The 71,471-nt window shown below is 46.6% G+C and overlaps 2 protein-coding genes across 2 annotated transcripts; one reads left to right on the top strand and one right to left on the bottom strand.

Moving 5' to 3' along the window:
• LOC102173174 (ankyrin repeat domain-containing protein 26) lies at nucleotides 3,596-46,933 on the top strand. The gene is made up of 5 exons (XM_018059935.1): nucleotides 3,596-4,063; nucleotides 12,417-13,367; nucleotides 16,699-16,849; nucleotides 20,587-20,680; nucleotides 46,494-46,933. The coding sequence occupies exons 1-3, from the start codon at nucleotides 3,596-3,598 to the stop codon at nucleotides 16,804-16,806; spliced, it is 1,527 nt and encodes a 508-aa protein (XP_017915424.1). The 3' UTR covers nucleotides 16,807-16,849; nucleotides 20,587-20,680; nucleotides 46,494-46,933.
• LOC102189420 (plasma membrane calcium-transporting ATPase 4) lies at nucleotides 47,034-51,138 on the bottom strand. The gene is given in 3 exon segments (XM_018060143.1): nucleotides 47,034-48,536; nucleotides 49,020-49,220; nucleotides 49,223-51,138. Coding segments are annotated over 3 exon segments (486 nt in total). The 5' UTR covers nucleotides 49,262-51,138; the 3' UTR covers nucleotides 47,034-48,290.

Below are 71,471 nucleotides of genomic sequence, written 5' to 3' on the forward strand. Positions count from 1 at the left end.
CTTAAGGTTATGCTGATCCCCACCCAACATGTCCTGAATGTTCTTTCTCTTGCATCGTGCGTGCATGCTAGGTCACTTCAGTGGTGCCCAAATATGTGATCCTATGGACTGTAGCCCGCCAGGCTCCTCTGTCCATGGGCTTCTCCAGGGGAGAATACTAGAGTGGGTTGCCATGCCCTTCAGGGGATCTTTCCGACCCAAGGATTGAACCCCTCATCTCTTACGTCTCCTGCATTTACAGGTGGGTTCTTTACCACTAGCACCACCTCGGAAGCCCCTTGCATCATTAGTCTCTCCAGACATTAAGCATGCTCTAGAGACAGAGAGCAGAGAAGGCGATGGCACCCCACTCCAGTACTCTTGCCTCGAAAATTCCATGGACAGAGGAGCCTGGTGGGCTGCCGTCCATGGGGTCGCACAGAGTCGAACACGACTGAAGCGACTTAGCAGCAGCAGCAGCAGCAGCAGCAGAGACAGAGAGACTGGAAGTATTTCTCATAGGACAAGATTACAAACTAACCAATAGAATTTGGGGTTAGTTTTTCTTCTAAATCCAGACTGTGGGTAAGATAATATCTTTCTAAAAGAAATCGCTGGAGTCTACCACTGAGCCCAGTTCCTGGTTAAGTTTAAACAGTACTCAGTTTGTAAAATATTTACAGTCAATATTCCACTAGTAGTAATGGTGAGAACAGAACACCTCATTTCTCCCTAAAGTGTTGGGTAATGTTTCAACTTCATCTTCCACCTAAGCAAGATAAGCTGGAAATGTTTCTGATTTTTTGAATATGGCCTTTAGTTCATAGTAATGTAGTGATGTTAAATTCCTGGTTCTGTTAACCATGATTGTATTAGATGTTAATTTTAGGGGAACCTAGGTGAGAAGTATATGGAAACTGTACTATTTTTGCAAGTTTTCTATAAATATAATGCTAATTCAAAATAAAAAGAATTAAAATAGGAGAGTCACATGGATGTGGAGAGCCAGCTTTTGGACAGAAATCTCTCCATTCCCCATGATAGGTTGCCAGCATCTGAAATAAAGCCAACTTTCCTTTCCACTAACCTTGCCTCTTAATTGGTTTTTGAGCAGCAAGCAGCAAGACTCCCACTTTGAGTTACAGTAAGACATACCCACTGGCATTTATTTACTTGCATATGTAAGACGTCTAATTCTTTCATTTGTTTAAGCTGTGTTTTGTCTTAGTTGCGGCATCTTCCTTGCAGCGCTCAGGCTGTTCAAGGGCTTCTCTGCAGTTGCAGTGTGTAGGCTCAGTAGTTGCAGGCTCCACGGCCTGTGGGATCTTAATTCCCTAACCAGGGATGGAGCCAGTGCCCCCCTGCATTGTAAGATAGATTCTTAACCACTGGACCCCCAGGGAAGGCCTCCGACTAGCATTTAATTTTTAAATATCCAAGGTGGACGAATCCTGGTCTCCCTGCCTCCTTCAGGTAAGTAGCCACTGATTAGCGCATTTAAACGTGATACATGCTTGTTGGGCTTCCTAGGTGGTGCAGTGGTAAAGAATCTGCCCACCAATTTGGAGACAAAAGAGATTCAGGTTCAATCCCTGGGTCAGGAAAATCCCCTGTAGGAGGAAATGACAATCCACTCCAGTATTCTTGCCTGGAAAATTCCATGGACACAGGAGTCTGGTGGGATACAGTCCATGGGGTTCCAAAGAGTCAGATATGACTTAGCACACGTGCTTGTCCAGTGATTATTTTTAAAATTTCTAATTTACAGATGAGGAAACGAGGAAACCAAAGGTTAAACGACTGGGTGGTTCACAGACAGCCAGTATATGGCACTATGATTCCCATGTTGTTATTGTTGTTATTCAGTCACTAAGTCGTGTCGAACTCTTTGTGACCCCATGGACTGCAGCATGCCAGACTCTGTCCTCCCAGAGTTTGCTCAAATTATATCCATTATATATACAGCTTTGACATACTCCTTTCCCAATTTTGAACCAGTACACTGTTCCATGTCCAGTTCCTACTGTTGCTGCATACAGGTTTTGCAGGAAGCAGGTAAGATGGTCTGGTATTCCCATCTCTTTAAGAATTTTCCACAGTTTGTTGTGGTCTACACAGTCAAAGGCTTTAGCATAGTCAATGAAGCAGAAGTAGATGTTTTTCCGGAATTCTCTAGGTTTTTCCATGATCCAGCAGATGTTGGCAATTTGATTTCTGGTTCCTTTGCCTTTTCTAAATCCAGCTTGAACAGTTGAAAGTTTTCGGTTCACACACTTTTGAAGCTCAACTTGAAGGATTTTGAACATTACTTTAGCATGTGAAATGAGTGCAATTGTGCAGTAGTTTGAACTTTCTTTGGTACTGCCCTTCTTTGGGATTGGGGCAAAGGAAAATACAGTCTGTCACTGCTTCCACTTTTTTCCTTCTATTTACCATTCAGTGATGGGGCTGGATGCCATGATCTTAGTTTTGAAGCCAGCTTTTTCACTCTGCTTTCACACTCATCAAGGGGCTCTTTAGTTCCTCTTTGCTTTCTGCCATTAGAGTGGTATCATCTGCATATCTGAGGTTGTTGATATTTCTCCTGGCATTTTGCATGATGTACTCTGCATATAAGTTAAATAAGCAGGGTGACCTTAAACACCTTGGACCTACTCCTTTCCTGCTTTTGAACCAGTCCATTGTTCCATGTCCAGTTCTGTTGCTTCTTGACCCACATACAAGTTTCCCAGGAGACAAGAAAGGTGGTCTAGTATTCCCATCTCTTGAACAGTTTTCCACAGTTTGTTGTGATCCACACAGTCAAAGGCTTTAACATAGTAATGCAGAAGTAGATTTTGGGGGGAATTATCTTGCTTTTTCCACGATCCAGCAAATGTTGGCAATTTGATCTCTGGTTCCTTTCTCTTTTCTAAACCGAGCTTGTAGATTTGAAAGTTCTCAGTTCATATACTGCTGAAACTTGAAGGATTTTGAGCCTAACCTTGCTAGCATATGAAATGAACGCAATTGTACATTAGTTTGAAGATTCTTTAGCATTGCCCTTTTTGGAATTGGACTGAAAACTGGCCTTTTCCAGTCCTGTGGCCAGTGCTGACGTTTCCAAATTTGCTGACATATGGAGTGCAGCACTTTAACAGGATCATCTTTTAAGATTTTAAACACCTCAGCTGGGATTCTGTCACCTCCACTAGCATCATTTGACATCAAATTTATTCTCCAACTGGTGAGTGAGAGAGAACCCAAGCAAGCAGAGAGCAAGGAACAGGAGAGGAAAGACAGTCTTCACTCTGGCAGCACGCACCCTTGGGAATTTAGGGGAATTTCCAGCAACTGGAATCGACCAGGGTTTTGGCAGCATGACCGCCTTGGCGTGGCCTGACTTTCTGCTGGTCCCTCCCCAGTCTGGGAAAGGACACAGGCACAGACAGGGTAAAGGCTCTGGCATCCCTCAGAGCAGCAGAGCACGGTGCTCAACTTGGGTTTGTGGTGTGTTGCCTGGCTTGCTTCCAAAAAAGGATGCTAGACCGACACCTGAGAACAGGGATGCATTGCTCACAGAGATCAGCAAGGTCAGCCCCTGGGTTCATCCCTTGAGGCTCTGAAGTTTCCCTAGATGCTCCCGGGGCAGCGCGTAGCCCTCTCGTCGGTTAGGATCCGCACCCAGCCGACTCCAGACGGGGCCCCACCCACTGCGGGCCCGCCCACCGACCCTACCGACCCCACCCACTGGGCTCGGGCCACGCCCCCCAGCCCCCTTGAGGGGGCCCCGCCCCTGGCTTTGCCCCGCCGCGGAGGGTCCCGCGGTCTCTGGCCCCGCCTCTCCGCCCCGCCGCGCCCCTCCGGCTCCGCTTCTAAGTTGGGGCCCGCCCCCGGCTCAGGCTCCGCCTCCCCTGGTCCCGCCCAGTGCTCGGCCCTCGGTGCCCCGCGCCTGGAGCAACCTCAGCGCCTGCCGGCGGGGAGGAGAGCGGCTCGGGGGCCTCCAGACACAAAGAGCGACGGCGAGACGCGGGTAGGAGCGGAGCGCACGCCCGCGCCCTTGGCCTGTCCCCGCGCGGGCGGGACCCGAGACGCCACAGACCAGGTGAGCCGAGCGCGGGAGGTAATCACGCACCCGGGGGCGTACTATGGCGGGCGCTGGGACCGCGGGCCGGGGCCCCGCGCCTCGCTCTGCCCCCGGGCCTGGGGGCCCCTGGGTCAGTCCGGAGGGAGCTCGCTTCCCTCGAGACCCTGGGGCGGGGCGGCTTCGGTAGAGCCAGGCCCTCTCGCGGATCGCGTCTGGGTTGGCGCTCCGGGACCTTGGGTCAGATGGCCGGCGGGCGGTCTGCTGGGGTCCCGAGGCGGCCGGGCCGGTCCTCTAGGCGGCGGCTGGCGTCCAGTTCCTGCTCGGGATGAGCTCTAAGATCACCTCACTGTGCAGAAGCTCTGCTTTCTACCTGCTTCCTTTTGCTGTATTACGCGTTTGCACTTGGAAAAATTGTTAGAAATAAGGACTCACGCTCTGGGGCGGAAAAGTCTGTTATGAGTTTTGTATGTTGTGAGTAGTTTTTGCAGAAGCGCGGCTTTCCTCCCGCCGGTGCGCTCAGTCGCGGATCCCATAAATCGTACTGATAAGTGGAAACTCTCTGTTGAGCTGTGTATTTGCACAAGATGGAGGTGAGGAAGATCGCTCCATTCCTTTCTGCTCCTGGAGACTTAGGCCGAGCTGTGGAACGGCCGCGGGGGTGGTGGTGCAACGGAGTGGGGGTTGGGGGCAAGAACTGGGAGCCGGTGGTCTTGTGATAGTCCAGGCTGGAGGGTCGAGTGATGCTGGCGGTCCCACCGCAAGCACTGTCAATAGGACGGAGCGACGGTAAGCTGCTCTTGAGGGGCTGCTGCTGAGATTACAGTTCAGGTTCAATTAAAAAAAATAGATAATCGTTTTTGCATAATGGTAAAATAACAAGCCATCTCCAAAGCACCCGAATCTCAGATAACATTTACCTCAATCAAACTAGGAGAACAGTTTATCGAAAAGTTAAGGTTTTAATATTTTTTAATTGAGGAATTTATCTTCTTTACCTTTTCTTTTTGGCCACTCCGCTGGTGGGATTTAAGGTCCCCTGACCCAGGATCAACCTATGCCACCTTCCTGGAGTCCTAACCACAGGACCACCAGAGAATTCTGTTCAGTTGAGGAGTTTATATAAACTTTGATGGATAGCTGTTTTTCTCTAGCTCATGTTTACCCCAGACATTACGGTTTGCAGGGCTTCTCGCAGGTGGATGGGCTGTGTCATTGTGCATAACATGATGGGGATTCATCCTTTAGTGTTACAGTAGTACCCTTACATATGAACCTTCAAGTTGTGAACTTTGAAAGATGCAAATATGCATCCCATCCCCATCAGGCAGGAGTGAAATTGCAGGTTGTCCTCCATCTGTTGCTGATGATCCTTCAGCTCTACCATCTCCCTCCTCCTCTAGTCAGTAACTCTTCTTGCCTGTTCAGTCAGTAACTCTTCTTGCCCCTGTGTGCTAGCTGTTGTACTGTAGTTTTAAAAAAATGTTTTCTTTATTTTTTTGTGTTTGTTTCGTTTGTGTGAAAAGTGTTATAAACCAACTATAGTACAGTACTATATAGCCGATTTTGTTAGTTGGGTACCAGTGCTAACTTTGTTGGACTTACGAACAAATTGGCTTTAGGGACATGTTCTTGGAATGGAGCTCGTTCACATGTAGGGGACTTACTGTAGTTTGATTCTGTGTCTTGAGTTCTTAGGAACATCTGCTGGTGGGAAATAAAGTAACAAGAGTTGCAGAGTTCTAACTGTGAGTATTCAGGGTGTTCTGTAGGGAACAAGGTATAAAGAAGGTTGAGAAGTGCTTGCAAACGAGACTCTCAACCAGGGCTGAACATTCTTGCAAACGAGATGTTCTGCCCAGTGTAGGGAACTAGGTATAAGGAAGGTTGAGAAGTGCTTGCAAAGGAGACTCTCAACCAGAGCTGAACATTCTTGCAAACGAGATGTTCAGCTAAGAATCCTGTTTGTTCCCGTGGGGAAAAGAACATTTCTTGCACACAAGGATGTTTCTCTGATTCCTCAAAAGGAACAGACCCTGGGACAAAACAGATTCTAAGTTGATAAGGAAGTTCCCCAAAACAAAGTCTTAGCTGCAGTAAATAAGTCAAGGTAAACGTTATCTCGCCCTGCGCCTGCGCACTGTATAGTCTCTGAATCATAGTGCTTGGCAGCTTGCCCTGTAGGTTGCTGTGCAAGGGATATAAAATAAAGCAGCTGTAAGAAGCAAGTGTTAAAATATAAAGATTCAAACCACTCTGCAGTGTTGGTGTTTCATTCCGTCGCCAGCATGTTCAGATTCTGCTCTTTTATGGTGAGTGGCTTTAGGTGCTAGTTACTGGATGGTTTGTTTCTTTTTTTTTTTTTTTGAAGATGATGCATGTGGTGTTTCGGGCATGTGATAGATCCCTCTGTCCATGTTCTTTCTATGTTGGACACTTAGCTTTGGATCTTGCCACAAACAGGCAATTGCTGAACATCTCTCTTCTTCTCTGACTCAAGATAGGTCTAGAAGAAGGAGGCAAAAACAGTGTCTGGCGTGCCTTGAAGTAGAAGTTTCAGAGGTGGAGTCCAGTGCGTGGCATTCCTTCTGACTGAAGGAATAGTGCCCTCCAACTTGGAAGAGTGTTTCCAGTGCCCAGGCCTCTTTCCCGTCTGATTCCGTGGTCAGTCCCTAAAAAGTTGAGTGGCAGTAGCTGTGACTGGACTTTAGGTTTGAACTTAGCTTAGTCCTTGGCTTCAAGTGAAGTGAAGTGAAATGAAGTCACTCAGTCATGTCCGACTGTTTGTGACCCCATGGACTGTAGCCTACCAGGCTCTTCTGTCCATGGGATTACTGGAGTGCGTTGCCATTTCCTTCTCTAAGTGTGAATTAGGAATTCAGGGTCAAGGCCAGCAATTTGGTTCATCACAAGCAGGAGGCCAGACTCTACTTGGAGCTATTTGGCGGGTGGTGGTAGCAGAAGGTTTTCCTTTATCTATCCCCGAGGTGACCTTGAGCCCCCTGGTGAGACCTCTCCACCAAGGGATTCTGCCTGTCAGCATCGTTTGGTTTGTGAACCATGGGGCCAAGGAGTTCTTTTGGGCATTCTGTATTTTTAGTTTCTTGGTGGAAGTTGGAGTTTGCATCTGCTCTGATAGGTGCACTTTTCTTTCTCAACTCTGGATGGCCCTTCCTTAGACTTGGGGGCTGAGGTGCAGGCTTTGGGCGGGCTTGTGTGGCTCACTGCACAGGTGGTGTGTCCCTGGTACCTGGGCCCCATGCTGCGCTGAGCTCCTGTCAGAAATGGAGCCGATTCTCTTGGTGATTTCTGTTTAAACTGTGGCTAAGCACTTACTGTGGGCCAGGCTCTCTTCTCAGTGCTTCAGGTAAATTCCTTTGGCTGGTGCTCACAACAGACTGCCGAGCTGGCTGTACTGTGGTTCCCACCTTGAAGACCTGTACTTCATTGCCTCAGTGACAACGTTGTTTCTTTACGTTAGAAAGAAAATGAGGGTTTTTCAGTGTTGGTGACTGAAAACCAAAAAGAACCCCATGAAGCTGTGACTAACGTCATCTGTCTAGTCATCCTAAGTGCGGGACAAGAGAGGAACTGTCAACCAAATTCCATCTGTGAACAGCAGTGTAGATGGCTTAATAAACTGGCCTTGCATTCTGTGGGCCTCCTAGATGTGCCTGTCCTTGGAAGTAACAATAACAACTAACGATAGTAACAAAAGAGCTGGAGTGTAGGAGTGTGGTTCATATCGGGAGGTGGGGTTGCTCTCAGGGTCACAGATGGTGTGAATTTAAGACCTGGATGGTCACTGAGGAACGGGGAGCTCAAAGGAGTTTCTTGTTTTATGTGAAGAGGGGAGCTTGTAGAGTGTGTATGCTGTTGGGAATGAGCCAGCAGAGGAAGTGTTTATTGAGTCTAATCTTATCTGCATTTCCAAATTAGAAAGCTTATTGATTGTATGACATTATCTTTAAACAATTACAGTAAATTAATTGTACATTATTATTATTGTCCATATGTACTTCTGTTCCTATGCAGTTTTTGGTAAGGGCTTGTTCATTGGCTCTGAAGCATAATATTCTTATGTAAATGAACATGTAGATGATTACTTAAGTTAATTCTGTCATACGTAGATTTTTTGAAAGTATATAATCACGAATTTACAAATACTTAGGTTATACTGAATAGGATTGAATCATTCCTTGATGATTCTAGTTGATAGTATCATCATGGGTAGCTATGATTTTCTGAAACATCACAGCATGTTGACTTCATAGTTGTTTATAGCTTCCAGGGAAAAGGGGAGGATTTTGTTTATTTTCAATAGAAACAATTAACAATCTTTCACAGTTTATTAGTTTGCATGATATAGACCTAAATGACAAAAACCATGCTTCCTGTACTAAAAGTGTCGTTAACACATATTATGTGCTCAATAAGTGTATGTCAGATGCATGAAGAAACAGCAGAATGGTTGAATGAATGTGTATTGATGAATTTCTTTACAGAAAACAGATCTTTATTGAAAGTAGACTTCCAATATTGCCTACGTCTAAAGTCTTTTTGTTTTGTTAGAAATATGTTTTAAGGTTCAGAATTATCATTTGTAGTTATAGCTAGACATGAGATAACAATATAGATTCATTTGGTATCATATGACTTAAAAAAAGACTTTTCAGTATCATTTTCTCAGCATATTTTGGAACAGCAGCGTTCAGGCCAGATTTCCTGAGTTTGAATTCTGGGCTGTTGGTGAACTGCTGTGTGGTCTTGGGCAAGCTCCTCAGCCTTTCTTTGCTCCATTTCTTCCTAACTAAAGGATCTGACATATTACCTATCTCCCAGAATGACTGTGAGGATTAAAATGCCTTTAAGACATGTCAAATGCTTGTAATAATGCATAGCCATTGCATAATAAGCCCTCAAAAAGCTAATGTCATGGTGATAAAAAAAAATGGGTTTCTTTCTTATAAGGACTTAGGTAATACTTCCGAAATAGGTTTTATTGCCATAAAAGTTCTTATTAAAAATGACAACTGCAAAAATCCCTGGTATACTGCTTCTATCACATAATGCAAGTAATGTTAGGTTTTTCCTTTTCCTTTGATCTAAATTTAATGTTTTATTAATATTACAGATATATTTTCTTTGCCCTTTAATGCTACTCTTTTTTGTTGTTTCATCCCTTTATAGAAATTACTTATGAATGCAAAGATGTTATATAAAAAACAAATGTTTAGGTATTGTTTATATTTTTGAGTTATTAAATTTTAGCCTGAAAAGAATCATTTGTTTTTTTAGGACTGCAAGGAAAACAGCATATGAAAAGAAGAAGGTATAGTAAAAAAAAAAAAAAAAAAAAACCATTAAGTTTAAAATATATTATCCTCTAAAACATACTTTGTAAAAGGAATAGTGGCAAAATAGAAAATCTTCCTTTGCTGAAGGGACGTTTACTTTGAAAACATAATTTAGAAACTCTGTTAATAAAGTTATCCTGTTGATAAAAACCTGTTCTTTTAAGAAGGCTCTGCTTTTGCTTTGATAAAGATATTGATCACCTTTGTACACTTGGTATATTTTATACATATTTTAAGGACATTGTGAACCAGTATTATTTATGTGTAGGTCAAAGAACAAATTAATTACATGAATGACCTTGATGACCTAACTCAGCCATCTGAAACTGCTTCCAAGGATGGTGATATGCTTTACTCTAAAAATTCCCCGTTGCCATCTGGCAGGTGGCTGAGGGTCATGGACCCCCTCCCTCGTGCCTGTCAGCCCTCGTCCATCTGCTCCATGAACAGCTCAGAGCTGGCCCCAGCTTTCCCAGCTGGGTTCTGCCTCACAGTAGAGTCCTCAAGGACAGGTGTGTTTAACTGGCATCCTCAAGAGGTGCAGGAACGCTCCCTGTGGATTTTTTCCGGCAGTTGGTAGAAACCAAACACTCTTGAAGTTGATTGTCCTTCATTCCGCAGAGCTCCCGAGTGGCATCTCAGAGCAGAGGAATTCACTCCCCCACCCAGTGTCCCTCTCAAACACGGACCGGGTCCCATGCCCAAGGTCCTAGCAGCAGATCTCCCACAACAAAAAGCTCTCAGGAAGAGCTTGGGAAAGTAGTATTTGTAATTCAAATCCATTTGTCTATAGCAGTCAGGTAGGGACCCACCATGGCCTCTTCCAAGGAGAGGCCTTTAATATTTTCCATAGGAATTGATCTCAAAATTTTTGCGACTGTCTCTCAGAGCCGGGACCCTGATTGTGGTTTAGGCCAGGACTGTGTGTGCTCCACTGATGACGGCATTTCCCGACCAAAAGTCCCTCTGCTCTGGAGTGAGCGTGTCGGTCACACCTGGCACGTCATCATCTTCAGCGTCTAAATCAGAGTCTGTTCTTGGCTCCACTGTCATTTTTTTAACCAGGACCCTATCAATGGCCTTTTCATATCATTTACAGTTTTTCAATTAGTAGAAACTGCGACATCAGTTGTAAAAATACTTTTGTACCCTTTAAAAAGTTGTTTCTTTAGAATAAACTTATAAAAGTCCCCCTCCCACCAAGGAAAAACAAGTAAAAAAAAAACTCTTGCTACTAACAGTAGGTATTCTGGCATTTGGTAGAGATTTCCCTTCCTTGACTGATAATTAGGTTAGTTTATCACTTCCACTGAAGGTAAGGAGGAAACTATAGGCAGTTCGGAGACCACACTTCAGAAGTCATTCTTGTACTTACAGAAAATGAACCCTCTGCCCTGTGTAGTGTCCTGTGTCAGTACAAGGAACTTTTGAAAACAGTGATACCTATGCCATAGTATACATTTAGTGATAATTATGTTTCTCATTGTATTTCCCCCATCTTACTATTTTAAACAGTATGAAGAGAGAATGAAAGTTATTGCAGCAGAAAATAATCTCATGATTCTCTAAGAAGACCTCTCTGAATTTTGCCTTATTTACCATTAGTGTATATACCATGAATGAAATAGGAGGATTATTTTGTATTGATATGTTTGTACTAGAGAAGTAACTGTGGTTTGATGTAAGAGGACTGATAGAGTCGGAAGACCTGGTGGAAAGCCTGCAGCTTACTTATATAGTTTTAACTTCTTCCTTTCCAGAATCATTATAGCTAATGAGTTAATTGATGTTTGTAGAAGTGCTTAGTACAGTTGTCAATAGGTATAAGCCTTGCAATTGCCTATTAAAATGTGAGAGAGGTAGCATATTCTCAAGAAAACAATTTTTGTATGAAATTTCATTTATTTAAATATATACAGAGCTAAGGCTCCTACTTGAAGTAGCTGTATAGGAGGTATTAGATGCAGTGTTTTTAAAGGTAGCAAGTGGAGTTGTTATGGAATTATAATTGATTTACGATATTGTGTTAGTTTCAGGTATACTGCAGTGATTCAGACATATATGTGTATGTGTGTGTATATTATATAAACGGGGCTTCCCTGCTGGCTCAGACAGTAAAGAATCCACGTGCAATGCAAGAGACCTGGGTTTGATCCTTGGGTCGGAAAGATCCCCTGGAGGAGGAAATGGCAACCTGCTCCAGTGTTCTTGCCTGGAGAATCCCATGGACAGAGGAGCCTGGTGGGCTACAGTCCATGGGGTCACAAAGAGTTGGACATGACTGACTAACACACATACACACACACACATATTCCTCTTCAGATTCTGCTTGTAGAATATTAAATGTAGTTCCTTTACAGTAGATCCTTACTGGTTATTTCATATACACTTGTCTGTATAAAAATGGTACATGGTAGACCCAACCTCCCAATTTATCCCTTCCCCTACCCCCTTTCCCGTATGGTGAGTAAGTTTGTCGCCTATGTCTGTGGGTCTCTTTCTGTTTCGTAATAAGCTCCTTTTAGATTCCACATATACGCAGTATGACTTGTCTTTTGTCTGACTGACTTTGCTTAGTGTGATCATGTCTAGGTCCATCCCTGTTGCTGCAGATAGCATTATTTCATTCTTTTTTATGGCTTTGTAGTTTTCCATTATATAAATATACCACATCAGATACAATTTTTAAGTGTGGTCAGATCTATAAATCTTTTAAGCTTTCTGTGTTTGTTGTAATTCAGAGAAAAGCCTTTCTAGTTCTGAGCTTCTTGAAAAGTCCCTTGGGCTTTCTTTCTCCTTTCATGGATTCATTGTCTTCCATTAAATTTTTGAACCTTTGGGAATTTCTGCTTGTATAAGGTCTGAGGTTTGTATGGAACCTTATTTTTCCCATTTGGAGATCCACTTGGTGCAGTCTTTTCATTGTATAAACATACAGGTTAGTCTTTCATTTCAGAGGAAATGATGAAATGTCATTTTATTGAGTACTAACTAAAAGTCTCCTTTGTCTCGCTTAGGTTTCTGACAGTGGTAGAGAAGCAAACAATCAGCTGCGCAAAAACCACATGCAGGATGCAATTGCCAGCCTAAGACTGGAAATAGACACAGTGAAAAATCAGAACCAGGAACAAGAAAAGAAATGTTTTGACGATATTGAAATTGCAAAAGGAGAGAATGAGTATCCTCAAAAGGCAAACAAATTGAACAAGGAAACGTTGACAAAGGCCATATTCCAGCATACTGGTCAGCTTAACGTTCCGATAGCTGAAAATACAATGCTAAACCCTGAGCTGGAAAATGCCAAACAAAGCAAACAACGACTGGAAACAGAAGTGGAATCCTACTGTTCTAGACTGGCTGCTGCCGCACACGATCATGATCAAGGTCAGACATCACAAAGAGACCTGGAACTTGCCTCCCAGAAAGCAGAAGAGAAGAGGTTACGCTTGCAGGACCAAATGAAGTTCGATATGGCTAAGCTGAAAAGTAACAATGAGATGCTTTCCCAGCAACTTTCTAAAGAGAAAAATAAAGTCAGTCAGCTAAACATCAAGCTGCATCAGACGAGAGATGATCTCGGAGAAAAGACTTTGATGTTAGAACGTGTCCAGAGAGACTTCCGCCAAGCAGAGTGTCAAAGGCAAGAAATTGAGCGCATGTATCAGAACGAACAAGGCAAAGTGAATGAATACCTTGGAAAGCAGGAATCCTTAGAGGAGAGATTATCTCAACTCCAGAGTGAAAACATGTTGCTCCAACAGCAACTGGACCCTGCGCAAAACAGAGCCGGCAGTCAAGAGAAGATGGTCATTAGCATCCAAGACCAGTGTCAGCAGACCACGAGAAACCTTCATTCTGAATGTGAGAAACTAAGTCTGATGCTGGAGGAAAGAAACAAGGAGTTGGTCAACAGATGGAATCATGTTGAGAGAATGCTTCAGTATGAAAATGAGAAAGCAGAAAGAGAAGTAAGTACCCAGAAAGAGAAATAATTCTCCGCCTTCCTGAAAGAAAATTCAAAGTGATTCTTAATTCTGGCTAAATGTTGAATCTGCTGCTGCTGCTGCTAAGTCGCTTCAGTCGTGTCCGACTCTGTGCGACCCCATAGATGGCAGCCCAAGAGGTTCCTCTGTCCACGGGATTTTCCCGGCAAGAGTACTGGAGTGGGTCGGCAGTGCCTTCTCCAGGAACTGTCTCTAGATTCTATCAAATTTCCACTGTCCTTCATCCCTTTGTATCTTCTGTTTCTTCTGTACCCACTTAAAATTGTCAGTCACTTACGCCCTTATCTGTAATTCTGGTTAAATTCAGCTCTTCACCTGCACACAGGTGGCAAGAGAAAAAACAAAGCCATGCTGACTAGTATCATCTCAAGTGAACCTTTATGCCCATTAGCCATCACACTATACGTATTTCCATAGCTAAGTCCCTTTGCAAACTAAAAGATATCCATCCACCAAGGAAAAGGTTACAACAACTTTTTCCTGTCTGTAACATCATCAGTTATTCAGTCTTTCCACCAGCTTATTCCCAGCATTCAAACACTTCATTATCTGACCCCACCCTCTCCCACTGCTTCATTTCTCCACCAAGACTGCCAGGAGAAATATCACTAACCTCAGGCATAAACGAGTTGCCTACACTCAGATGTAAAAGAGTTCACATTTCTCTAGGTATTTTGTGCGGAATCCGTTGCAGACATTAGTGTCCATCATTCCATGAAAACAGCCTGTCAGGTCATCACTGTATTTTACATGACTAAAGCAAATGGTTGCCGGTATCTGCTTCAAGGTCGTAGCATTTTCTGCTCCCTTTGTGGGTGATGCTACTCCCACTAGTGGCTCACTCCTTCAAGTCTTTAATGTTTATTCTCCGTGAGTCTTCTCTAGCTATGAAACTGCCTTGTTTTATTCTTCTTCTTAGCTCTTTCTACTATATTACGTAGTATATATTTCATATACATGTACGTATATGGTATATATAGGGTTTCCCTCATAGCTCAGTTGGTAAAGAAACTGCCTGCATTGCAGGAGACCTCGGTTTGATTCCTGGATTGGGAAGATTTGCTGGAGAAGGGATAGGCTACCCTCTCCAGTATTCCTGGGTTTCCCTTGTGGCTTGGCTGGTAAAGAATCCCTGCAATGAGGAAGACCTGGGTTAGATCCTTTGGGTTGGGAAGATCCCCTGGAAAAGGGAAAGGCTACCCCCCCCACTCCCCACCCCCCCGCGCCCGCCCCAGCATTCTGGCCTAGAGAATTCCCCTTGTACAGTCCATGGGGTTGCAGAGTCTGACATGACAATTTACTGTGCGTGTATATGCATTTATGTCCTCTCTCTACACACAGACAATATTCTTCCCTCTCCAACTACAAAGTACTCCATCACGAGTGCAGGAATTTCTGTTTGTTCATTTCAGTGGCTGGACCAGTGTCTACATAATAGGAAAGCAAATATTTCTGTTGAATGAAATGAGAAAGTGAATTTAAATATAGTAAATAAATTTCCGACAGGTTGTGAATCTATGGTCTCTAAACCAGCCTAAAAGCACATCTTGTATCCAGCAAATAAAAATTAGACCCGAGAAATGCTTCACTTTGAGTGGAGACGTCATGTCGCTTATGAAATGTTAAGAGATTCAGTTCTAAATTTTTAATATAGATGGGTATTAGTAATTCGGAGAAGGCAATGGCACCCCACTCCAGTACTCTTGCCTGGAAAATCCTATGGATGGAGGAGCCTGGAAGGCTGCAGTCCATGGGGTCGGTGAGGGTTGGACACAACTGAGCGACTTCCCTTTCACTTTTCACTTTCATGCACTGGAAAAGAAAATGGCAACCCACTCCAGTGTTCTTGCCTGGAGAATCCCAGGGACGGGGGAGCCTGGTGGGCGCCGTCTATGGGGTCGCACAGAGTCAGACACGACTGAAGTGACTTAGCAGCAGTATTAGTAATTTACTCTTTTACTATTCAGATAATTTTAATCTCTATGGAACCACATGTCAGTATCATGATGACGCAGATAAAAGAAACTCTCAAACTTAAACTGAATATTTTGAAATTAAGCTTCAGTTACATGGATTGCCTTGACAGTCAATTCCAGGTTTCCCAGATGCTATTACTTATATATCATACTTCGGCTTCAGTAGCTTGTCATACTGTTTTGTCATATTTGTTGGTATAATGTTAGTTTTATTCATGTAAATTCGAATTAAATTGGATAGCATTTCAGGCTTGAGTCATTTATTCTTATGGTCTCTCAACTTTGAGTTGTAATTAAATTAAGAATTCATTGAGAAGTCATTTAAATATACTTGTCATTAAATCATAATTTGGGACTCAAGTGGTGAGCTTTAACCAAGCTCTTCTTGATTTAATCTTCCCACTGCTATTTATGCTATTTACTTAGAACATTTTTACAAACAGTTTGCTCCTAATTCTCATTTTACGGGTCAATTACTGTCATTTGAATACCAGTTTACCCAATAAAAATGGAGGGTGGCAGGATTCGTGAGCAGCAGGAATGGAGTGAGTCAGGGAGAGGGTTGTAGGGGCTGCGGTCTGGAGGCAGGTGGAGGCCAGGTTATCGAGGCTCCTTGAAGGCAGGGGAGCAACCTCAGTTTTAAAATTTCATTGTTCTTTTATATTGGAATATAGTTGATTTACAATTTTGCGTTAGTTTCAGATGTACAGCAAGTTGATACAGGTATAGGTATACATATATCCATTCTTTTTCAGATCCTTTCCCATGTAGATGCCTGCAGAATAGTATGGTTAGCCAAGGGTAAAGGACGGGAGGAGGGATAAACTAGGAGTTGGGGATTAACAGACACATGACTAGATATAAAATATATAAGCAGCAAGGGAATGGCCTCATTTTTCTGCTGAGGAAGGAATCTATTGGAAAGATCTGAGCACTGGATTGAATATGTGAAGATCTCTGATGTTAATTGAAGCCTCTAATAAAGAAAGAGGAAAAATGTTTTCACAGTGTGGACTTTTCCACCGCTTGTCCCACCTACACACCTGTTTCTTTCTGGACGTGAGGTGGTGAAGCTCTGCAGATTTATCAGGAGGGGCAGGGTGTGAACAGTGGGGCTGCCTCCTCCGTCTTAGGAACTTAATATCAGGAAAGCCGGTGGGGAGCCTTTCTGGGTCTGTAACCACATTCAGGGAGGAGGAAAAGGTGAGTTGGTATCCATGGTGATAGTTTTCAAAGTACATGTGTTGGAGTTATCTATTACTAACATAATAGTAAGAGTAAAGTGATTTGATAAACTCAGTGACAAGGCATCTTATTAGGCAGTTGTGAAACACCGTCAACAAGAACTGTCTGACACCTTCAAAAAGCAGTTTGCATTGGAGGCATCCCTGGACGTCGTGTCGTCACTGTGCCAAGTTAGAAGTTGAGACACGGGATTTAAAGAGCAATTTACATCAACTCAGAAGTCAGGTATGTGTGAAATTGAATGTGTCGACAGTTAATACGTAGGATAAAGTGTTTTAGGATGCTCATTTTCATGGACAGCTTTCTTTTTATTTTCATTACTAGTAATTTACTATAATTTTATTAATCTTTAAGTGCGCTCATTTCTTAAACTCTGACTTGCATTCTGCCGTTTGCATTATAGTATATGATGTACCCCTTAGGAAAGTGGAGAATTGGGCGTCATTCTTCACACAGGTTGAGAGACTTCTTTTCCTATTGAACAATATTTTATTTTGTGATCCCTGTATTACCATGATGAAGCAAGCCAGATAAAATCAGCAGATAATGTTTAATGGAATGTTCCAGAAAATTATCATTTCTCATCTTCACTTTTGTGAATGGCTGTAGAGTTCTGTATATATTTATTTCTTGCATTTCAGAATAACTTGTGCAGAAATTGTATTATACAAATCAGCTGAAGTTAGGCACTGCCTTCTTTTCTTTTCATTTAGGATACATTGTAAAAGCATGGAGGTACTCAGATGGAGTATAACACATCCATCGAAGATAGAGAATTAAGAACATTATCTAGATCGTGCCTTTGGATTTTTAGAAAGCTATTGAGATATAATTCATGTATCATATACTTCACCCATTCCAAGTGTGTAGATCAGTATCTCTTAGTCTAGAGAGGTGTCACCTGTGACCACAGTCAATTTTAGAGCATTTGCATCACCCCCCCAAAGAAACCCTGCATCCCTTAGCTACCTCCTAAGGCCCCCCCATCTCCCTCAGCTCCAGGCAACCCCCAGTCTAATATCCATCTCTGGAGACATGCCTGTTCTGGGTAATTTATATAAATGGAATCATGCAGTATGCTCCTTTGGGATTAGCTTTTCTCATTTGACGTCGTGTTTTTGCGGTTCATCCCTGTTATAGCACGTATCAGTTCTTCCATTTCTGTTAACTGTCAAACAATAAACACTACGTGGCTATATTTATCCATTCATAAGTTGATGGAGGTTTGGGTTGTTTCCGCTTTGCTACTATCAGTAATGCTGCTGTGGACATTGGTTTATACATTTCTGGATGGACCTGTTTTTATTTCCCTGAGGTGGGATTTTATCCTCAGAGTTAGCTGGCTGATTTCTCCTTTTCTTGGCCTTTGCTCAGACTGCCCTTTCTGTCTTCACAGTTTCTTTTCCTCTTGGGTAGTCCTCCGTTTATTCAGACCTGGTGCCCAGTCTCTCCTCCTCCAGAGCTTTCCTGACTATCCAGCTCTCATGGAGCCTTTCCTCTTCAGCCCTGTTATGTAGTCTGTGAAGAACAATTAAGCCCTTAATTTTGCACTGGTGTCATTTTTTTCATGAGGGAGAATCTTATCTAGGTATACCTTGTTCTAACAGGGAATATTTATGGATATGCACAGCACTTGTCTTGTATAAATGGAAAACAGTTTAGTTTAACGGTTGTTAGGACACAACTAAGTACTTCATCCCACGCCAGTTATTTCTTCTTGAAGATGTTTGTATAGTAAAACTTTTATTAAAATGTATTTTAAGCAACTAAATGTAAAATTGAAAGCGCTTAGTCTAATAGAGGAGAATTGTTCAATTAAATGCTCGTTTCTCTCCCTGACTCTGAGAGAAAAGTGTAAATTTGCCTTCATTATGTAGGCAGAAGTGGGATTTACCGATTTCTAGCTTTTGACCAACTGTAAAGTTCTGGAAATAGCTTCTCTGATATCTGTACTTCGTAACCTTAATTTTCTTACTGGAGTACTGGCTAGACATTAACAGTTGTGGGAATGGATTGATTCAGAACTTTCATTTAGCAGTAGAGTTATATGTCCATGGCATGACTTCACCCTTCCTCTGACGGCTGTGTAATGTTCTGTACCACTCTGTCCAGGAGGTGCTATTTGCATATTAACCGGTGGTCACTGTCCACTGAGTAGTACAGAGAGGAAGGAAGTTACAAATTACTGTAAGTGGAGAAAAGTACTAGAATACTAGTTGGTTAGTGGAGTCAGTGAACGTTTTTGAAGTCTGGACACGTGTGTTCTGGGCCTCCTGCTCCCCCTTCCTGCCCCTTGCAACGGTATGGAGAGTGAGCTCATTATGACTTGTGTAGAAGACCACTTCCGTTGGCATGCCGTCTGCCTGAAGTATCAAATTGTTTTGCAGATAAAATACAGCAACCGTAATAATGCCAATTACAAACAGCTCTTGGTATCTGCCACGTCCTCTTCTAAATACATTATGTATAGTCCCCAATTTAATCTTCCCAGCATCCCACTGAGGTTGATGCTACCATTATCCCCATTTTATGGATGGAGAAACTGAGATACAGTAAGGTTAAGTAATTTGCCCCAGGACTCACAGCTCAGAACTGATGGAATTGGAACACTGGCCCACGGATTCCCATGTAGCTACTGCCTCTCACAGTAATCTCTGAAGCATCTGATTGTCACCAACAGCAGTGCTAGCTCTCATAATCACTGGGAGAACCATGGTCATTCACATATGTGGATATTTAAAGTGATGGCTGATGTGGAGCTTGGAGTATATATATATACACATATACATATATCTGTTTATCATCAGGTAATTTCCTGCCTTTCCCCATTTGGCCAGTTTATAAATTTGTGTGTTTATTTGAGAAAATCTAATTTAAGGCATGAATGATTTTGTGTTTGAGTGCTAAAGGGGAGGTCAGTAATGTACAAAGGGCAGACAGTAAATATTTTCACTTTTTGGACTGTGAGGTGTCTATTGTAACAACTCAACTCTGCTGGATGGCAGGAAAGCAGCCATAAACCATATGTAGATTAAAGAGACAGAAACTGACATTGGCAGATTCACTAGGTTATTAGTAATTAAAACAGTTTGGTTTTTTCCTTCTTTTTTCTTTCTTTTTAGTTGCAAGAAACACAGAATCAACATACAGAGGCCACGAGATGTGCTGAAAAAACACAGGATCACATCCAAAAGTACTATTTAAAGCAGCACAGAAAACAGCTTAAATATAAAGCAGATAAACAGTATAATATGAGAATTAGATCAGTAATGATAATAAAGACATCATTGTGAAGCTGGGTAATATTTCAGCTTTGAGCTGTTTTGAGATGCATGATTTTCCCCCATTTCCATATTTTGCACATTATCCAGAAGTGAAAAGTGAAAGTGTTAGTCACTGAGTCATGTCCAACTCTTTACAACTCCATGGACTATAGCCCACCAGGCTCCTCTGTCCATGGAATTGTCCAGGCAAGAATCCTGGAGTGGGTTGCCATTTCCCTGTCCAGAGGATCTTCCTGACTCAGGGATCGAACTGGCGTCTCCTACACTGCCGGCAGTTTCTTTACATTCTGAGCCACCAGGGAAGCCGATTGTCCACAAAACACAACTAGAAAAACAGTACAGTTGCCAAATCACTTGCTTTTCTAAATTCTAAGATCCTCTATAGTTGAACTGCAGATGTTTGTTCAGAAACAGTGTGGTATTTTAAAAATCTGTGTGTGAAGGACTGCCGTGACAGTCCAGTGGTTAAAACTCTGCCTTCCAATGCAGAGCGTGTGGGTTTGATCCCTGGTCGGGGGACTAAGATCCCACGTGCCTCACAGCCAAAAATCCAAAACATAAAACAGAAGCAATGTGGCAGTAAATCAATAAAGACTTTAAAAATGGTCCACATCCCAAAAAATCTTTAAACAAAAAACCCTATGTGTGAGAATCATTGTTTTAAAATATGCATTTTAGGCTTGAAATTGAAAATGCCGAGTTACAAACTACAGTCAAAAAGCAAACGGGCAAAATCGAACAGCTTCAGAAAAACCTGTTAAGTATAAGATCGGTAAGTCAACCTCTTAATTTCTGTCATAGAAGAATTTTAACTTTTTTAATAGTAATATATAAGAATATTTTGGACAATGTGAAAAGTCTCATTGATTAAAAAGTTTATGGTATTTTTACTGATACTGCTTACTACTAATAGCATAATTACTCTTTATAGAAGGAATGGACTGAATTCATACAATTAATGATTTTTGTAGTAAGATTTTAATTTAAAAGATTGTGACAATCTAGTCTAAAAGTAATATTTTATATAGAAAATATTTTGTGTGTTCATTCCTCTGTCAGTGAAATCAGGGTTTTTCCACTTTCTGGCTATTCTTAATAATGCTGCCTTGAACATTGGTACACAAACATCTGTTAGAGTCTAGAAATTTGAGTAATGATTTGATTGAGAATTCTGAATTTCTCTTGTAATCCTAACCCTACTGTGAGATTTTTGAGAATGAGTCATTTTTAATATTGTAGCTTATTCTCTTCACCAGGAATGAATACTATGTCTGTATAGAACAGTGTTTCTGAAAGAATGTATTTTTCCTTTGTTGGATTTTTTTTTTTAAAAGAGCTGAGGTATGCATGGGGATTTTTCAAAGATTACTTTAGTAAGATGATATTTATCCTGGAATATCTTGAACCACTGATGAAAATTATTTTAGAGCATCTTTAGAAAGTAAAATGTAAATATGGCCACACTTTAAAAAAAATTCATTAGCATTTAGTATTTTATGTGTCAGTTCAGTTGCTCAGTCGTGTTTGACTCTGCGACCCCATGGACTGCAGCACACCAGGCTTCCCTGTCCATCACCAACTCCCAGAGCTTGCTCAGACCCATGAACATCGAGTTGGTGATGCCATCCAACCATCTCACCCTCTGTCGTCCCCTTCTCTTCCTGCCTTCAATCATTCTCAGCATCCGGGTCTTTCCCAATGAGTCAGTTTTTCACATTGGAGCTACAGCTTCAGCATCAGTCCTTCCAGTGAATATTCAGGACTGATTTCCTTTATGATTGACTGGTTTGATCTCCTTGCAGTCCAAGGGCCTCTCAAGAGTCTTCTCCAACACCACAATTCAAAAGAATGAATTCTTTGGTGCTCAGCTTTCTTGATGGTCCAAGTTTCACATGCATCCATGACTACTCGAAAAACCATAGCTTTGATTAGATAGACCTTTGTCGGCAAAGTAATGTCTCTGTTTTTTAGTATGCTGTCTAGGTTGATCATAGCTTTTCTTCCAAGGAGTGAGGGTCTTTTAGTTTCATGACTGCAGTCACCATCTGCAGTGATTTTGGAGCCCAAGAAAATAAAATCTGTCACTGTTTCCATTGTTTTCCCATCTATATGCTATGAAGTGATGAGACTGGATGCCATGATCTTCGTTTTTTGAATGCTGAGTTTTAAGCCAGATTTTTCACTTTCCTCTTTGCCTTTCATCAAGAAGCTCTTTAGTTCCTCTTCGCTTTCTGCCACAAGGGTGGTGTCATCTGCATATCTGAGGTTATTTATATTATTCCCAGATATCTTGATTCCAGCTTGTACTTCCTCCAGCCTGGCATTTCACATGATGTATTCTGCATAGAAGTTAAATAAGCAGGTGACAATATACAGCCTCAATGCACTCTTTCCCCAGTTTGGAACCAGTCCGTTGTTACACGTTTGATTCTAACTGTTGCTTCTTGAGCTACATACAGGTTTCTGAGGAAGCAGGTAAGGTGGTCTGGCATTCCCATCTCTTGAAGAATTTCCACAGTTTGTTATGATCCACACAGTCAAAGGCTTTGGCGTAGTCAGTAAATCAGAAGTAGATGTTTTTCTGTAATTCTCTTGCTTTTTCTATGATTCAACAGATGGATGTTGGCAATTTGATCTCTAGTTCCTCTGCCTTTTCTAAATCCAACTTGTGCATCTGGAATTTCTCATTTCAATACTGTTGAAGCCTCACTGGGAGAATTTTGAGCATTACTTTGCTAGCATGTGAGATGAGTGCAGTTGTACAGTGGATTGAACATTCTTTGGCAATGCTTTTCTTTGAGATTGGAATGAAAGCTGACCTTTTCCAGTCCTGTGTCCATGGGTGAATTTTCCAGAGTTGCTGGCATATTGAGTGCACCACTTTCAAAACACCATCTATAGGATTTGAAATAACTCAAATGGGATTCCACTAGCTTTATTTGTAGTGACACTTCCTAAGGCCCACTTGACTGCAATCTAGGATGTCTGGCTCTAGGTGAGTGATCACACCATTGTGGTTATGTGGGTCGTGAAGATCTTTTTTGTATAGTCCTGTGTATTCTTGCCACCTCTTCTTAATATCTTCTGCTTCCATTAGATCCAACCATTTCTGTCCTTTAATGTGCCCATCTTTGCATGAAATGTTCCCTTGGTATCTCTAATTTTCTTGAATAGATCTCTAGAGTTTCCCATTCTATTGTTTCTCTTTATTTCTTTGCATTGATCACTGAGGAAGGCTTTCATATCTCTCCTTGCTATTCTTTGAAACTCTGCATTCAGATGATTGTATCTTTTCTTTTCTCCTTTGCTTTAGCTTCTCTTCTTTTCTTAGCTATTTGTAAGGCCTCCTCAGACAGCCATCTTGCCTTTTTGCATTTCTTTTTCTTGGGGATGCTCTTGATCACTGCCTCCTGTACAATGTCACAAACCTCCGTCCACAGTTATCAGATCTAATCCCTTGAATCTGTTTGTCATTTCCACTATATATAATCATAAGGGATTTGATTTAGGTCATACCTGAATGGTCTAGTGATTTTCTGTACTTTGTTCAATTTAAGTCTGAATTTGGCAATAAGGAGTTCATGATCTGAGCCATAGTCAGCTCCCGGTCGGTTTTTTTTTTTTTTTTTTTTTTTTTGGCTGATTGTATAGAGCTTCTCCATCTTTGGCTGCAAAGAATATAATCAGTCAGACTTCGGTATTGACCACTTGGTGATGTCCATGTGTAGAGTCGTCTCTTGTGTTGTTGGAAGAGGGTGTTTTGGTATGACCAGTGCAGACTCTTGGAGGGCACAAACCAGGAGCCAGGAGAAAGGAGCAGTGTCCCCACAAGAGACTGAGCCAGATTTGCCTGTGAGTGTCCAGGTGTCTCCTGCAGAGGGGTGGGTCGACAGTGGCTTGCTGGGGGTCAGGGGCACTGAATACAGCAGTGCATGAACAAGTCCTTTGAAAGAGCTGGCCATCACCATCATGACCCCTACCATAGTTTGACCTCAGGCCAAACCACAGGGAGAGAACACAGGCCCACTCATCAACAAAAACTTGGATGAAAGATTTACTGAGCATGGCCCTGCCCATCTGAATAAGACCCCACAGTCAGTCTCTCCCATCAGGAAGCTTCCATAAGCCTCTATCCTTATCCCTCAGATGTCAGACAGAATGAAAACCACAGTCACAGAAAGCTAACCAAACTGATCACATGGATCACAGCCTTGTCTAACTACGAGCCATGCTATGTCAGGCCACCCAAGAGGGAAGGGTCGTGCTGGAGTGCTCTGACACAAAGTGGTCTGCTGGAGAAGGGAATGGCAAACCACTTGTGTAATCTTGCCTTGAGAACCCCAGGAACAGTGTGAAAAGGCCAAAAAATAGGACACTGAAAGATGAACTCCCTGGGTTGATAGATGCCCAATATGCTACTGGAGGTCAGTGGAGAAATAACTCCAGAAAGAATGAAGAGATGGAGCCAAAACAAAAACAGTGCCCAGCTGTGGATGTGACTGGTGATGGAAGTAGAGTCCGAAACTGTAAACAATACTGCATAGGAACCTGGAATGTTACGTCTATGAATCAGGGTAAATTGGAAGTGGTCAAACAGGAAATGGCAAGAGTGAACATTGACATTTTAGGAATCGGTGAACTAAAATGGACTGGAATGGGTGAATTTAACTCAGATGACCATTATATCTACTACTGTGGGCAAGAATCCCTTAGAAGAAAGGGAGTAGCCATCATAGTCAACAAAAATCTATGGATCATCTCACTAAAATTTTAGAACAGGATATCTTTAGCCTTGCGAATCATTTCTCTTTGGAATGCAATTCAAATTAGGAAAAACTATTTGTAGTTCAGAAAAAGGCTTATTGGATTAGAATCTGTATTCACAAGAGTTAGTCATTAGAGTCTTATTTTTCACAATCTTCTTTTGGGAGGCATTTATTAACTCAAGCAGAGTTGAAAATATATAGGAAACTCTACCTAGAAGAACTAAAAGTTAGAAGGTCATTGGAAAATAAGCTAGACACGTAAGTCAAAACACAGAATCACAAAATAAATTTAGTTCATTACTTTGTCTCTAAAGCCTAATTTTTATAGAGCCAGGTTCCTGAAATTAGTAGGAAGTGAAAGCTAACTAGATAGCCACTGCTAGAGGGCACCCTAAGACAAATTAGTAATACTATATACTTGTAAGTTTTCCTACACTATGTAAAATCGTGATTGTAAAGTCGGGGAAAATGAACATAGAGGTGAATGGCAGGATAATTCACAAAGTGCCTAAAAATAGCATGGTGACCCGACTGAGGGGGGTGTGGAAGATTGCAGCACCTCCAGTGCCGAGTCCAGGCTTCCCTACTATCTGAAAGCAGAGCACTCCTAGGAAGGCTTTCATAAGCCAAAACAGCATAAAGCGAAGCAGCAGGGACCCGAGGACACACTCTGCTAGTAGATGCATAAAATGAACGTGCACGAGTAAAGCACAGGTGCTCCCAGACAGGGTTCAGGGCGGTGGCGACTTGATGCTGAGACGTGGGGTGTGGCTTCCGGGGAAGGAGCTCGGTGGGGCTGGTCTCCCTGTTTGTGGAACACAAAGCCTCTCGCTGTAAAAACACGCCCTGAACACCGTTTCAGCTTTTTGCCTTTTTAAATGAAACCAAAAATCCTTTTCAGATTTTTTTTTTTTTAATTATGAAAAACAGGTGCCTATGTACGCCCTTCATAGAAGTGAAGTAACATGAAATGAACTTTGGAAAAGCAGGGGATGCTTGTAATTGTTCCTGGGGCTGTTTTAGCCCTTTTCAGTCTCACCCAATGACTTTCTCATCCTGCCCTCGAGATTGTGGCTCTCTGTGATTCCTCAGAGCAAATGCTTAAGTTTTCTGAGGTCATGAGTGAAACATTTATACAAGGGTGGTGAAAGCACATACTTGAAAGTGGCTTTGTGGGATGGTGTGTTTCTTCATCCCTGAACTGTTTCCTAGAGGCAGGTGTGTCCCAGAGGCAGCAGGTGTCACTGTGAGGCCACCTTCCTTTCTCTCTGATGCCCTTTCTCTCCTCTCCCAACTGTGACTTGTTGGTTGAGGAGACCCAGACACATGTGTACTTCTTTAGAGCAAGGTTACAACTATCATTGTTTATAGGAGGTCTGCTCTGTGTTTTCAGTGTTCATACAGTTTATTGGGAATTCCATTTACTGTATGGCAACTTAAAAAATGGAAATCATTTAGGGAATCATGATGTAAAGAGCAATATTGCATAGGAACCTGGAATCTTAGGTCCATGAATCAAGGAAAATTGGAAGTGGTCAAATAGGAGATGGCAAGAGTGAACATCGACATTCTAGGAATCAGCAAACTAAAATGGACTGGAATGGGTGAATTTAACTCAGATGACCACTATATCTGCTACTGTGGGCAGGAAGCCCTGAGAAGAAATGGAGTAGCCATCATGGTCAACTAAAGAGTCCAAAATGCAGTACTTGGATGCAATCTCAAAAACGACAGAATGATCTCTGTTCGTTTCCAAGGCAAACCATTCAATGTTCACAGTAATCCAAGTCTATGCCCCAGCCAGTAACACTGAAGAAGCTGAAATTGAACGGTTTTATGAAGACCTACAAGACCTTTTAGAACTAACACCCAAAAAAGATGTCCTTTTCATTATAGGGGACTGGAATGCAAAAGTAGGAAGTCAAGAAGCACTTGGAGTAACAGGCAAATTTGGCCTTGGAAGACAGAATGAAGCAGGGCAAATGCTAATAGAGTTTTGCCAAGAGAATGCACTGGTCATAGCAAACACCCTCTTCCAACAACACGAGAGAAGACACTACACGTGGATGTCACCAGATGGTCAACACCGAAATCAGATTGATTATATTCTTTGCAGCCAAAGATGGAGAAGCTCTATACAGTCAACAAAAACAGGACTGGGAGCTGACTGTGGCTCAGATCATGAACTCCTTATTACCAAATTCAGACTTAAATTGAAGAAAGTAGGGAAAACCACCAAACCATTCAGGTGTGATCTAAATCAAATCCCTTATGATCATACAGTGGAAGTGAGAAATAGATTTAAGGGCCTAGATCTGATAGAGTGCCTGATGAACTATGGACTGAGGTTTGTGACACTGTACAGGAGACAGGGATCAAGACCATCCTCATGGAAAAGAAATGCAAAAAAGCAAAATGGCTGTCTGTGGAGGGCTTACAAATAGCTGTGAAAAGAAGAGAAGCGAAAAGCAAAGGAGAAAAGGAAAGATATAAGCATCTGAATGCAGCATTCCAGAGAATAGCAAGGAGAGATAAGAAAGCCTTCCTCAGGGATCAGTGCAAAGAAATAGAGGAAAACAACACAATGGGAAAGACTAGAGATCTCTTCAAGAAAATTAGAGATACCAAGGGAACGTTTCACACAAAGATGAGCTTGATAAAGGACAGAAATGGTATGGACCTAACAGAAGCAGAAGATATTAAGAAGAGGTGGCAAGAATACACAGAAGAACTGTACAAAAAAGATCTTCATGACCCACATAATCACAGTGGTGTGATCACTCACCTAGAGCCAGACATCCTGGAATGTGAACTCAAGTGGGCCTTAGAAACCATCGCTATGAACAAAGCTAGTGGAGGTGATGGAATTCCAGCTGAGCTCTTTCAAATCCTGAAAGATGATGCTGTGAAAGTGCTGCACTCAATATGCTAGCAAATTTGGAAAACTCAGCAGTGGCCACAGGACTGCAAAAGGTCAGTTTTCATTCCAATCCCAAAGAAAGGCAATGCCAACAATGCTCAAACTACCACACAATTGCACTCACCTCACATTCTAGCAAAATAATGCTCAAAATTGTCCAAGCCAGGCTTCAGCAATACGTCAATCGTGAACTTCCAGATGTTCAAACTGGTTTTAGAAAAGGCAGAAGAACCAGAGATCAAATTGCCAACATCCGCTGGATCATGGAAAAAGCAAGAGAGTTCCAGAAAAACATCTATTTCTGCTTTATTGACTTATGCCAAAGCCTTTGACTGTGTGGGTCACAATAAACTGTGGAAAATTCTTCAAGGGATGGGAATACCAGACCACCTGACCTGCATCTTGAGAAACCTGTATGCAGGTCAGGAAGCAACAGTTAGAACTGGACATGAAACAACAGACTGGTTCCAAATAGGAAAAGGAGTACATCGAGGCTGTGTATTGTCACCCTGCTTATTTTACTTCTATGCAGAGTACATCATGAGAAATGCTGGGCTGGAAGAAGCACAAGCTGGAATCAAGATTGCCGAGAGAAATACCAATATCCTCAGATATGCAGATGACACCACCCTTATGGCATAAAGTGAAGAGGAACTAAAAAGCCTCTTGATGAAATTGAAAGATGAGAGTGAAAAAGTTTGCTTAAAGCTCAACATTCAGAAAATGAAGATCATGGCATCCGGTTCCATCACTTCATGGGAAACAGACGGGGAAACAGTGAAAACAGTGTCAGACTTTATTTTTGGGGGGCTCCAAAATCACTGCAGATGGTGAATGCAGCCATGAAATTAAAAGACGCTTACTCCTTGGAAGAAAGTTATTACCAACCTAGATAGCATATTCAAAAGCAGAGACATTACTTTGCCGACTAAAGTCCGTCTAGTCAAGGCTATGGTTTTTCCTGTGGTCATGTATGGATGTGAGAGTTGGACTGTGAAGAAAGCTGAGCACAGAAGTATTGATGCTTTTGAACTGTGGTAGGCCCCTGCAGGCTAACAATAAGAACATAAAGAGATTTTCCCAGCGCTTGAATTCCACTGATTGAATTCCACTGATTGGAAAGTCAAGTGACGTAAGATTGAGAAGATCGTTTCCTAGAATATGACCCTTCACCTTTATTTTCTGTTGGATTGATAGTATCTTTAGGATAGATTGTTTTAAACTATAGCTACTAAGGAACCTTATGGAACTTTCAGTTTATAACTTTTCTGACACTAACATAGTTTAATTTCTCTCTCTCTGTCTCTCTCGTTGAGTGATCTCAACAGACCAAAACAATTAAATGACTTGCCTAAAGTCTTACCACAGGGTAGAACTTGATGGAATAATTCGTGTTTTCTGACTCACAGACCATTAATGCTCTGCTGCCGCCTCAGCTAGAGCAGCAACACAGAGAATCTCAGAAGCACAGAGAGTTTTGCAGTTTGTTTTATATTCTGGTGCCTGATAAAATGCCTAACTGTGACCCGATACTAATATGCATTTAATACTGGCTTGTGTTCCTTGAGTCCAATGACTAGTTGGAACAAGAGGCGATGCCCCAGTGGCTAAGAGCTGGTTACATTTGAGATAACATGGAGGTGCTCAGCCGCCACAGCACTCATCAGTGAGCAGACAAGGCTCAGCAGAGAGGCAGAGGTGATTGTGTTGGTTGGGTAAGCGGTTGCATTGTGTGTGTGTGTGTGTGTTCAGTCGTGTCTGACTCCCACGGACTGTAGCGCACCAGGCTCCTCTGTCTGTGGAATTTTTCAGGCAAGAATACTGGAGTGAGTTGCCATTTCCTCCTCCAGAGAATCTTCCCGACCCAGGGATCAAACGCACCCCTGCTGCGCTGCAGGCAGATTCTTCACTGCCAAGCCGTCGGGGAAGCCCTAAGAGGTTGTGTTGCCTGAGGTTTATCAGTAAGAAAAACCTGAGCGTTTTGCACTGATAGGATCTTTTCAGTTTGCTCCTTTCTTCATTCCAGTTTCTCTCTCTCTTTTCACTGCTGCTTGCTTCCCGATTCCATCTGCACCCCCAGATTTTTCCAGTCCTCAAAGAGCCAGATGATACCCACTGGAAGGTAGCCTTTTATCTTCTGATTAATTTTCCATGCTACCTCCTGGCTTCCAAGAGCAAGAAAAACTTGTGTGAATCTGAACTGAGAAAGCTGAGAGCTGAAGAATTAATGCTTTTGAACTGTGGAGTTGGAGAAGACTTTTGAGAGTCCCTTGGACTGCAAGGAGATCCAGCCAGTCCATTCTAAAGGAGATCGGTCCTGGGTGTCTTTGGAAGGAATGATGCTAAAGCTGAAACTCCAGTACTTTGGCCACCTCATGCCAAGAGTTGACTCATTGGAAAAGATTCTAATTCTGGGAGGGATTGGGGGCAGGAGGAGAAGGGGATGACAGAGGATGAGATGGCTGGATGGCATCACTGATTCAATGGACATGAGTCTGAGTGAACTCCGGGAGTTGGTGATGGACAGGGAGGCCTGGTGTGCTGCGATTCATGGGGTCACACAGAGTGGGACACGACTGAGCGACTGAACTGAACTGAGGGAGAGAAAGAAGTCTTTTCCGTAGTCTGCCTTGGTGTGCAGGAAGAAGAGAAGGTCTGGATGAGAGATTCTTTGGTGCAGATAGAAAGTTGTATGAATTCTCCTTCCCCACAGAACCTTTCCACGTGGGTCCTCAGCTGCGTTACCCTTCTTCAGAGAAAGCATGCTGTTTTCTGAGGAGGCGCTATGCCAACAGTTAGGGGGGTTGGGGGACCTGGGCCCAGACCAGAAAGGGCAGAGAAGGGGAGCCTTGACTAAACATTGAATAATTGCCTTCCTTCAGAAAGTTAAAGGCTATTTATATTGAATTTGGATCAAGAAGAACGTTGGTGGGAATTTCTATTTCATCTTTCCTCTACATCCTGCTGTTTCTTTTCTCCTCTGCAGAGCTGAGGTCTGGCCGTAGGACACAGGGATTCTAATTTCTTTTCAATGACAGTGAACAAATAGTGTCCAGCAGGTAGTGGGGACACAGTGGTGAACACAACAGGGACAGATCTTCCTTCCATAGGGCTTGACAGGCACTAAGAGAATACACAAAGATTAAGATGATTTCAGCAATAGTGTCATCGTGCTATGATGGTGTTATGGGGACCTGGAGGGGAGGACAGGTGGGCTTAGGAGTTGGAGATAGGACTCCTCAGTCATGTGACTGTCTAGGGAAGCTCTGGCCTGGCTGCGCTCTAGGGTAATTGCTACCACTTACTAAACGTTCCTGGCATATGAGGCAAGCATCTCTGCCTTGCGTAATTGTTGAGCAGCTACTAGGTTTTGGGAGCTGGGGTTCTTTGGGGAGTAAATGGCAGGAAGGGGAAAGAAACTGCTTTGAGACAGCCCAGATTTTGACTTTGGGTTCATTACCTGTAGGGTTTGGGTTACTATCTCCTGCCTCCCTATGGCTTCCGGGGCTCAGCGGCGTCTCCGCTGTGCTTCTGTTGCCGTGCCTTTTGAGGCCAGCGGTCATGTCCCACCACGAACTGTTTCTCCAAAAGCTGGGACGTGCTGGGGTTGGGCTCTTCCTCAGTGCGGCAGATTGAAATTTCTAGTAGCATTGTCAGTCTGGGAGAAAATTGCACACGTAGCCCCAGTAAATGTTCAACTACACGTTACTGTGTTACTGTTAGTACTTCTAACACTAATATCATTTACATAGTAGACTCTGCAAGAAATAGCAATGGATGAAGTAATCCAAAAAGTTCTAGGTACCTTTCCCACGCTGCAACAGATGAACGCATGCCTCCTGTTTAGAGACCACTGCCTCGGAGGAATGTTTAATGTTGCCAGGGGGTGTATAAAGAAATTGGCAAGTGGAGATGGGATAGAATGGATGTGAGAGGAAGATGGGTAACTGGCTTCTCTGAGATTTTCCTCCCTATCACTAGTCTGTTTATTAGTCTGTTATAGAAAATTAGTCTGTTTCAGAAAATCCACTTTTCAGTTAGTTCAGTTCAGTTGCTCAGTCGTGTCCGACTCTTTGCAACCCCATGGATTGCAGCCCACCAGGCCTCCCTGTCCATCACCAGCTCCCAGAGCTTGCTCAGACTCATGAGCAGTCCACTTTTAGGAGTCCATCCAGCTCAGCTTAGAAGCACGGCTAAGCTGCCTCTCTCCTTATGCCCTCTGCCCCGTAGCCATCACCTTGAAGATGTCAAGTAAATTACCCTAAAAACCAGTCACATGGGCATGCCTGCCAAGATGAACAGTCTGTGGTCCTCTCTGCCCATCACACTTTGGGTGGATATATTAAGTTTAAGGTATGAGAGAGACTCATAACAGAAGACTCTCTGTTTTTCTTTATTTTAATTGGAGGTTAATTACTTTACAATATTGTATTGGTTTTGCCATACATCAACATGAATCTGCCACAGGTGTACACGTGTTCCCCATCCTGAACCCCCCTCCCTCCTCCCTCCCTGTACTATCCCTCTGGGTCATCCCAGTGCACCAGCCGCAAGCATCCTGTATCCTGCATCAAACCTGGACTGGTGATTCGTTTCATATGTGATGTTATACATGTTTCAATGCCATTCTCCCAAATCATCCCATCCTCTCCCTCTCCCAGAGTCCAAAAGACTGTTCTATACATCTGTGTCTCTTTTGCTGTCTCACATACAGGGTTATCATTACCATCTTTCTAAATTCCATATATATGCGTTAGTATACTGTACTGGTGTTTTTCTTTCTGGCTTACTTCACTCTGTATAATAGGCTCCAGTTTCCTCCACCTCATTATCTTTGAGGGAGGAGAAGGGAGCAAACCAGCTCAAACAGCCCGAGAGCAGCTACACTGCTATGAGGATAGCCGAGGCAAGTCCAGGAGCTTCAAGAAAGAAATACTTAGTACGTGGTAGAGGGGTGGGGGTTTTCACAAAACCTATAGGAAGCAGCACCAACAGCGGGATGGTAGGTGGTTGAGAAAGGCAGGAGAGAAAGAGCGCCCTTGCTGAGCCCCGCCCACCCTGCAGGGGATTCCATGTTGCTCTTGGGAGTTCCTTGTCTGCTTTGAATTATGCGGCTAGGGCTGAATTAGGCCAAGGGTGCATGACAGCCACAGGCCTGCGCTTTCCCAGGCCAACTCCAGGCTCTCGGAATTCTTTCCTAGCCAGCTCCTCTTTGCCTGGAGCGGGGATTCTGGCTTAGCTGGCATAATGCTGCCAAGCAGGGGATAGGGAATCCTGGAGGCAGGGAGAGTCGCTGCGTCTTCTGAACCCGAGAACCCTCCCCGCTTCTCCCCTTCCACCAGGCCTAGGACCTTTGGTGCTTCATTGGTTTGGCAGCTCAGCAGAGTCTCTTGCAAGTTTTGTTTTGCTTTCAATCTTGCGGTTGTCTTGCTCTGAATGTCAGCTGGGGGTGGGAAAAAAGATGGCATTCCTTCTTCAGCCAAGGCAGATGTTGCATTGGCCCTTGGAAGTGGGGCTTTCACTCTCTTTTTATTTAGCTCCAAAGTGTGAGCACTGGGGGTGTGATTGTTAGGCAGGGTGGTCGGCTCAATGAGGTGCATAACAGCGCCGGGGACCTGAGTTATGTTTCCTGTTTTCTTGAAGAACATTCCTTAACCAAATAAGGAAAATTTTCTATATGCGATAGCATAAGGAAGGCGTTGCATGAGCTCATTCTGCCTGTCCAATCAGGTATTCTCAAGTACCCTGTAACTGAGACAAAGAACTGACTGTATATAAACTGGCATACTGCTTTGTTCGAGGCTCTCGTCTGATTCCGCTGCGTCGGATGAGGCTTGAGCCCTAGCGCGCTAGAAATAAAAATTCCCTTCTTGCCTTTGCATTACCACAGTGGACTTGTTCACTCTCTCGGTTGGTTTGGAGATATGGGCTCGGTGCATAACATTTGGGGGCTTGTCTGGGATCTCCGGCCTACTGGGGAGGACAACTCTCCTGGTAGAAGGGAATAATCTTGTTAGGAGTTGAGAGCTCTGAGCACAGGTGCTAGCAGTGCAGAGGCCTAGATTAAGTCCGGGGCTCAGTTTTGTACTGGGAAGGCATCTAGGTGTAAGGTGAAGAGGCAAGCCCAGCGTAAGGCCGGGTCCCCGGTAGCAAACCAGGAGGGCAGCTGGCACTGAGGACGTCCTGACAGTAAGACACTTGCAAGTAGAGAAGGGGTCTCTAGTGCTATAAAGGAGACTGAAAGTAATATTGAGAGTTGGAATCTGTTTGTTGTGTCATTTTTGTGACTGTGTGCTGGCACTGTTTGTGTGAGTCTTGTTGTCATTGTCCGTGTTCTCTGTACCCATGGGGCAATCTACTTCTACTCCACTGTCTCTGATGACTGACCATTTTTCTGATTTTAAGTCTAGAGCTCAGAATCTTTCATTACTGGTAAAGAAGAGGAAACTGGTGACTTTCTGTTCCGCCGAGTGGCCCACCTTTGACGTCGGATGGCCACAAGAGGGAACCTTCAATCCCCAAATTATCCAGGCAGTTAAAGAGAGGGTGCTTACCCCTAGTCCTGCGGAAGAAGAAGGCCCGTAAATTCCCTCCTCCACTGTTCACGCATTTCCAGTCTGGGCGGGGCCAGCCAGAGAGGGTGGGGAACGGACATATCAGTATTGGCCCTTTGCCACTAGTGATTTGTACAATTGGAAGACTCAAACTCCCTCTTTCTCTGAGAAACCGCAGGGTCTTATTGATCTTTTAGAATCTATCCTCTTTACTCACAATCCCACTTGGGATGATTGTCAGCAACTGTTATAGGTACTTTTTACTACAGAAGAGCGTGAACGGATCCTGTCAGAAGCCCGGAAAAATGTGCCAGGGGTGGATGGGAGGCCTACAATACAGCCTCACCTCATTGAAGAGGGGTTCCCCTTGGTGTGACCCAACTGGGACTTCGAACACGCTGAAGGTAGGGAGCGTCTCCGAGTGTACCGTCAGACTCTCATGGCTGGCCTTAGAGCGGCCGCCAGAAAGCCAACTAATTTGGCCAAAGTAAATTCAGTGAGGCAAGAGCCAAATGAGAGCCCGGCAGCCTTCCTTGAAAGGATAATGGAAGCTTTTAGACAGTATTCTCCTATGGACCCACAGGCAGATGAGTCTCGAGCAGCAGTTATGCTAGCATTTGTGAATCAGGCAGCCCCTGATATTAGGAGAAAGTTACAAAAGATAGAGAGGCTGGGTGACCAGTCCCTGCAAGCTCTAGTGAGGGCAGCAGAGAGAGTTTTCAATCATAGACCCCAGAGGGGAGAGAGGACCGCATTAGAAGGGAAGGAAGAGAATTTAGACCTGAAGAAAACCGTAAGAACCAAAAAGAGCTGGCTCAGATATTTTTCGCCGGAATTGAAAACAAAAATAGGTTCCAAAAAGGGAAAAAGCTAGACTCAAAGACTGAGGAAAAACCTGCAAGGCGCAAGCTTGAAAAAAACCAATGTGCATTTTGTAAGGAGATTGGACATTGGAAAGATAAATGTCCCAAGAAAACAGAGGGGCCCAAAAATCCCAAGAACGAGACTCGCTCTCCTGACCGTCATATCCTCTACACGGGTGAGGATAGTGACTAGGGGGGTCAGGGCTCAACGCCCCTCCCTGAGTCCTGGGTAACTGTAAATGTGGAGGGGAAACTGGTTGGCTTCATGGTGGATACGGGAGCTCAATACTCAGTCTTAAACCAAAGAGATGGACCCATGTCTAAGAAAAGTAGCTGGGTGCAGGGAGCAACCGGGACTAAGCGATATGGATGGACTACAAAACGGCATGTGAACTTGGGGACCCACCAAGTGACCCATTCCTTTCTGGTGATACCTGAGTGTCCAGCGCCCTTGCTGGGAAGAGATTTACTGTCTAAAGTAAATGCCCAAATTCATTTCGACCACGGGCAAGTGTCAGTTTTAGATGGAATCGGGCATCCTCTTCAGGTCTTGTCTCTGGCATTAAAGGATGAGTACAGACTGTACTTGCCAGAGGCCCCAGCGACAATAAGTCCCGAAGTACAGCCATGGGTTCAGAGATACCCCCAGGCCTGGGCTGAAACAGCAGGAATGGGACTGGCCAAACAGAGGCCCCCTATTGTGGAACTGAAAGCCAGTGCCACACCGGTGAGAGTGCGGCAGTATCCCATGAGTCAAGAGGATTGGCAAGGAATTACTCCTCACATACAACGCCTCATAGACACTGGGATCTTGAGAAAGTGCCGGTCCCCATGGAACACTCCCCTGCTTCCCATAAAGAAGCCTCGGGGAACTGATTTTAGACCGGTTCAAGACCTGCGAGAAGTCAACAAACGGGTGAGTGACATTCATCCTATGGTTCCTAACCCTTATACATTGCTAAGCAGCTTGCCACCAAGCTACGTTTGGTATACTGTTTAAGATTTAAAAGACGCTTTTTTCAGTCTGCCTCTTGCCGTTGCAAGCCAAGAGATCTTTGCCTTCAAATGGCAGGAAGACGGTGGTCAGACCCCTGTGCAGCTGACAGTGGACTCGCTTACCACAGGGTTTCAAAAACTCACCCACGTTATTTAACGAGGCCTTGGATGAAGACCTCCGTATCGGGTTGAACACCCTACCATTGTTTTATTACAATATGTTGATGACCTTATGCTGGCAGCGACTACGGAAAAAGAGTGCCAAGAGGCAACAGGTGACCTTCTCCAAACCTTGGGGACTTCAGGTTACAGGGCTAGTGCCAAAAAGGCCCAGATTGCCAAGCAAGAGGTTACATATCTCGGTTATAAGATAAAACAGGGCCAGAGGTGGCTAACACAGGCTATGAAAGAAACCATCCTCCAGATCCGTGAGCCAGCCAACCCTAGACAAGTGAGAGAATTTCTGGGAACTGTGGGATATTGCCGATTATGGATCTTGGGGTTTGCAGAAAAGGCCAGGCCCCTGTATGAAGGGACCTAAGAAAACAATGACTGGAAATGGACTGAGCCAATGAAAACGGCCTTTCAGGAGCTCAGGCGTGCCTTGCTGGAAGCTCCTGCCCTTGCCCTTCCTGACCCATCTAAGCCTTTCCAATTATTTATAGATGAAAGGCGAGGGATAGGAAAAGGGGTACTAACACAGAAGTGGGGACCTTGGAAGCGTCCCATAGCTTACCTTTCCAAGAAATTGGACCCAGTGGCAGCCGGATGGCCACCTTGCCTCTGAATCATCGCGGCCACCGGCTTCTAGTCCATGATGCTGATAAGCTGACTTATGGACAGACTCTTGGTCTACACTCCTCATGCTATAGAGAGAGTTCTGAAACAACCCCCGGGTAAATGGATTTCCAATGCCCGCTTGACACACTACCAGGCCCTGCTACTTCACTCCTCATGGATTCATTTTCAAACGCCCTGCACTCTAAACCCGGCTACTCTTTTGCCCAATCCGGAGGGGGATAGCCCCCTCCACGATTGCAATGAGATACTGGCCGGGGTAACGGCAATACGGAAGGACTTAACAGATACGCCACTGGATAACAGTGAGCTAATATGGTTTACAGATGGAAGCAGTTATGTAAAAGGTGGACAGAGACGGGGGGGGGGGGGGCGCAGTGGTAGATGATTCTGGACGGACGATATGGGCAGAGACTCTTTCCCCAGACACCTCAGCACAAAGAGCAGAGTTAATTGCCCTGATTCAAGCATTAGAGAGAGCTAAAGGAAAATAACTATTTTTACTGACAGTCGCTATGCTTTTGGCACGGTACACATCCAGAGCCCGATATATCGGGAACGGGGGTTTTTGACAGCTGAAGGAAAGGAGATTAAAAACTTGCCAGAAATCCGTCGACTTCTGGAGGCTGTGCAGTTGCCTCGGGCTGTGTCAATAGTACATGTACCTGGACATCAAAAAGGGGACAGTCCCACGGCATGAGGAAATCGTGCCGCAGATCTGGCGGCTCGAAAAGCGGCTAATGAAGATTTCATCGCTGCGGTGTTGGCGATCGGACTTCCACCCGCAGGTATGGGAACTTTGCCCCCAACCCCTGAGTATTCATCCACAGACCTTGCCTGGATCCAGGAACGTCCCAACCTCCAACAAGAAGAGGATGGATGGTACCAAGACTCCGATGGTTACTTGATACTCCCTGCTCAGTTGGGACGGCAACTGTGTGAGCATCTACACTCGTCTACTCATCTGGGAGAAAAAAAGACTCTGATGCTTTTTCAAACTGCGCGCCTGCAATTCCCCCGACACCAAACAACTGTGAAGAACATAGTACATGCTTGTAAGGCATGTCAACAGATGAGGCCAGGAAAGAGGCAACACGCAGGACTGAGGTATCGGGGAGAAGGGCCAGGGCAGCACTGGGAAACAGATTTCCTGAGGTAAGGCCAGGCAAGTATGGTTACCGGTACTTGTTGGTGTTGGTAGATACCTTCTCAGGGTGGGTAGAAGCTTTTCCTACTAAGGGAGAAACTGCAGTGGTAGTGGCTAGAAAGATTTTGGAAGAAATAGTTCCCAGGTTTGGCCTGCCGGTGACTATTGGCTCTGATAATGGACCTGCTTTTGTGAGCCAAATAGTTCAGAACCTTGCCCGGGCTCTAGGGACCAAATGGAAATTACATTGCGAATACAGCCCACAGAGCTCGGGGCAAGTTGAAAGAATGAATCGGACGCTAAAAGAAACTGTAACTAAATTGGCTATAGAGACTGGCGGGGACTGGGTGACTCTCCTTCCCTTCGCCCTCTTTCGCGCACGTAATATTCCTTATCAGCTTAATCTGACCCCATTTGAAATTCTGTATGGGCGACCTCCCCCTGTATGTCCAATATTTGAAGGAAAGAAACTTCCACCTCCTACTTTGGGACAATTCCAGGAGGCTTTGATGGCTTTGGGCAAAGTGCATTCTCGCATCTGGAAACTGCTCCTGGAAATACATGAGGGTAAAAACAAGGGGACTATCCCCTCACATAACATCGGCCCCGGAGATTGGGTGTGGGTCAAAAGGCACCACACCAAGGCACTAGAACCTAAATGGAAGGGTCCTTATGTTGTTCTTCTTACCACCCCAACTGCCCTAAAGGTCGACGGTATCAGGCCTTGGGTGCATTGCAACCACGTACGCCCAGCTACTTCAGCAGAGCAGGAAGACGCTAAAAAAGAATGGGAAGCGTCTCTGCACCCGTCCAGCCCCCTGAGGCTGAAGCTCCGGCGTTGTCGACAGGACCAAGGCAACTCGTCTGGACCATCTTATGGATGACCATGTTACTCTGCTCCGAAGCTGCCAGCGTGAACCCACACCAACCTGTCAAAATCACCTGGAAACTGGAAAATGGACTAACACGTGAGATGCTTAACTCCACCACCGCAATACATCCACCAAATACTTGGTGGCCAGACTTATACTTTGACCTTAAGCCGGTGGTAAATGTACCTTGGAAAAGGGGCTACCTCTGGAATCATGCATTCTGGGCATGTCCAGGTGCACCCAGGCACAACTGGAAGATCTGTGGGGGGATACAGGACTCTTATTGTAAATCTTAGGACTGCGTAACTTCTAATGATGGGTCGGAGACTCCAGGGTATAGACGGTGGGATGTAGGAAATCGGGACTTGCTTAACTTCTCATTTGTAGGACACGTACCTCCATACTCCGACTGGGAAAAGGATCATAACTTTGCCCAGGTAAAAATAAGGTTTAACATTGACAAAGCAAAAAAAGAAAAGGCCTGGGTCAACGGAATATCATGGGGACTTCAGACCAGAAATGACCTGACTACTTATAACGGGATCATTGTTGTGAGTCAAGTTTTAGAACTGGTACAAATGTATAGTATCGGTCCAAACCCCATTGAACAGGTCCATGCAACTCTCTACCCGACAACCTCCCTACCTACATCCCAGGGACCAACAAAAGACCCAGAGACGGGCCCCCTTGCTAAACTTGGACAAACAGATCCACTATGGAAATTAGTAAAGGCAGCTTATGCTACCTTAAATCAAACCCATCCTGAGGCAACTAAATCCTGTTGGTTATGTTACAACTTAATTCCCCCTTATTACGAGGCAGTAGGCCTCAACACCTCTTACGACCTGGCCAACAGCACCGATCCTCCCCAATGTCGATGGAGAGAACGAAAAGTAGGCCTTACAATGAGAGAAGTGTGGGGAAAGGGACTATGTATGGGCAAAGTGCCACCAGACAGATCCTCATTGTTTGCCCTTACTGTTGAACTCATGAGTCTGCCTGTAGCCAGGTGGTCAGTTCCACAGATGGGAGGATGGTGGGTGTGCTCTCACACTGGGTTGACTCCCTGTGTACACAGCTCCATTTTTGATCCTAAAAAAGAATTTTGTGTTATGGTGGCTGTAATACCAAAGATACTGTATCGACCAGAAGAAGCTGTATATGATTATTGGGCCCACAAATTGACTCTTAATCAACAAGAAAGAGCTTATAAAGTTAAGAGAGAGACCATTACTGCCATAACCATAGCAACTATGTTCGGTCTGGGAATAGTCAGGGCCGGAACTGGAATAACAGCTTTGTCTATGCAAAGTCAAGGATTTAACTCTTTAAGAGCAGCCATAGATGAAGACATCACTCGTATAGAACAGTCTATTAGTCATTTAGAGTCATCTTTAACTTCCCTGTCTGAAGTAGTTTTGCAAAATAGAAGAGGGCTAGATCTGCTATTTTTGCAACAGGGGGGACTTTGTGCTGCCCTAGGAGGAGAATGTTGTTTTTATGCAGACCATGCTGGAGTAGTTAGGGAATCCATGGCCGAAGTGAGAGAGGGGCTAGCCCAGCGTAAACGAGAGCGTGAGGCTCAACAGGGATGGTTTGAGTCCTGGTTTCAACAATCCCCCTGGCTGACTACTTTAATCTCTACCTTGCTAGGACCCCTGATAATCCTTCTAATAATGCTTACGTTCGGCCCTTGTATTATCAATAGACTTGTAGCCTTTGTAAGAGTGCATTAATACAGTACAGCTGTTCGTGCTTCGGCAGCAATATCAAACAGTATCTCAGGACCCAGAGGAGGATTCCTCTGTATGATCTAAGAACAGGGGGGAATGTTAGGCAGGGTGGTCAGCTCAATGAGGTGCATAACAGCGCCGGGGACCTGAGTCATGTTTCCTGTTTTCTTGAAGAACATTCCTTAACCAAATAAGGAAAATCCTTTTTTCTATATGCGATAGCATAAGGAAGGCGCGCGTTGCATGAGCTCATTCTGCCTGTCCAATCAGGTATCGCCAAGTACCCTGTAACTGAGACAAAGAGCTGACTGTATATAAACCGGTGTACTGCTTTGTTCGAGGCTCTCGTCTGATTCCGCTGCGTCGGATGAGGCTTGAGCCCTAGCGCGCTAGAAATAAAAATTCCCTTCCTTGCCTTTGCATTACCACGGTGGACTTGTTCACTCTCTCGGTTGGTTTGGAGATATGGGCTCGGTGCATAACAGTGATACCAGAGGGGCGGATGAACATATATCCCGGGAGAGGGCAACCGAGCAGAGGGTAAGGAGGGCACTCTGGGCAGCTCTCTCTTCTCTGTGCCAGAGTCAGAGAGTTCACAAAAGGTGCACAGCGGAGGACCAGACAGAAAGACACACCCCCGGACAAAGCTGTCCACCAAGGGCAGGCTTTGGGATCGAGAGTGAGGAAAGGGCCATCCTCTTCTCAATCCGTCACCTCTTGCTGTGACTTTAGGGGAGCTGCCTTCCCTCTAGGGGCAGGAAGACCACAGGCACAGAGCGGGTCTCCAAGCTGCGGGTGTGAGAGTGGGAGATGCAGAAGCAGGAAGTGCTCTGACCCCTGAGAGCAGTGGCAGCGGCTCAGCACAGGAGCTGGCTGAAGCCTTTCAGTCCTCGTGTTGACTTTCAGCTGCTCTTCCCTCTTGGTTTCCCTTGGGGCTCAGACAGTAAAGCATCTGCCTGCCATGGAGGAGACCCGGGTTCAGTCCCTGGGTCGGGAAGATCCCCTGGAGGAGGGCATGGCGACCCACGCCAGTGTTCTTGCCTGGAGAATCCCATGGACAGAGGAGCCTGGTGGGCTACAGTCCATTGGGTCACAAAGAGTCAAACACGACTGGGTGACCAACAGTTTCACTTCTTTTTTACCCCCTAATCCGGGGTTTTAAGGTAGGACTTGAAAGATATTCTGAGGTCTGTTCTCATGAACCAAATAGGATTGGCTTCTAAGCAACCCAGAGAAACCTCTCCCTGGTACTGTCTGTGCAGCAGAAGATTCTGCTCTCCCCTGGGCAAGGTGTCATCGCCCACACAGCTGGGAAGTCCCTCCTGATGTCGGACCTGGCTGCACCCTCTCTGTGCTGGCTCTATAAGGGGCGCCTCTGCTTACAGTCCTCGGCCTCCGTGGGGAAGCCGGCCCGGCCCTTCCCTCCTTCCCGCTGGAGCCAGGCCACGAGGGGCTGGGCTACTGCTCCTCCTCCCAAGCCGAGGCCCGCAGGGCTCAGAGCAGACACAGATTTTCCACCGCTGCCCATTCTGTCTCCTCCAGCCAGGCAGGGGCCCTGTGAGTCCCCAGCCTGGGGTGCGGGCGGTGACTTCCCAGGCCGACATTCTTGTCCCCTTTCCCAGCTCATGTGCTAAATCTGGCTGAGGACCAGAGGTACTCCCGGTTTGGGTGAGACTTTTTGTCAGACACGGTTTCTGCTCATTTTCTTGATGTATTTCTAGGGGAAACCCCTTTCCAGTTTCCCGCATTCTCTTGCTGCCAAATCCTCCTTCCCCACTTTGGGAAGCAGTGTACTTGAGAAGCAGCTGTGAAGATGAGGGAGTAAAACCCCCTTCTGGCCTGGGCAAGTATTTATGTGAAATCACAGCTGCTGAGATCAAGGCCTGAGAGCCTCTCGGGGGCTGGAAGAATTGGAATGGAAAGGCCCACATTGGGGGTTGGCGGAGCTCCTAGTCCCACATGGTTCTCCTGTGCGATCCTGCATGTCAGAGGATTCGTTCCCAAGGCCACCTGCTAGCAGCCCCACACTGCCCCTCCCTGCCAGAGGGCGTGCGGGATCCTGGGGCCATTTGATTTCTTAGGGGGACTTTTAAGAGCTGAGGGTGACTTAAGGTGGAGCAGAGAGGTGAGAGAAAATGCAAAGAGGGAGTAAATGTGTGACTTTGAGAGCATCTAGGTAAGAGCAAGGCCTGACCTCTTTTGTTTTCCATAATGTGTCTTGTCTTGTTTGCTTGGGTCCAAAATAAGGCCAATAATGAAACTTTTACTGAATATAAATTTCATAGGTTGGACTCTGACAGACCTGGTGTCGCCGTCCCTGAGGACAGCAAAAAGACAGGACTAATTGATGTCAATTGTAAATAAAGAGTAGGAACAAGACTGATTTGTCTAGAGGTGCAGAGAAAAGCGGCGAGTGGGCCTGCCCTGAGGTAACTGAAGAAGGCTGACCAACCATTCCTGTTTGCCTGGAGCTGAGGGGTTGTCCCAGGAGACCGGCTCTTCAGTGATGAAATCTGGAAAGTCATTAGTCACAGCAAAATGAAGCCTCAGCTGAGCACAGCTCCCTCCATGCCCCAGCCCCTCTGTGTGTGAGCTGGAATCCAGCTGCTGCTTGTGGAGCAGCTACAGACTGCCACATACTTACTTGAGTAGGTACCAAACCCGTCTAGGCCTCAGTTTGCTTGTATGTGACACGGGGTTAATAGCCGCTGCCGCACAGGGCCTTGCGGCTTCGGTGAGAAGACACACATGTGCCTGGCACAACTACGATCACTTAAATGTTCACAGTAATACCTATTACTCATGCAGTTCATTCAACGAATTTGTGTACATGTCAGGCACGGCTTTAGACCTAAGGAACAAAGACAAAAACCCTGGCCTTGTAGAGGGAGATAAACAAATGTGGAACAAGTGTATCCAATAACCTGTTCCAGGAGAAGACCTGAGGAGGGAAACAGCTGAGCAGGCCAAGGGGATCCCATGTGCTGGGGCAGAGACATATATGTGAAATACGTTGGTCAGGGTTAGCGCCTTTGTCCAAAGACCTGAAGGAAGTGAAAGGACGAGCCCTAACTAGGGAAGGGAAATCTGAGAAAGAAAGCAGCATGTGCAGGGACCCTGCAATGGAAACATGTCTGGTGCACACAGAGAATCGCAGGAAGGCTAGCTTGGCGGGATCTCGGTGAACAAGGCGGAAACGGTAGCACTCCACAGGTGGGGAACTGGGTGCTCATGAAGGGGGCCTACGTAAAAGGGCAGATGAGTGCCATGGGGGGTTGGAAGAGACCATTCTGGACCGAGAGGAGACCGAGGGCAGAAAGCTAAGGCTAGAAGCAGCAGGCTTGTGGGACGGTTGCCATATCCAGCTGAGAGACGGCCAGGGCTTAAAGCAGTACGCGAGCAGTGGGAGATGAGAAGTGAGGGCGACCTGGATATATTTTGAAGGTAGAATTGATGAATTTTCTGACTAAATGGGTATTGTAGATAAGAGAGAGAGAGGAATCAAGGATGATTGCCAGGCATTAATAGAGAACAGAGTCAGGCAGGGTTACCTCGGTGGAAGTGAAAGTGTTAGTCGCTCAGTTGTGTCCAGCTCTTTGTGACCCCATGGACTGTAGCCTGCCAGGCTCCGCTGTCCATGGGATTCTGCAGGCAGGGATACTGGAGTGGGTTGCCATTCTCTTCTCCAGGGGATCTTCGCAACCCAGGGATCGAACCCAGGTCTCCTGCATTGCAGACAGATTCTTTAGCATCTGAGCCACCAGGGAAGCTCTTTTAGCTAAACTGGTGTTGAGTCTTTTAGCCTTTTGGCCTCCATTGAACTATTGGCATATGATAACCTTCTGATTCTGATGTGTTGGTTTTCCCTCATAAGTCGCCTGCTCACCCTTCTTATGGATGGAATAGCATCTCCTCCCTTTACGTCATAAATCCTGCTTTCTTAAGAAACATCGCAGCTAGATTAACAAGCTATCAGAACTCCTGTTTCTCAACGGCAGGCCTAGCCGTCCAGCAGTTCCAAGTTGGCACACACGTGTTATCTCAGGTCCCTGGGAGAAACACCCCACACGGCCCTGTTCCCCAGCAACTCTGCCTCTGCCCGCCTGGGGAGCAAGATGCCCTGCCCAGGGACACTCCTTTCCCAGACTCTGGGGTTTCTTGCCTGCTGAGAACGGACCACTCAGAGTGGTGGGGGCAGGGAGCCTCTGGCAAGCAGCCCGTGTTGCTTCTAGTGCTTTGACCAACCCCCCCGCCCCGCCCACCCAGGCTATCTGCCTTCCCTCTGTTCCTCTCCATAAATCTGTTATCTGCTCTTGTGGCCCAGGTGCCTCATCCTGAGGACAGTGCAGAGATCTGAGGGTGGTCCCAAGCTGCCAAACCCAATCTAAGGTGGGACGCAGCACCCTCTGCTGTTAGCTCCTGGGGCCTCCTGTCAAGATTTCTCTCGGGAAGCCTGTGCGGTGATCTGCTCTTCCCAGGGTGCTGACCTCCTTGCTTCATTGCCCTTGGCCAGAGTTAAAGAGCAAGGATCCTTAGTCTCTGGGTTGGAAGTCTGCAGGGTCCTTATGGGGGAAGGGGTTGGGATGGGCAATCCGTGCACCCTCTTCTTCCTCTTTTAGTGCCGTCTTTCCATCTAGATCCCTTCTCAGCTAGTCTTCTCTGGGGTGCAGAGAGCCCTTTCTCTATAACCTCTGTCTCCACTTCTTTGTTCTCTCCAGTCTGTTTTCTTCTTCCTAATCTCATGTATGTTTCTTTTTTGGTGGTTGTGTTTACATCCTGTCTCTGTCTTATTTGTGAGTCTGACAGCAGAGACAGTCTCTCAGGAAGGGCACCTAAGCAAAGGAGCAGAGCTCTGCAGGGTGAAGCTGGAGGGGTACTGGGGTCCAGCAGGAACTGCTCTCTTGAGACAGCTCCTGGAGCCTTTTTTCCTTTCATAACCCACATCATAGTGGATTTTAGAAATAAAGACATCATGTTGGAAAACCAGGACTCAACAAAAGTAATTCTTAAATTTCAGATCTCTTTAACTCTTCTTTTTAAAGCAAAATGGATTTCTATGTCTGTCTTTATCCCAGCCTTCTCTTGTTCCAGAGAGTCCCTCATAGCAACTTCTTCCCTTAGGGAAAGGTACTCTGTACCTCCCTACCTTCATCAGACAGGGGAGAAAGGAGATTTCCCTCCCCTATTGCTCAACTAATATAAGAGGGAACTGGAAAATACCCTGTGTCTGGGGTCTGGGTTTCTTCCATGAAAATCTATATCTATGTAGAGAGAGAGGGGAACTTTTTAAAGAGCCAACTAAGACCCTAATGTGTTTCTCATGTGGCTCAGTGGTAAAGAAACTGCCTGCCAATGCGGGAGATGCGGGTTTGATCCCTGGGTCGGGAAGATCTCCTGGAAAGGGAAATGGCAACCCACTCCAGCATTCTTGCCTGGGAAATCCCATGGACAGAGGATCCTGGTGGGCTACAGTCCATGGGGTCACAAAAGAGTTGGACACGACTTAGCAACTAAACAACAAGACCCTTATGCTCTAGGAATATTTATCAACCTTCTCCTTCAGCCCCTTTCTGGAGTAAAGACTCACTGTTTTAAGCACTGAATTCCAAGAAGGATGGCTGTTGGTAATAGCACCAAGTGGCAGGACAAATCCTCTTGCGAGAATAAACCTGGCTCAGGGCTCTGAGACAGTGCCAGGAAGCTGCCACTGAAGAGGAGAGTCATCAATTTCACCTCCAGTTGTTAAGGTACCATTCCCAAGGCCCTAAGAGAAGGTCAAGCTCCCTGTCTGGCATGGGGTGAGGGAGGTCAGATCTGATGCCAGAGGTGCAAGGTGTGTTCCAGAAAGAGACAAAGGGGCGTGTTAGTTTCCCCTTGCTGCTACTCAGGGCTTCTGCCTTGCCTGCTGACCTGTCCTCTTTGTGTGTGCACCCTAGCAAAGACCCAAGTTGGAGTGTCCTTGGAAATCCAGCCACTCAACAGCCAGGAGGGGATCGAAATCCAGCCACTCGACAGCCAGGAGGGGATCGACAGTGAGGAAAAGGAGAAGAAGGCCGCCAAGCTGCCCAAAAAGGAGAAGTCCATGCTGCAGGGCAAGCTGACCCGCCTGACCGTCCAGACTGGGAAAGCTGGTGAGTAGGTGGGGCCTTCTCAGTGTGTCCGTCAGTCTTCCTCTGGGTCCTCGCCCCTTTGATTACCTCCTGTCTATACCAACCAGGTCTGGCAGGAAGGAGCCGAAAATTCCAAGTGGCTGGTGCAGTTCAAGAATCTGTGTCCTTCCCTGTGACTGTTGGACCCTTGGCTTTAGCAGAGAGACATGTCTTTCTATTTAGAGTTAAAGGCCCAAAACAAATGGGAGATTAACATTAGCAAGAAGGAAGATTTTAATAACTACTCACCTGCTCAAGTATTGGCTTGAAAATTCCTGGAGGGTAGAGAAGGCTGCTGTTGGCTGGGAGCAATTCTCTAGCATAGGAATGGCCAGGCACAGAGCAATGAGTTCAAAATGAGGACTGGAAGGCAAAGGAAGACAATGATTAAAGAGGGCCTTTGCAGAGCAGAGGTCACTAAAGCTACTCCTGTGCATCAGGAGAGGAAACAGCTTCTCCATGCCTGACTCTGGAGAAGGTGATGGGGAGAGGGTGCGGGGAGGGACGGAGCTGGAAGAGGCAGTGAAAGGAAGATTGCTCCCTCAGTGGGTATCCCTCCAAGCAGTCTGCTCCCGCTGTTTACTTCCTGACAGCCCCCTGTGTTCACTACAGAGTCTAGCCCAATGCATCTCTCCATATGCTGTTCACCTGGGACCTTGTTATGGTGCAGATTCTGACTCAAGCAGTCTGGGTGGGACCTGTGTTCCTAACAAGCCCCTGGGTGGGGCCCGCGCTGCTGCTCTGCTGAGCACAGTGAGAAGCAGGAACCTGCGGCGATCCACTTGAGCATTCAGCATCTCGGTCACGCCAGCCTGTTTCAAGTGGTTGGTCACCGCATGTGGCCAGTGGCTCCCTATTGGACAGTGCAGACAAACAGAGAACATTGTGAGCATCACAGAGTTGACAGAGCGTCAGCCTGGCCTGGTCATTCAGCTCCAGTACCCAGCTAATTTTGACCACCATGAAACCCCTTGCAAAGACACAATAGATGAACAAGAAAAACTGAAGTACGAAATCAAATCATTGAGCCTGGCACACAGGTTTGAAGCATTAAACACTTCCTGCCTCAGGCCTCCTGCTGTGCTCCTAATCCCCACCTTATTCTTTAGGGAGAACAGGCCACTGAGGGCTGTCACTGTGATCAGAACTGAGAATGAAAAGGAAAAGGAACACAGAACTAACATTTCTAGTGCTTACTATGTGCAAGGCGTTTTTCATACACTGAATCATTTAATCAGAGTAACCCTGTGAGATAAGTGGGTATCATCTCTTCAGAATAGGAAATGGAAGCATGGATTGCCCAGGTCTGAATCCTGCCTGGACCACTATCAGTTGTATCGCCTCTAGCAAGTTATTGAACTTCACCACACCTCTGTTTCCTCATCTGTAAAACAGGGATAGTGACAGCATCTGCCTCGAGCTGTGAAGTGTAAGTATAGTATCCAAAGTACCTAAGAGCCAAGCTCAGATTTTGTCATGATGTTACCACCCGGAAGGAGGGTCCGCTATTATCTGGGTGGCTCAGCATGGGGCCGACACCCAGACCTCCCCGAGGGGGGACCGTGGGGGAAGAAGCTGGGGGGCTCACTTGCGCAGGATGATCTCGGAGGCGCCCTTGCTGTGCATGCGGTAGCCGCCGCCCGGCTTCTCAGTGACTGTGCTCATGGACTTGCGCACCGAGTTGAAGGTGTACACCTTGTAGAGCTTCTCCTCGGGCACCTCGCTGCGCACGGCATGGTAATCCTGCTTCAGGTCCGAGACGAAGCCCAGCAGGGCGCACTCGGTCTTGTTGCCCACCTGCCGGGGCAGGCCGCCCTCCTTCTCTGGAGGCTGGAAAGAAAGGCACCGGTGGGCTGGCTGGGCGAGGGGCCGGCCAGGGGAGGGCTCCCTCAGGGAGCTTTCGCACGTGTGCCTGGGCCCAGGGGGCCGCAGGCTGTGGTGACCTGGCCCTGGAGCCACTCGGCGCCTGGGGTCTTTTTAGACGCCGTGGGGCTGGTGCTGGTGCCTCTAACACTCTCTCTCAGCTTCCAGAAACTAAGTGATAAGCTCAGTTCTGCTATCAGCATGAGGCCTCTTTTTAGAGATACTGCCTTTCCATAGTGATTGCACAGCCACAGATTCCTACCTGCCTCACTCCCCCACCCCATCTCCCAGTCTACTTCCACGGATTATTCCCTAGTCTCACCCCAAACACGTTCACTGGGGAGTGGGAAATGGGAACTGGGATGGCAATTCAGGCAGAATAAACGGGAGAAAAATCAATGGTTCCTTCCAACTACCCATTTTAAGTGTCCTGGCAAAAGAAGAGCTTACCAGAATCTTAGAGGTGTAGGCACTGTTGATGGAAATGCCATTGACAATAAGGTCCAGGACCTTGGGCACAAGGTCATCAGGGCTTGGGATCTGTTGATAATGAGTGTCTCCAATGTAAGCCTGCACCACACTCATGCAGTTCATGGTCAGTGTGCCCATCTTGTCCGCGCAGATGGCTGTGGCATTGCCCATGGTCTTACACAAGTGTCCAAGTGCCACACCAGGTTATTGTCTTTCATCATTTCCTACAAAAGAGAATAGATGAGACTGCAGAGGGCCAGCTGCGCTCTCCAAAACACAGGTCAAAGGCCATTTTCTAGCCAGCAACTCTCCACATTTCATTTCCTGCTCCCATACAAAAACGCAAGATACCATTTTTGTAAACCCTCTTAAGATGCTACTCGGTTAGGTAAACGTTGATGCAACTGATCCAGGTAGTCCTTCTAAAGTGCCAGCGGCTTGTGCCCCCGGAAGGCATCACCCAGAGTTTATGAAGACAAAGTGGCCGTCTTTTCAGCAGAGCTGCTTGGCGCCCTTCCCTCTGGTCTGTATTCTCAAAGAGCAGAGCCTCACCCCAGCCTCACCTCTACAGAACAGGCTAGTGAGATAGTGACGGCCAGGGGCACCCCCTCAGGCACAGCCACCACCAGCACTGTGAGGCCGATGATGAGGTAGTTGACAAAGTGTTTGATGTAAATGGAGGTAGACTCGGCCAGCCACGGTCTGCGATGGATCGCAAAGTTGTCGATCACAAAGTACAGAATCAGGAGGAAAACTGTGATGATCAGACATGATCAGACCTGTCCAGGAAACAAATCACATGAACCCAGGCTTGAGGGCATTCCTAGGGCCCTAACTGCAGACGGATATCTGTCTGGTCATACCCCAAGGCCCTAGCTAGTCTCTGGTCCTTGTTCATTACGGTGTAGGCGAAAGACATGATTTTGCATTCTAAAGACATGGGTATTAGTTTTGGTGCTGTACCAACTTGACTCATGGCTTTGGACTGGTCTCGACCCCTCTCTGAGCCTATTTCCTCATTTATAAATAAGGGGGTTGGTACAGTTTTCCAAAAGCAGCATTTTAAGATTCTATCTCAGAGCTACTATCTTCCGACAAATCATGACGTAGTGACTACTGTTACCTCTTTCCTAGCAGTTTATTGACTTTTTCTCTAGTAGACTGAGAACGCCAGGCGATTCACAATGTGTTCACAGCGATGCCCTGTGGTGTTAGCACAACACCTACATAACTAACCCTCAGAAGAGCGCCTCCCAGCCTGTCTCCTGACCTGGCACAGAGAGAAGACAACAGCAATGGCAACTGTTCGGGCAGTGCTCCCCATGGGCCCGGCAAGCACTTCCAGGGAGTAACTCATGAATCCTCACAACAACCCTGCGGGATAAGTTACTACTATCATCCTCTTTCACGAGGAGACAAAGGCACAGGGAGGTGTTGGTATGGCACACCAGAGGGGGACCAACCACCCTGGCCTGTCTGCGACTGAGCAGTTTCCTGGGCTGTGGGACTTTCAGTGCCAGAACTGAGAAGGTCTGCAGCAAACTGCGACAGCTGCTCACCCTGTACATCCTACAATGGAAGAACAAGCTCTGGGTCAGCAAACAGCTGGCCTGGGGGCTCCAGCTGCCATACCTATTGCCTGGCTACTCTGAGAGCTGGGGGATCAATACTTGGGCACCTGTGTCTACCTGTGGCACAATATCTGGGAAGAGTTCTGCTTTCTGATTCGTATCTTTGCTTTTCCCGAGGGCCCAGTGAGTCAGGGAAATCAGAGCAAGGCTAGAGGTGATTATTTCAGTGAAGGCATATTCAGGGTCAGGACAAGCAAGGCATCAAGCGAGGGTGCAAACTTTAGATAGGCCTTCACTCTCAGAGTAGTGCATTCCCTTGCTTCCTTCTGGTCCTTGGCCTCGCTTGATGTGGGAAGTACACAGAGACCAGTGACAGCCCTCAGTGGCCTGTTCTCCCTAAAGAATAAGGTGGAGATTAGGAGCACAGCAGGAGGCCTTAGGCAGGAAGTGTTTAATGCTTCAAACCTGTGTGCCAGGCTCTGAGGTTACTGATATTTCTCCCAGCAATCTTGATTCCAGCTTGTGCTTGTTCAAGCCCAGTGTTTCACATGATGTACTCTGCATATAAGCTAAATAAGCAGGGTGACAGTATATAGCCTTGATGTACTCCTTTTCCTATTTGGAACCAGTCTGTTGTTCCATGTCCAGTTCTAACTGTTGCTTCCTGGCTTGCATATAGGTTTCTCAAGATGCAGGTCAGATGGTCTGGTATTCCCATCTCGCTCAGAATTTTCCACAGTTTATTGTGATCCACACAGTCAAAGGCTTTGGCATAGTCAATAAAGCAGAAATAAATGTTTTTCTGGAATGCTCTTGCTTTTTCCATGATCCAGCGGATGCTGGCAATTTGATTTCTGGTTCCTCTACCTTTTCTAAAACCAGCTTGAACATCAGGAACTCACAGTTTGCATATTGCTGAAGCCTGGCTTGGAGAATTTTGAGCATTACTTTACTAGCATGTGAGATGAGTGCAACTGTGCGGTAGTTTGAGCATTCTTTGGCATTGTCTTTGAGATTGGAATGAAAACTGACCTTTTCCAGTCCTGTGGCCACTGCTGAGTTTTCCAAAGTTGCTGGCATATTGAGTGCAGCACTTTCACAGCATCATCTTTCAGGATTTGAAAGAGCTCAAGTGGAATTCCATCACCTCCACTAGCTTTGTTCATAGTGATGCTTCCTAAAGCCCACTTGACTTCACATCCCAGGATGTCTGGCTCTAGGTGAGTGATCACACCATCGTAATTATCTGGGTCGTGAAGATCCTTCTTGTACAGTTCTGTGTATTCTAGCCACCTCTTCTTAATATCTTCTGCTTCTGATAGGTCCATACCATTTCTCTCCTTTATCGAGCCCATCTTTGCATGAAATGTTCCCTTGGTATCTCTCATTTTCTTGAAGAAATCTCTAGTCTTTCCCATTCTATTGTTTTCCTCTATTTCTTTGCATTGACTGCTGAGGAAGGCTTTCTTATCTCTCCTTGCTATTCTTTGGAACTCGGCATTCAAATGGGCATATCTTTCCTTTTCTCCTTTGCTTTGCACTTCTCCTTTGTTCTCATTTTCAGGAACAAGTGAATGGCAAAGACAGGGCTAACTTTGAGGCAGACATTCCCTTTCTGTTCCCACCCTTCTGGCTGTATCTTTCTTCCTGCTCACAGTTTCAGCAGGAAACCAGTTTCTTCTCCTGGTTAGTTTTCCCTTAGCCTTGATGGTTCGTATAACCCCCCGTGTCTGAGGATGAAAGTGGCGAGGGTTGGAGCCAGAGCACACCGCCAGCCCGTTTGCACAGGCCTTCCACCTCATTCTCTTACAGTCCACCAGTAAACGCAGGAACCAGTGCAACCTGACCGCAGAGCAGAGCCGGATCCGGTTTTCATTAGGGCACTGTGGGCAGTCAGGGATGAAACTGTCAGCTAAAGAAGGGGTTTGGAGATCTGTCCTCGTCATCCTGCAGAGTCTGCCCACCAGGTGTTCCACTGCAGACCCGCTCCCTCTCCTAGTCTGTCTGTGGGGATGGGAGGGAAGAGGCTCTCCTGAAAGCCCCTTACCTTTCTTCTTCTTCTCTTCCTCTTCCCGCTCACTGGCTCCCGAGAGGGTAAAAATTATTCCAGTCTGAGAGCTGATACCCACAGCAGTCACCACCATTTGTCCGGAACCTTCCATTACATGGGTCCCTGTATGAGAAAGAAGATGGGTTAAGAGTTTTTCCTTTTTTTTATTTAAATACCTGGCCATCCTTTGGTGTGAACACAAACTTGGAAGAGAGCAATCCCTCTTCCTTTCCCTCCTATGCATGGCGTTATACGTGGCAGATAGTAGGCAAAGATCAAGAGCAAGCAACCCGGGGGGTAAGGAGAACAATGTGTGTAACAGCTTTGGGGTAAGGCTCCTTTCCCACCACCCACTCCAGCCAGCAGAGCCCTTCAAAGGCTCCTGTAGCATCTGCTCCATGGACCACCTCTGTTAGGTTGCTCAATATCCTTGTATTCAACCCACTGACACGCTACAGCCCCCACTGAGCCTTGGGGCAGGAGTCGGGGCACGGTCGGAAGACAGGGCAAGGTCTGAACCGGTCTCTGTGGCTGTGTCTGTGGGGAGGGGGCTGGGAGCTGGTGTCGTCAGGGCCTCACCGGCGAGCAGCATGGGGTCCCTCTCCAAGGACTTCTTGACATGGTCCGATTCCCCTGTCAGAGAGCTCTCGTCAATCTTGAGGTCGTTGCCCTGGATCAGGATCCCGTCTGCAGGCAGCAGGTCACCTAGCACACGGCGGTGAAGGGGCGACGGGGAGGGCAGGTGAGGACCGTCTGGTCTCATCTCAGGGCTGCTCCCGGGCCTCCATCTGTAGGCAACAGCCCGGGAGAGCCTGGAGAACCTCTGAAAGACAGCTTCAGATCTGACAACCTGCGATAAAACTCTGCTCTGGGTATTATAAATTCAAACGGTTCCTAATCCCCAAACACCTTCCCATGGCCTGAATATTACCTGCTTGTAGTCTAAGACACACAGGGTACAGTCTGACATCTTTGGCAGTGTCAGTTACTGCTTGCTTTGAATTTTTTTTCCATAACCTCCTCAAACTCTAACCTAGAAGCTAACACAATTTGGGGTCTTACCTTTTTGGGTCCTCATCAATCCCCAGCCCCCTTATGCCAAAGGACCTAGCCCTCTGTTAGGGAGGGTGGCAGAGGTGTAAGAAACAGAGCTAAAAGAGAAAAGAACCACAGAGCTTTCACTGTATTTGATTTGGGCAATGTCACCCACCACAATCTCAGCCACAGGGAGCTGAATGATGTGCCCATTCAAGATAACGGAGAACTTCTGCTCCTTCTTGATGTGGTTCTGCAGCCCCCGGAATTGCTTCTCCTTGCTGCAGTCATTGAAGGCGGTCACGAGCACGACGATGATCACTGAGAATAAGATGGCTGCGCCCTCAATCCAGCCAGCTTCCTCCTCCCCTTCGTCGTCTGGGCTATTGACGGCTAGACCACACTCTAGCCCAGGGAAAGGAGAGAGAGGATCACCGAGGGGCCTTTGCTGACTTTAAAAATGGAGGTTGTGCTCCCGTAACTCCCCAGAACAGAAAGCCAGGGGAAGAAAACAGAAAGCTCGGGTAAAATAGCTATCCTGAGGACAGCGGAGGACGGATTGGGCATCATCTCGTCACCAATATAACTACTTAGGTTTACCCAAAAAAGGCATATGACTAAACAGCATGGAACATGTCAATGAAAACTACAGACAAGACACATATAGAGGCCTTACAACCCCCAGCACGGCAGCTCCCACTGCTATTTCCTGTGACGCCCAGCGTGGGGGATGGGGGAACTCTGGGGTACACGACGTTGTTGGTTTAGTGAGGGCAGAGGATTCATAACATTCTGAATAGGATTTACTGGGAAAGGTGGGGAAGACCCTGGAATCAGGATGTGTTGGAAGAATAGCTTACTAGTTATTTTTCAGTTTCTTTTGGAGAACCCACTCAGATAACGGGGTGGGGGTCGGGCACACACACAACACTTAAGCTATTAGGTTGGTGCAAAAGTAATTGCAGCTTTTGCATTGTTGAAATTTGCCATTTGCTACTGGAATATGTTCTTAATAAACGTGGTTATGTTATACATCATTTTAATGTGCATTTTTTTTTTTTTTTTTTGCTAAAGACATTTCTTGCTGTTTATTTTATACTAAGACTACGGGAATGATGTTAGACAAGAAGGAAATGCGAGTGATTTTCTTGAGTTCAAAATGGGTTGTAAAGCAGTGAAGACAACTTGCAACATCAATAACAGCTGGTACAGGAACTGCTAATGAACGTGCAGGGCAGTGGTGGTTCAACAGGGAAATGAGAGCCTTGAGGATGAGGAATGTAGCGGCCGGCCATCAGAAGCTGACAACGACCGACTGAGAGCCGTTGCTGAAGCCGATCCTCTTAACCTAAACAAGAAGTTGCTGAAGAACTTAACGTTGACCATTCTACGGTCATTTGGCATGTGAAGGAAACTGGAAAGGTGAAAAAGCTCGGTAAGTGGGAGCCTCGTGAGCTGACCAAAAACAAAAAAATCGTCATTCTGAAGTGTCATCTTCTCTCGTCCTACAAAACAACAACGAACCAGTTCTCAATTGGATTGGGGTGTGTTGCCTATACTGCTTGATGGGTTCCCCACAGGCAGGGTGAGGCAACCTTTGTCTTGAGAAAAGATCAGCAGTGAGGAGGGTTAGAATCAGGATGGAACCACTTAACGCAGCTTTACCCAGAGGCACGGGATGAGGAGATGCCTGGGAGCTGCATGGAAAGGACGGGCTACTGATGCCGAGGACCTCACACCTCTTCACACTGAAGGGCTGCTCCAGTGGGGGGCGGGGGACACAGCGGGCGGCAGACTTCTATCTCCACTGAATACGACCCAAGGGCCTGACTTCAAATGGCAAAGAGAGGTGGGTTAGAACTAAGGAGGACATTCAGACAGGGATTTTGAAAATGGGAAAATCTGTACCCAAGGGAGTACTGTTTGCAGGGTCCATTCCTCCACCCTAAAGACAAAAACCATCAGGAGAGGTATCGAAATCTACCTGGGCACCCTGCCTGGAGGTAAAGCAGGGGTGTGAACTGGCACCCACGATCGCGGAGTGGGGACTGGAGACCGCTTCCTTCCACCTGCTAGCACTCAGCAGAGAGAAGCAGGAAGCTGGTTCAGGAAGTAGAGCCTGATGCTCTTATCCAGAGCCTCCTGCCTCCTTGGGGCCAAGAGCGAGAGCTGAGAGGCACAGCAGAGCTCTGCAGGGGAACGGGTGGGCGGCGGGGTTTGCCGAAGCACTAGAAGCAACAGGGGCTGCTTGCAAGAGGCTCCCTGCCCCCACCACTCTGAGTGGTCGGTTCTCAGCAGGCAAGAAACGCCAGAGCCTGGGAAAGGAGTGTCCCTGGGCAGGGCATCTTGCTCCCCAGGCGGGCAGAGGCAGAGTTGCTGGGGAGCAGGGCCGTGCGGGGTGTTTCTCCCAGGGACCTGAGATAACACGTGTGCCAACTTGGAACTGCTGGACGGCTAGGCCTGCCGTTGAGAAACAGGAGTTCTGATAGCTTGTTAATCTAGCTGTGATGTTTCCTAAGAAAGCAGGATTTATGACGTAAAGGGAGGAGATGCTATGCTCTCCATAAGAAGGGTGAGCAGACGACTATGAGGGCAAATCAACACATCAGAATCAGAAGGTTATACATGGCAATAGTTCAACGAGGGCAAAAGGCTAAAAGACTCAACACCAGTTTAGCTAAAAGAGCTTCCCTGGTGGCTCAGATGCTAAAGAATCTGTCTGCAATGCAGGAGACCTGGGTTCGATCCCTGGGTTGGGAAGATCCCCTGGAGAAGAGAATGGCAACCCACTCCAGTATTCTTCCCTGGAGAATCCCATGGAAAGCGGAGCCTGGTGGGCTACAGTCCATGGGGTCACAAAGAGCTGGACAACGCTGAGCGACTAACACTTTCACTTCCACCGAGGTAACCCTGCCCGACTGTTCTCATATTAATGCCTCGCAATCATCCTTGACTCCTCTCTCTCTCTCTCTCTCTCTCTCTCTCTCTCTCTCTCTCACATCTACAATACCCATTTAGTCAGAAAATTCATCATCTCTACCTTCAAAATACATCCAGGTCGCTCTCACTTCTCATCTCCCACTGCTCGCATGCTGCTTTAAGCCCTGGCCGTCTCAGCTGGACATGGCGAACGTCCCACAGGCCTGCTGCTTCTAGCCTTAGCTCTCTGCCCTCGGTCTCTTCTTGGTCCAGAGTGTCTCTTCCAACCCCCCATGGCACTCATCTGCCCTTTTATGTAGGCCCCCTTCGTGAGCACCCAGTTCCCCACCTGTGGAGTGCTACCATTTCCGCCTTGTTCACCGAGATCCCACCAAGCTAGCCTTCCTGCGATTCTCTGTGTGCACCAGACACGTTTCCATTGCAGGGTCCCTGCACATGCTGTTTTCTTTCTCAGATTTCCCTTCCCTAGTTAGGGCTTGTCCTTTCACTTCCTTCAGGTCTTTGGACAAAGGCCCTAACCCTGACCAACGTATTTCACATGGATGTCTCTGCCCCAGCACATGGGATCCCATTGGCCTGCTCAGCTGTTTCCCTCTACATGTCTTCTCCTGGAACAGGTTATTGGATACATTTGTTCCACGTTTGTTTATCTCCCTCGACAAGGCCAGGGTTTTTGTCTTTGTTCCTTAGGTCTAAAGCTGTGCCTGACGTGTACACAAATTCGTTGAATGAACTGCATGAGTAATAGGTATTACTGTGAACATTTAAGTGATGGTAGTTGTGCCAGGCACATTTGTGTCTTCTCACCGAAGCCGCAAGGCCCTGTGCGGCAGCGGCTATTAACCCCGTGTCACATACAAGCAAACTGAGGCCTAGACAGGTTTGGTACCTACTCAAGTTAAGTATGTGGCAGTCTGTAGCTGCTCCACAAGAAGCAGCTGGATTCCAGCTCACACACACACGGGCTGGGGCATGGAGGCAGCTGTGCTCAGCTGAGCCTCCATTTTGCTGTGACTAAAGACTTTTCCAGATTTCATCACTGAAGCACCCGTCTCCTGGGACAACCCCTCAGCTCCAGGCAAACAGGAATGGTTGTCAGCCTTCTTCAGTTACCTCAGGGCGGGCCCACTCGCTGCTTTTCTCTGCACCTCTAGACAAATAAGCCTCGTTCCTACTCTTTATTTACAGTTGGCGTCAATTAGTCCTGTCTTTTTGCTGTCCTCAGGGACGGCGACACCAGGTCTGTCAGAGTCCAATCTATGAAATTTATATTCAGTAAAAGTTTCATTATTGGCCTTATTTTGGACCCAAGCAAACAAGACAAGACACATTATGGAAAACAAAAGAGGTCAGGCCTTGCTCTTACCTAGATGCTCTCAAAGTCACACATTTACTCCCTCTTTGCATTTTCTCTCACCTCTCTGCTCCACCTTAAGTCACCCTTAGCGGTTAAATAAAAGTCCCCCTAAGAAATCAAATGGCCCCAGTATCCTCTGGCAGAGAGGGGCAGTGTGGGGCTGTTAGCGGGTGGCCTTGGGAATGAATCCTCTCTGACATGCAGGATCGCACAGGAGAACCATGTGGGACTGGGAGCTCCGCCAACCCCCAATGTGGGCCTTTCCATTCCAATTCTTCCAGCCCCAGAGAGGCTCTCAGGCCTTGATCTCAGCAGCTGTGATTTCACATAAATACTTGCCCAGGCCAGAAGGGGGTTTTAGTCCCTCATCTTCACAGCTCCTTCTCAGGTACACTGCTTCCCAAAGTGGAGAAGGAGGACTTGGCAGCAAGAGAATGCGGGAAACTGGAAAGGGGTTTCCCCTAGAAATACATCAAGAAAATGAGCAGAAACCGTGTCCGACAAAAAGTCTCGCCCAAACTGGGAGTACCTCTGGTCCTCAGCCAGATTTAGCACATGAGCTGGGAAAGGGGACAAGAATGTGGGCCTGGGAAGTCACCGCCCGCACCCCAGGCTGGGGACTCACAGGGCCCCTGCCTGGCTGGAGGAGACAGAATGGGCAGCGGTGGAAAATCTGTGTCTGCTCTGAGCCCTGCGCGCCTCGGCTTGGGAGGAGGAGCAGTAGCCCAACCCCTCGTGGCCTGGCTCCAGCAGGAAGGAGGGAAGGGCCGGGCCAGCTTCCCCACGGAGGCCGAGGACTGTCGGCAGAGGCACCTCTTATCAGAGCCGGCGCAGAGAGGGTGCGGCCAGGTCCGACATCAGGAGGGACTTCCCAGCTGTGTGGGCGATGACACCTTGCCCAGGGGAGAGCAGAATCTTCTGCTGCACAGACAGCACCAAGGAGAGGTTTCTCTGGGTTGCTTAGAAGCCAATCCTATTTGGTTCATGAGAACAGACCTCAGAATATCTTTCAAGTCCTACCTTAAAACCCTGGATTAGGGGGTAAAAGAGAAGTGAAAGTGTTGGTCACCCAGTCGTGTTTGACTCTGACCCCATGGACTGTAGCCCACCAGGCTCCTCTGTCCATGGGATTCTCCAGGCAAGAACACTGGCGTGGGTCGCCATGCCCTCCTCCAGGGGATCTTCCCGACCCAGGGACTGAACCCGGGTCTCCTCCATGGCAGGCAGATGCTTTACTGTCTGAGCCCCAAGGGAAACCAAGAGGGAAGAGCAGCTGAAAGTCAACACGAGGACTGAAAGGCTTCAGCCAGCTCCTGTGCTGAGCCGCTGCCACTGCTCTCAGGGGTCAGAGCACTTCCTGCTTCTGCATCTCCCACTCTCACACCCGCAGCTTGGAGACCCGCTCTGTGCCTGTGGCCTTCCTGCCCCTAGAGGGAGGGCAGCTCCCCTAAAGTCACAGCAAGAGGTGACGGACTGAGAAGAGGATGGCCCTTTCCTCACTCTCGATCCCAAAGCCTGCCCTTGGTGGACAGCTTTGTCCGGGGGTGTGTCTTTCTGTCTGCCTCCGCTGTGCACCTTTTGTGAACTCTCTGACTCTGGCACAGAGAAGAGAGAGCTGCCCAGAGTGCTCTCCTTACCCTCTGCTCGGTTGCGCTCTCCCGGGCTGTGTGTTCATCCGCCCCTCTGGTATCACACCCCCAGTGCTCACACCTTGGAGCTAAATAAAAAGAGTGAAAGCCCCACTTCCAAGGGCAGACGCAACATCTGCCTTGGCTGAAGAAGGAATGCCATCTTTCTTCCCACCCCCAGCTGACATTCAGAGCAAGGCAACCGCAAGGTTGAAAGCAAAACAAAACTTGCAGGAGACTCTGCTGAGCTGCCAAACGAATGGAGCACCAAAGGTCCTAGGCCTGGTGGAAGGGGAGAAGCAGGGAGGGTTCTCGGGTTCAGAAGACGCAGCGACTCTCCCTGCCTCCAGGATTCCCTATCCCCTGCTTGGCAGCATTATGCCAGCTAAGCCAGAATCCCCGCTCCAGGCAAGGAGGAGCTGGCTAGGAAAGAATTCCGAGAGCCTGGAGTTGGCCTGGGAAAGCGCAGGCCTGCAGCTGCCATGCACCCTTGGCCTAATTCAGCCCTAGGCACATAACTCAAAGCAGACAAGGAACTCCCAGGAGCAACATGGAATCCCCTGCAGGGTGGGCGGGGCTCAGCAAGGGCGCTCTTTCTCTCCTGTCTTTCTCAACCACCTACCATCCCGCTGTTGGTGCTGCTTCCTATAGGTTTTGTGAAAACCCCCACCCCTCTACCACGTACTAAGTATTTCTTTCTTGAAGCTCCTGGACTTGCCTCGGCTATCCTCATAGCAGTGTAGCTGCTCTCAGGCTGTTTGAGCTGGTTTGCTCCCTTCTCCTCCCTCAAAGATAATGAGGTGGAGGAAACTGGAGCCTATTATACAGAGTGAAGTAAGCCAGAAAGAAAAACACCAGTACAATATACTAACACATATATATGGAATTTAGAAAGATGGTAATGATAACCCTGAATGTGAGACAACAAAAGAGACACAGATGTATAGAACAGTCTTTTGGACTCTGGGAGAGGGAGAGGATGGGATGATTTGGGAGAATGGCATTGAAACATGTATAACATCACATATGAAACGAATCACCAGTCCAGGTTTGATGCATGATACTGGATGCTTGGGGCTGGTGCACTGGGATGACCCAGAGGGATAGTACAGGGAGGGAGGAGGGAGGGGGGTTCAGGATGGGGAACACGTGTACACCTGTGGTGGATTCATGTTGATGTATGGCAAAACCAATACAATATTATAAAGTAATTAACCTCCAATCAAAATAAAGGAAAAAAAAAGAAAAACAGAGAGCCTTCTGCTATAAGTCTCTCTCATACCTTAAACTTAATATATCCACCCAAAGTGTGATGGGCAGAGAGGACCAGACTGTTCATCTTGGCAGGCATGCCCATGTGACTGGTTTTTAGGGTAATTTACTTGACATCTTCAAGGTGATGGCTACGGGGCAGAGGGCATAAGGAGAGAGGCAGCTTAGCCGTGCTTCTAAGCTGAGCTGGATGGACTCCTAAAAGTGGACTGCTCATGAGTCTGAGCAAGTTCTGGGAGCTGGTGATGGACAGGGAGGCCTGGTGGGCTGCAATCCATGGGGTTGCAAGAGTCGGACACGACTGAGCAACTGAACTGAACTAACTGAAAAGTGGATTTTCTGAAACAGACTAATTTTCTATAACAGACTAATAAACAGACTAGTGATAGGGAGGAAAATCTCAGAGAAGCCAGTTACCCATCTTCCTCTCACATCCATTCTATCCCATCTCCACTTGCCAATTTCTTTATACACCCCCTGGCAACATTAACATTCTCCGAGGCAGTGGTCTCTAAACAGGAGGCATGCGTTCATCTGTTGCAGCGTGGGAAAGGTACTAGAACTTTTTGGATTACTTCATCCATTGCTATTTCTTGCAGAGTCTACTATGTAAATGATGTTAGTGTTAGAAGTACTAACAGTAACACAGTAACATGTAGTTGAACATTTACTGGGGCTACGTGTGCAATTTTCTCCCAGACTGACAATGCTACTAGAAATTTCAATCTGCCGCACTGAGGAAGAGCCCAACCCCAGCACGTCCCAGCTTTTGGAGAAACAGTTCGTGGTGGGACATACCGCTGGCCTCAAAAGGCGCGGCAACAGAAGCACAGCGGAGACGCCGCTGAGCCCCGGAAGCCATAGGGAGGCAGGAGACAGTAACCCAAACCCTACAGGCAATGAACCCAAAGTCAAAATCTGGGCTGTCTCAAAGCAGTTTCTTTCCCCTTCCTGCCATTTACTCCCCAAAGAACCCCAGCTCCCAAAACCTAGTAGCTGCTCAACAATTACGCAAGGCAGAGATGCTTGCCTCATATGCCAGGAACGTTTAGTAAGTGGTAGCAATTACCCTAGAGCGCAGCCAGGCCAGAGCTTCCCTAGACAGTCACATGACTGAGGAGTCCTATCTCCAACTCCTAAGCCCACCTGTCCTCCCCTCCAGGTCCCCATAACACCATCATAGCACTATGACACTATTGCTGAAATCGTCTTAATCTTTGTGTATTCTCTTAGTGCCCATCAAGCCCTATGGAAGGAAGACCTGTCCCTGTTGTGTTCACCACTGTGTCCCCACTACCTGCTGGACACTATTTGTTCACTGTCATTGAAAAGAAATTAGAATCCCTGTGTCCTACGGCCAGACCTCAGCTCTGCAGAGGAGAAAAGAAACAGCAGGATGTAGAGGAAAGATGAAATAGAAATTCCCACCAACGTTCTTCTTGATCCAAATTCAATATAAATAGCCTTTAACTTTCTGAAGGAAGGCAATTATTCAATGTTTAGTCAAGGCTCCCCTTCTCTGCCCTTTCTGGTCTGGGCCCAGGTCCCCCAACCCCCCTAACTGTTGGCATAGCGCCTCCTCAGAAAACAGCATGCTTTCTCTGAAGAAGGGTAACGCAGCTGAGGACCCACGTGGAAAGGTTCTGTGGGGAAGGAGAATTCATACAACTTTCTATCTGCACCAAAGTATCTCTCATCCAGACCTTCTCTTTTTCCTGCACACCAAGGCAGACTAAGGAAAAGACTTCTTTCTTTCCCTCAGTTCAGTTCAGTCGCTCAGTCGTGTCCCACTCTGTGTGACCCCATGAATCGCAGCACGCCAGGCCTCCCTGTCCATCACCAACTCCCGGAGTTCACTCAGACTCATGTCCATCGAGTCAGTGATGCCATCCAGCCCTCTCATCCTCTGTCGTACCCTTCTCCTGCCCCCAATCCCTCCCAGAATCAGAGTCTTTTCCAATGAGTCAACTCTTGGCATGAGGTGGCCAAAGTACTGGAGTTTCAGCTTTAGCAGCATTCCTTCCAAAGAACACCCAGGACTGATCTCCTTTAGAATGGACTGGTTGGATCTCCTTGCAGTCCAAGGGACTCTCAAGAGTCTTCTCCAACTCCACAGTTCAAAAGCATCAATTCTTCAGCTAACCCAGATGTCTAGGTGTCTGCGAACTTGGCCCAGTCCCTGACCCTCCTTCCCCTGTGTAGGGAGCCTGCTGGAGGAGAAGGAATAGCTTTGGTCGAATACACCTAGACACAGCTTTGCTTATACACACAGCTTAGTGCACAATCCTCACCCAGATCTCACAGACCCGCTGCCTGGTTAACTACCTCAGTAACGGCCTCAGGAACATCCCCAGTGCGTGATACTAGCTGCCTAATTTGAATCTTACTATGTGTGGGCTATGGTGCCAAAAGCTTTGTATACATAATTTATAATGTTCATGACAATCTTTTTTAAAAATTTATTTTTGATTGAAGAATAATTGCTTTACAAGATTGTATTGGTTTCTGCCATAGATCAGCATGAATCAGCCATCAGTGCACATAGGTCCCCTCCCTCTTGTACCTTCCTCCCACTTCCCACCCTACCCTCCCGCCCCCCTAGGTTGTCACAGAGCACCGATGTGAGCTCCCTGAATCACACAACAAGTTTGCACTGGCTCTTTTCCAGTGGTGTGTGTGTCTCCGTGCAGCTCTCTCCACTGTCCAGCCCTCTCCTTTCCCCGCCCCTCCTGCCCACAGGCCTGTTCCCTGTGCCTGTGTCTCCACTGCTGCCCTGCAAATCAGCTCGTTGGGCCCATCTTTCTGGATTCCATATGTATGTCAGTAGATGGTGCTTGTTTTTTCTCTTTCTGACTTCTTTCACTCTAGAATAGGCTCTAGGTTCATCCACCTCATTAGAACTGACTCAAATGCATTCCTTTTTATGGCTGAGTAAAATTCCATTGTGTGTGTGCACCACAGACTCTTGATCCGTTCATGTGTCGATGGACGTCTAGGTTGTTTCCATATCCTAGCTGTTGAAATAGCGCTGCGATGAACATTGGGCTGCATGTGCCTTTTTGAATTCCGGTTTTCTCAGGGTATATGCCCAGTAGTGGGGTTGTTGGGTCATATGGTGGTTTTATTCCTAGATCTTTTAAGGAATCTCCACACTGTTCTCCATAATGGCTGTATCAGTTTACATTCTCACCAGTAGTGCAAGCTAGCTAAATCACTTCAGTTGTGTCCGACTCTTTGTGACCCCATGGACTGTAGCCCACCAGGCTCCTCTGTCCGTGGGATTCCTAGGCAAGCGCCCAATAGTGCAAGAGGGTTCTCTTTTCTCCACACCCTCTCCAGCATTTATTGTTTCTAGATTTTTCAATGATGGCCATTCTAACCGGTGTGAGGTAATCTCATGGCAAACTTGAGAGGTACTTATTATCTTCGTTTAAGTTGAGGAAATTGAGGATCAGTGACTCGTCCAAGGTTGCACATCTGGTTAATAACAGAGCGAGGATGTGAGGCTGAGTCAGACTGTCCAAACCCCATGCGCTTCCCTGCACTTGGATCATGTTCCAGCGCATATTTCCGTTTTAACTTGCACACAGATATTCATGCACACTTACACACAGACTATAAGCTGTTAACCACACCCAGCAGCCACGCACTCACTAGCACTGTGTAACAGTGCCACCCCCAGATGTTGCCTGAAACCTTCTGGCTTCCAGGTGTAAACACGCACCATCAACGGGTGCACATCTACATGGGCTGACATATTCCCATACCTCCCTTAGCAGGCGTGTAAACACAGGCAGACACGCACACTCGTACACTAATGGAAGGCTGATCAAAACACAGCTCACAGGTTAAAGCTGTAGACTATGGTGTAGAGAAGGTGACTGGCCGCAGCTTCAGGGTTTGGGAAGAGGCCTCTTTGATCTTCCCATCTTAACCCAGCCCCTCACACACACACCCCTGTCCTCCTTTGCCATCCACCCTGCAGGCCCAAGCATGAAAAACCACGTGCACGTGGAAAAGCAGCGTTATGAGTTACAGCCTTGTGGTCTGGTTTTCCTCTGCCTATTTGCACCCTTGCCAGTGCCCTACCATTTGGGCCCTTTCTTTCCTCTATTTTTCTATCCTAATAGTTCTCAATAACTCATTTTTGTCCTATTTCTGAGCCAGGGAAAGTTAAACAGACAAAAGTAAAGAAACTGTGTCGAGTGGTTGGCTGGGCTCAGAACTCAGAGTTCCCTAGTGCGGTGCTAGATCGCCTGCCCCCGTCTATCCTGGGAACTGAATCCAAAACAAGGCCCATGCCTACCCTCGTGCCTGTCTTCCCCAGTCCAGTAGGTGGAGGATTCCAGGGGTGTGGAGGGGCGTTTAGGGTCGCACTCTCTGGAAGCCATCGTGGATTGTTTTTCAAGAAGCCCTTTCTTCCTCGGAAGTTAAAGTCTCCCCTCTTGGCATTAGAGGAACCCGAAGGTGAGGTGTGCGCTCGCTCAGCCCCCACCCCTCTTCCAGCTCCTCTGGTCCATCCCACTCCAATCTCCAGAGTGTTTCGGTGGAAGAACTGGTGGCAGGGATAGAGATGTTAGAGTTTCTAAGGTCCCACCGAAATGTCAGCTTCAGGAGCCCAGATCAATTGTTGAGGAAGACAGGGAAATGAAAGGAACAGAGTCAGTGAAACTGAACTTCATATTTAACGGCCATCAGGCTCCCTGCCTGATTGCAGCAACTTGACATTTTAGTCCCCAGTGAGTGTCAGCTGCATCTTTATCATTCATGAAAAAGCCAGCCTCTGAAATGGTGCTTTATATGGATTAAAGTGTATTTTAAGCTTGTCTGCAGTGGCTGTGTGGAGGCCTTGCCTGACTGTTCTTTAAGTTTGCCTCGGAGGAGTAACAATTTAGACGAGATGTGTGGTCCCATTTAAGGAAGGATCTACTTTGGCGGCCTGGCATGTAGGGGCTGGGAAATGATGCCTGGTTAGTATGTGAAAGGCTAGAGAGTCTCCTCAGACTCCCTGGTTCAAAGGAGGCAGGCTGTGCAGGGGTGGTGCATTGGGAGGCCCCAGTGGCTGGCTGGGATCCCTAGGCCGTGTTAGGTAGGATCTTCCCCGTGTCCCCGTCACTCGTGGGGCTTGTGGGATGAGGGGAGAGCCCCCCCAGCACAGCCCAGCTCCAGCCCCTTGAAACCAGGAGGGAGTGTGGAGTGGCTGCAGCTTCGTCTCTGTAACTGAACCAGTCCTGAAGCCAGTGTTTGCTGGATGCCCAGAAGCCTCCGTGCCTTCTTTCTTCTAGCAGGGGGCTTGAGGTCTAGAAAGGATAAAAATAAATCTACCATAAAAATAACTGCCCAGCGTGGGAGAGCAGAGGCGTGCCCCTTCTCCCACCATGGAGAGGGGAGGGTGTCGTCTCTCGCACTGGAAGTTCCTGGTCGGGCTGTTGTGGATGGCTGGTTGACTAGCCTCTGACTAGACCCTTTTCCTTCTCCCTGCCGTGCCCCTGCCTTCACGTGTTCTCCGATCCTTGAGCTGCAGCCTGGCTCTCCTCAGCCACGTGTCATGGCCTCTCCAGAGCAGGCCAGGCCAGTGGGCTTCCGTCACTGTCGACCCTGTCCCCACGCTGCCTCTTACTTGAAGAAAATGCAGTCAGCCTTGTCTCTCCCTTAGGTGTTTAACAAAGCATATTCCTCTGGCCTCTTGAGCCCCCCGCCTTGAGTTCCCCAAATCACCTGGCCAGTTCTCCCCAGCTTTCTTGAATGCAGACTCTACCTTCCCTTACTGTGAGTATCTACTGTTTCATCTGTCTAGAACACCAAACCTCCCCGCTGACACCCAGACCCAGCTCTTCTTTAAGACAGTCTTTCTCCTCACTGTTAATATGGGAACTCTTTTTATTAGAGGCCCATCCCTACCTGACCCAAAGTGAGCCAATTATATTCCTTTCTGAGATTTTTGACTAAAAAAGTCCAAAGTGAAAATGAGGCTTGATTCCCTCCAGCAAGGACACTCAGAGGAATGAAGCTCTGGAAGTATGAGGTACTATGTTCCCTGCCACATGAAAGAAGCCTGCCATTGTAAAGAGTAAAGCTTACGCGCAGAGCGAGGCAGAGCAGAAAGCTGAGGAGCGAGTTCTGGCAGCATTTGAATTAACTTGACCTCATATCCTACTATATCCTTGCTTTTCCCACAAATGAGTTAGTTACATGACTCATTATCAATGCATTATCTAAACTAAATTGGGTTTTTTGATCACTTGTACTAAGTAATATAGTAATATAGAAACCTTTTAAGTCGATACATACCATTTCAGTTCAGTTCAGTCACTCAGTCGTGTCCAACTCTTTGCGACCCCATGAATCCCAGCACACCAGGCCTCTCTGTCCATCACCAACTCTGGAGTTTACCCAGACTCATGTGCATCGAGTCAGTGATGCCATCCAGCCATCTCATCCTCTGTTGTCCCCTTCTCCTCCTGCCCCCAATCCCTCCCAGCAGCAGGGTCTTTTCCAATGAAGATACACTCATTTCAGTGAATTTTATTCATTACTGAATACCTACTATTCAATTCAGTATACATTTATTGAATGGCTACTGTTTTAACATCCACTGTGCCTAGACGAGGCATACAGAGATAATAAAGCTTATCATTTAGTGGAGGAATAAAGATGTTCACAGCATAAAAACCACAATAGAAGGTGTTACAGTTATTCTTTATAAGCAGTTATTATTCTTTTAAATGTTTATTTAGGGCTGAATATGTGCTGGATAGTATATGGTGAAATTTGAAGTATGAAAATACTTCTCTGGAAATTCCAGGGAGTGATAACTTTTGAGAAAAACATTAGAAAGCTCTAGGCAATAGATGGTATTTGGAGGTTCCTAAAAAATCTTGAAGAGTATGTTTTAGCCTGTTTTAGACTGGGGGAGTGTGGAGGGGCGCGGGGCAGGCTGGAGCGGAGAGCAGAAGTCCAGAGGTAGGAAGAGCAGAGAGTGGAGGCTGGGAGGCAGGCTTGGTATGGACTCTCCAGAGCCCTGAGTGGCCTCTTCAAGTTTATGTTTAGCAAGCTGGCTGTGGCAGCAGTGTGTAGCTAGCTTGGAAACCTAGGTGGCAGGCAGGGATAACCCACACTCAGTGCAACGCTGGGCAATTTTATGTAGTGTAGTTATATATAACGTAGTCCTGTCCTCTGGAAGCCTCTGATCTAGTTGTAGAGATCCATAAAACAGATCACAAAACAAAGTGTGTGATTAAGTCCAAAGCTTGGATCCAGATGACAAATCCAATGAAGGTCTAGTGAAAGGAAAGCTGCTGATGGGCTGGAGCCTTTGGGGAAGGCTTTTTAGAGTTGGTGGGACTCCTGCTGGACTTCAAAACTCTATCCAAGGTCTCTCTTCTCATTCCCCTGCAGAGCAATTCTGGTGATGGCTGAAGGTAGAATAGACAGAGACACTTATCCAAGCAACATCTGCCCCCATGCCCTTCGTGTGTCCTTATACATAACCCAAGACAAGGCTGCTGATGGAAAGGAAACTGGAAGACAGAGCTTAGGAAAGCAATTTGGTTGCAGGTTGGTCCCCAAAACTGGGGGACAAGAATGCCTGCTAGCAACTGGGAGTCAGTGTGCTAGGTAGAGATATCAAAACAGAAGCCTACAGAATGAGCCTGGGTCAAGATGACAGGTAATGAAAGAAGACCGCAGGTAGATAAGAACACGGATAGCCAAGACAAGCTCATCTGCTCGGACAAGGAACTCTCAACTCTGTGGTGAGCTTTGTTCCAGGAACCAGAAAGGGAGCACTCTACCCAGGAAGGCAATAGTGATTTCAGCTGGGAGGGTGTAATATGAGAGATACGCAAATCACAGCAGCTGTCTCAGCAGCAATAGCAGCAACAAGCTGGGGCTATTTTTCCACTGCAGGAAACTTGCTGGGCCCTCCACAGGAGGTCAGGCTTCCAGCTCACCCCTTGCTGAGTGTGGGTGGTCATCTACCCTAGACAAGCAACAATTTCATTTTTTCCACTTCCTGGGATTTTTGTGGAGAGGACTGGGTGGGACAACCTTTACTGAGATCATTAGAAAGCATGTCAGCTGTAAAGGGTGTGATGCAGGATTAAATCAAAGGATGCTTTCTCTGCTAACTGGAAGGAGCTGGTCTCAGGATCACCAGTCTCTGGCACCACAGAGGCCTTTGGGACTCAACTTTTATTTGCTGGATTTGGGGTATTTTGTTGTGTTGCTGGTTTAATGCTCTGATTCTGGCAACAATGAGGCTTAGTAGGGGTGCCGAGAACTCCACCTCCTTCTGTGATCGCAGGCAGAAGAGGCTGTATAGTGGGGAAAGAGTTGAGATGGGCAGTGGCAGAGTGTTTGATAGGAAAAATATGTGTGTTGAGCCCCTCCTGGAGTGAAGGAATTCTCTCTTCCTCATCTCTGCCTCCCTGGTGACTAAGCACACCTGAGGTGTCCGGGGCATCCTGTGAATGGAGTGCAGGGTCTACCGTGGGAAAGCCTGGACCAGCAGAGGCGAGGGCCTGCAGCACTTTTGGGATCCAGCGCTTCTGATGATGTGTAAAATTGGTTTGGTTTACTTGGGAGCATGTTTTACTGTTTCAATTTTACTCTTGTTCAGTTGTTTCGGAAACTTCAGTGGTTTGGTTTTAATTTCACTTTGAACTCATTAACTAGTTTTTTTTTTTTTTTAAAACTCAAGTTTGGTTCGTGATTTGTTTTTCTAACAAAACATTTGTCTTGCATTTGTTTCAGTCTACATCAAATCAGGGTCATTTAAAAATAATTTTTGGTTAATGTCTGTGTTCAGTAGAGCTGAGAAAGTAAATGTAGAAAGAAGGGAACAAGTGATGACTTTTAAATATAATTTTTAAACCTAATTAGAGTGTCAGCAGTGCCTTAAGTGCTCATTAAGTTTCAAATGACGGAGAAGAAGGCAATGGCACCCCACTCCAGTACTCATGCCTGGAAAATCCCATGGGCGGAGGAGCCTGGTAGGCTGCAGTCCACGGGGTCGCAAAGAGTCAGACATGACTGAGCAACTTCCCTTTCTCTTCACCTTCATGCATTGGAGAAGGAAATGGCAACCCACTCCAGTGTTCTTGCCTGGAGAATCCCAGGGACGGGGGAGCCTGGTGGGCTGCCGTCTATGGGGTCGCACAGAGTCGGACACGACTGAAGCGACTTAGCAGCAGCAAGTTTCAAACGAACATCAAAGAAAAGCCAATTGGAAGGATCCTTTCTGGCCTCCACGCCAGACAGGAAGAGTTTATAATCTGTCCCATCTCACAGGCTCTCTGTTCCAGTCTTTAGTAGCTCTTCCATGTTTGCACAGTACTTGCAGTTTACATGCTTTTTCTGCATAGAATAATTGGATCCTGCAGTAGCTGTATATGGTAGGGAGAATAGGGTATGAGCTATTATTCCTGTTTTCCAGGTGGGGAACTGTCACTTGGAACAGGATTGCATGATATCACATAGTTTGTGTGGCAGGTCCTCTGCCTGCTCAGCCAAGGTACTTGTCCCCTATCTTGAGTTGACAGGCTTTCTCACCCTGCATACCTTGGGTCAGTTCTTCAGACTTCAGACCCTCTAGGCTCAGGGGGTGCTGTGGAGAGCTGGGGAGAACAGCCCTGGCTGGGAAGGGCTGCAGGAAAGAGGAAACAACAATGGTTCTACCTCCATCCCAGGAACTGAATTCTAGCCCCTCCTGTTTGTTCTCAAACTGACACTGGGTCCTAGATTCCAGAAATCCTCCTTCCTTCATGTTTTCGTCTGGAGAAGACCACAGGAGGTGGGCCCTCGCAGAAACCCAGAGTCGAATTTGCTCAGCAGGGAAGGCTTAGGTTGTGTACTCCAGGACCTAGGGCCCTTCAGTCCCTCCTGTTATTTAGGCAGCTCCTTAGCTCCCATCTTCATTTCCTTCCAAACACAGAGTAAGCTGAAGGGTTCCCACAGGGACCTGGGTAAATGCTTAGGCTGAGCACTTACCTTCCAGTCATTTCTCCAACTAATATTTACAATGGGCAAGCCAACTCACTTGCCTTATCTCCTTTCACTCTGGTGGTCCTATGAAGTAAGTGTCGTTACACTAATTTCATAGGAAATGAAGCTCAGAGGGGGCTTGTAACCAGTAAGTCATAGAGCTGGTTCCACCTCTAGACATTCTGACCAAGCCTCTTGTGCCCACGTACTTCTGTTTTACTTGAAACAATGGACATGTGAGTGTGGTGTCCACACTAACTGAAACCACCCACTCTGGACAGGCACCATAGTAACTATTTGTGTGAATTATTTTGTGATAGGAGGTCCTGGTAAGGAACACAGTACTAACAAGCCACCACCAACCGGAAGAGTTCAGGAAAGGTCATAAGGAGATGCAACGTGTCCTACCACCTCCCAGAATCCTCCTTGCTGGCAGCCATCTTGACTGAGCAATGCGTGCACCACCAGGAAGGACCCTGAGTCAGAATGATTGGCCAAAAACAACCTAGAAACGAATCCCATCACCATAAAACTGTGAGCCACATGGCTGAGCGGTCCTCCTGGGTTCCCTCACCCTCCTGCTCTCCGCCCAAT

The sequence above is a fragment of the Capra hircus genome, chromosome 16 (genome assembly GCF_001704415.2).
Source record: "Capra hircus breed San Clemente chromosome 16, ASM170441v1, whole genome shotgun sequence".
Taxonomy (NCBI): Eukaryota; Metazoa; Chordata; class Mammalia; order Artiodactyla; family Bovidae; genus Capra; species Capra hircus.

Excerpts from the sequence above, each read along its gene's own strand:
- LOC102173174 (XM_018059935.1), top strand. The coding sequence starts at position 3,596 with ATGCTCCCGGGGCAGCGCGTAGCCCTCTCGTCGGTTAGGATCCGCACC. Across the intron at positions 4,064-12,416 it reads CCCGAGACGCCACAGACCAG|GTTTCTGACAGTGGTAGAGA; the intron begins GTGAGCCGAGCG and ends TGTCTCGCTTAG. Across the intron at positions 13,368-16,698 it reads ATGAGAAAGCAGAAAGAGAA|GCAGTTGTGAAACACCGTCA; the intron begins GTAAGTACCCAG and ends GCATCTTATTAG.